The sequence below is a fragment of the Podarcis bocagei genome (assembly GCF_964188305.1).
Source record: "Podarcis bocagei genome assembly, chromosome: 1".
Taxonomy (NCBI): Eukaryota; Metazoa; Chordata; class Lepidosauria; order Squamata; family Lacertidae; genus Podarcis; species Podarcis bocagei.
This window is the reverse complement of record NC_138125.1, coordinates 20,963,053-21,035,141: the sequence shown is the minus strand read 5'-3', so window position 1 is coordinate 21,035,141 and position 72,089 is coordinate 20,963,053. Positions and strand designations below refer to the sequence as shown.

Below are 72,089 nucleotides of genomic sequence, written 5' to 3'. Positions count from 1 at the left end.
ACTTTCATGCCTATTTTGCCTTAGGCAATCTAGTATTGAACTGGACAACTAGCCCCTGTACTAGGGCTCTGCATCTGGCTAAAGCCTGCATCCTGAACCAAATCGGCCAGATTCAGGACAATTTGGCCTTGGGTTGGATTGAGCTGAGATTGCCCTGGGTTGCTTCAGGTTAGATTATCCCACCTGGAGCATTCCAAGGCTGTCAAAAAGCAGAGCTTTGGGGCAACAGAATGGAAGAAGTGGAGGCAGGCGGCTTCTGCAGTGTGGGATGTGATACATAAGTAGCAAGCAGTCAAATACAACATTCCTTGATTTCCTAGAGTGGACATGCAAGGAAATGTTTGGTCCAGCCAGTGAGAACTTCCTGGTTCTTCCTGGGCTGGGACATACTTCCTTTGCATGTGACTAGAGGTGGGTCTGTCCTTACATGTGCAGGTAACAAAAGAACAAGGCATGCAACACACTCTCTCTCTTTGACTTCCTCCGTCATAAGAAGCAACATCTTTTTAGCTAGAGATGTTCTATTGGCTTTCAGCCAATAGAGGACACGGGTTATTCCCATATAGGATAGTTCCACATGTACAGTATATACTTTGTAACTAAGTCTGCCTTCAGGGATCCAACTGTGAACTGATGATGTTGTGAGTAAACTTCTTTTATTGACTTTAAATAAGATTGCTGTGTGTTCATTCTTTTAAGAGGGATACAAAGGGGACTTACCAGGAACATACAATTCAATACTGACTTGTATGATAGTGAGAGGCTTAAACAAGCCTGCAACCAGCTACCCGCTGTGTGTTTAAAAGGGGAATGCACTCTGCTAAGTAAAGGGACTTGCTAGTGCAAGTTAGGAAGGATATTAAGAAGAAGAAGAAGAGTTTGGATTTGATATCCTGCCTTTCACTCCCTTTAAGGAGTCTCAAAGCTGCTAACCTTCTCCTTTCCCTTCCTCCCCCACAACAAACACTCTGTGAGGTGAGTGGGGCTAAGAGACTTCAGAGAAGTGTGACTGGCCCAAGGTCACCCAGCAGCTGCATGTGGAGGAGCGGAGACGCGAACCCGGTTCCCCAGATTATGAGACTACCACTCTTAACCACTACACCACACTGGCAATAAACAATACAGTGGTGCCTCACAAGACGAAAAGAATCCGTTCCGTGATTCTCTTCGTCTAGCGGTTTTTTCGTCTTGCGAAGCAAGCCCATTGACGGATTAGAGGATTAGCGCTATTAGCGCTATTAGCGGCTTTTAGCGGCTTTTAGCGGCTTTTAGCGGCTTATCAGCTTATCGGATCAGCTGATAAGCGGCTTAGCGGCTTAGAAAAAGGGGGGGAAAGGGAAGAAAACCCGCAGGAACTTGCAAGACATTTTCGTCTTGCGAAGCAAGCCCATAGGAGATTCGTTTTGCGAAGCACCTCCAAAACGGAAAACTCTTTCATCTAGCGAGTTTTCTGTCTTGCGAGGCATTCGTCTTGCGGGGCACCACTGTATATCCTCTCCTGCCTCCCTGAACATTGCACATGCAGAGTCTGCTTTCCTAGTGCTTCCCTACAGGGAACATCCTGCTGAAGCAGCACATAGCAGGATTGAAGCCTCTGCTCATCAGGTGATGAGCAGAGGCTTCAATCCTGCTCTCTTCAGGGGTCTGCTTCACCAGCACCCAGCAGGATTGGGTGCAGCACCTCCTTCTTCCCCCCTACTGACTGCATGTTTCATTAGGGTTTAAAATTATTTAAACCTACTGTGGGTGTCAACTGTATATAAATAATAATACATTAGGGCCACTCTAAATTAATTTTGCTCGTGATGGTATCAGGGCAGTTATATGAGATGCCAAGGTCAGTACTGTTAGCATCTGCAAAGGTTTTGGGGTAGATTACTGGTTTGTTTGCAGACGGTGGATATTCTGTAGCTTCCTGCTGAAACCCTGCAACTTTTCATACTACAAATGTTGCCGTGCAAGAGTGGCCCTCCAGACGACAATGGTAACACTGGGATAGCAACAGTGGCTGGATCTAGATACATCAAAAAAGTGTTTCAGGAAAACGCGTTCTAAACTACATGAGGGGAAATCACGGTGGTGAAAGACGGCACTCCACAGCACCATCGGGTTTCACAGTGTTATAACACATATAAAGCGCTTTTTCTTTACCAATGTAGCTGAGTTCAGGGTGGTAACACTAGGGAAGCATCACAGGAGAATGGATAAACTGGAATGATGTGTGGACAATCCAGGATAAATCCACCACTTCTGCAATATTGTTGCATCAGTGATATGTTAGGATATAGGAGTATAGCATCGAGATCAAGGGAAGTAATAGTGCCACTGTATTCTGCTCTGGTCAGACCTCACCTGGAGTACTGTGTCTAGTTCTGGGCACCACAATTCAAGAAGGACACTGACAAACTGGAACGTGTCCAGAGGACGGCAACCAAAATGGTCAAAGGCCTGGAAATGATGCCTTATGAGGAATGGCTAAGGGAGCCGGGCATGTTTAGCCTGGCGAAGAGGAGGTTAAGGGGTGATATGATAGCCATGTTCAAATATATAAAAGGATGTCACATAGAGGAGGGAGAAAGGTTGTTTTCTGCTGCTCCAGAGAAGCGGACATGGAGCAATGGATCCAAACTACAAGAAAGAAGATTCCACCTAAACATTAGGAAGAACTTCCTGACAGTAAGAGCTGTTCGACAGTGGAATTTGCTGCCAAGGAGTGTGGTGGAGTCTCCTTCTTTGGAGGTCTTTAAGCAGAGGCTTGACAACCATATGTCAGGAGTGCTCTGATGGTGTTTCCTGCTCGGCAGGGGGTTGGACTCGATGGTCCTTGTGGTCTCTTCCAACTCTATGATGATTCTATGATTCTATGTTGTACAATATGCACACACAAAAAACCACCAATGGTAGCAATTGTGGACAAACATCCCTAAAAAAACAGCTTGATTACAACTACTAAGCTCCCCTGCAGTGCAAAGCCACAGGGAAACATTGACTGATTGATTGATTGATTGATTGATTGATTGATGATTTGGTAGCGCACACACAATGGGGGTAAGGGCCATCTTAAGCATATCCGGCATCGTGGTGCAAAGCTCCCTCTGCCCCCCTCCCCCCATTTCCCAGAGTTGTCCACCTTCTTTAGGGAGGATGACACTGCCAGTGGGCTGGAGGAGGTGGGCAGTGGCTGGAGGGTGGCTCCTCCAGTGGGGAAGAGGCGGAGGCTGGACACGGTGCCTCCCGCCTCAGCTGGATGCTTGGTGCTGCAGCGGCCATGGCAGACAGAGGCTCCGGGTGTGGCACTGCTTCAGCGTGGCATGGCGGAGACGGGCGAGGGTGGTGAGCTTATGCCAAGAGGCACCACGTCCAGCCTCTGCCTCTTCCCTGGCGCCCACCAGAACTTGGCGCCCTGGCACCCTGCGCCGCTAGCCTCTATGGGTAAGACGCCCCTTACAGGGGTGCCCAGTGTTTTTCTTCTAGGGGAAAAAGGTGTCGTCTGAGTACCCTTGAGTACCCCCAGAAAAAAAAATCTCAGTAGGTTATGATTGCTGGAATGTGCTGGAATATGATTGCTGTCAGACTGCTGAGTGCAAGAGGTATTGGGGCTGACTAGGAAAAACTGAATGAGATTTGAGCACCCCCTGCCGAGGATGGAGAAAATATGGAATGTATTCAGGCCATTACTCAGAGATATCAAGCTTTCAGGGGAAAAGATAATCTGGCAGATCGCAACATCTGGGAAGGAATTAAAAGAATTGGAAGGAGTTTCCAGATGGCAGGATCCCCAGCAGTGTTGTTGCAACCTGGGAGGTAGTTTTTGATCACAGGCATTTGGAAGTGCCATTGCTGGGTCTGCAAGATTACCGCTGCCCTACTTTCACACACATACACACAGAAAGATGGGATGGGCATCAGTCACCAACAGAATCAGCTCATTTAGCTTCTAGCTTGTGGGTGTCTAGCATGCTGCAATCATAGAGCTCTGGTTTCCTGCAAAAGCACCATGATTTGCTTGTTTCCTGACAGATGAAGAAAGCAGACTCAGATTTCTGTTTCTGCCAAAAAACTTTCAATGCGTAAATCTGAGCAATACATAGAGAAGGCAAAGCTGGTGAATTGCATGCTTAAGTGTGAGCTGAAACATTGGTCCAGCAAAGGGACACACAGCCAGCCTCTTCCTTTTGAAAAGTGGGGTGGGTACACGTCTCAGCATGGCAAGCGCCAGACATCTCTGATCTGGGCAAGCAAACAAGCACTCCTGCAAATGGGATGGGCCTTTAAGGTCTGTTCACGCTGGCATATCTGTGCCCTTAGTCCTGGCGCTGCCAGCTTAGTATCTGGCTGACTCTCAGGAACCTTTCTAGCAAGAGGTTCCTCGCTGACAGGAGGAGCTAGCAGTAGGTGCCTGACTAGAAGTGTCCAATAACACAGAGGCAGGACAACCTACTGGCCCCTTCTACCTTAGCCATTTCTCAAAGCCCATATTTCATCTCCCTCTTGGATTCCCTGTCCCTGGTTGTAGAGCTCCATCTCTCTGATCTCCTCCACAGGATTTGTCCATCCACTCCATGGCATCTCTGTGGGATTCATGACAGCTTGACAAAAGCAATTGGGTGCAAGTGCCTGCACTAAAATAATAATAATGAAATGAAAGTAATAATGGGCGTTTCCTCGCATCAGCTTGGATTTGCCCAGCAATGCGTGCACTTAAATTCCCACTATGCTAGAGGCCAGATATCAATTAAGCTGGTTGCCATACTTAGGAAGTGCTAGCCCCATCTCTTTGAGTGGGTTGGCAGCCTAGTGGGGCAGGAACTGTCACAGAAACCCAGAAATGGTAGCTGCAAGTCCAGTGTTTCCTCTTATATCTGATGGTGCCTCTTTTGCATCCCAGGTTGCAACTATGGGCACTTCCAGGCTGCTGGAATTTTGTGGGAGTGATCTGAGCAGACATTGGGACATTTAGCTTTATACAGTATAAAGTGGATGTATGTGCACTTTCTGCCTGGTGAACCCAATCCACTTTTTTAAAAAAGAAAAGGAAGAAACAGACTTCCTCCAGTTAGGAAAGTGACAAAGCCATTAGAAGAAGATGTGTAAACAACACCCCACAAGCAAATCAGGATGAATGCCCAGTAAAGACTGGGCAGAATCTAACCTGTGTGAGTCGAGCTTTGTGCAAACAAATCAGAATGAATGCTCAATAAATAGGTCATTTGGAGGACCCCAGTATAGCTGGAAACTCTGCCATCTGAGAACTCCCTCAATTCTTTTTAAGTCCCTTGCAGAAGTTGTGGTCTGCCTGTTCGTCCTTTTCTGAAAGCTTGGTATCTGCAAGTAATGGCCTGAACGCATTCCCCCTTTTTCGGTCTCAGCATGGGGTGCTCAAATCTAATTCAATTTTCCTGGTCAGCCCAAAGACTCCTCGCAGTCAGCAACCTGAATAAAGATAGATATTCTGCTGGCATTTGGTTGTTTGTATATTGCAATCTGCTAGTTTGGCTGATCTGTAGAGCAAATAGTTGCATCTAGGAGAAGGCAGTGGTCACTGACTGCACCAGGCTTCTTCTACAAACAGCAAGGACAAATGTTCAGCAGCCGTTAAAGGTTTGAATATCCAAGCCTCATGGCACAGAGACATGGCAGGGTAGGATTGTGTGTTTTAGCACACCTTGCTCTGATATATAACCACATAACCAGTGCTTTTTTCTAAAAAAAATATGTTTAGGTGTACTCTCATTTTGACTCAAGAAAATCACCATTTTATAGTTCAAATCGGGAAAAATAAATAGAATAAATGGACAAAAGTACAAAGATTCACAAAATGTTTAGGGTTATGCGTCCCCCTGCGTCCCCCTAGAAAAAAGCACTGCACATAACCATTAGAAGCACATAACCACTAGAAGCACATTTTTTATCTTTCCATGAACGCTGAGGATTAGGAACAGAATCCAGGCACTTGTATCTACAGTGGTACCTCGTGTTGAGCACTTAATTCATTCCAGGGGTCCGTTCTTAACCTGAAACTGTTCTTAACCTGAAGCACCACTTTAGCTAATGGGACCTTCTGCTGCTGCTGCGCCGCCGCTGCACGATTTCTGTTCTCATCCTGAAGCAAAGTTCTTAACCCGAAGTAATAATTCTGAGTTAGCGGAGTCTGTAACCTGAAGTGTATGTAACCTGAAGCGTATGTAACCCAAGGTACCACTGTACTGGTATTCTGAAAGGGAGATGACAGCTGTTTCAAGGCACGTCTGCATATGCCTCCAAGTGTCCTGTTTTAACAGGACATCTGGAATCACAGAAGCCAATCATGGCTTCTGTTTGCATCTTGGAATCTCCCTTTTTTTTTTTTTTTTTTTTGGTCCAGGACCGTAGCATGAGTCAAGAGCACTGGACCCAAAGATGCTCACTTTGCTTTGAGTCAGCCGGGTCACTCCATAACTCTGGCATAACCCTGCTGACAAGCACCAGAGCATCAGACCAGAAGGGGTGCCCCTCCTGATGTCCCAGTTTTGGGGATGAAAGTATTGAAGGGTATGAATTTGCATAGTGAGTCTGAATGGGTTAGGAAGTGCATTTCCGAACCCTGTAGCACCCTGTTCCCCAATTTAGCATTTTTCACACCATAGAAGGGGATCAGCCGGGCAGCAGCACAGTGTAATGACCAGTTTAGATGTGATATTAAATGTGCCATTGCATCTAACATGCACATGTTGTTGTTTTTTTAAAAATGTAAATACCTGATTAGGAGTCTGATAATTTTGGGGATCACAGAAGGCTGGGGACTGGTTACCTTTACATGGATGAGCCTTCAGAAGCCTAAGGGAAGCATAAGTCTTGAGTAGCGACAGGGGAGAAATTTGATTCAGGTTGCCTTTAAAGATGAACCTGCCTAATGTGCACTTTTCCAGACAATATGGGAACCGAAACACTGCCATCCTTCAAAATTTGCACTTCTCTGAATTTTGCAGTGCATTTACCCAGTGAAGTGCAACAATGCACATACTGCGGATAAAACGAGCATAACAATGCATATAATAGTGAAAATAACTTTCACAAATTCAATATAGTAGGGAAAAGTGAGCATCCAAGAACATCTGGAGGGACACAGAGTTCCCACCCTGGAGTATAGGGTTTCAGGGTTGGGTCCACAATGAGTCCTACTAGCACTGAGTCCTACTGTCCCCAGGCATTCCCACATCTCTCCCAAAACTGCTCCGGAGGGTCAGGAAATCCTCAGAAGATTACGTGGGGAGAGGAGAAGAGAACAGAACAGAACAGAGGTGATTCTGTTGGGTAAACAGAAGTGCTCGGGCTGCCAGAACAATGTCCTGAAGGCTACTTTGAATTCCACCCTAAGCCTTTCATCCGTTTCAAGCACCTGCCACAGTTGTTTAGAACTGCTTCACTTGTAGCAAAGTTGCTTTTGCCACTTTTTTATAACGAGAAAGGAGATTTCTGGAAGAATGGCAGATGAAGGTGATGGACTATATGGAACTGGCAGAAATGACTGGCAGAATCTGAGACCAGGGAGAAGAGTCGGTGGAAGAAGATTGGAAAAAGTTTAAAGATTATTTACAGAAACACTGTAAAATTAATGAATGTTAGAATGATGTTGGATAGAAACTAAGTGGTCTTTTGCTGTAATGTTTTAAGGGAATATGAGAAAATGGTTATTAATAGGTAAAAAAACCCCACTAATGTTATAATATTTAAAAATTGAAGATTAAGATGAATGAAGAGGGGAGGGATTTGCTGAATTAACAATTGGAACTGGAATACAGAAAAGGAAGGCGTGAGGAGGTCCTGGAAATAAGCAAATGAAAAATATGTGATAGAAAGATTGAACTGTTTTTTTAAACTATTTTTATTTTGTATTTTTCTTTTTTCTTTTTATTCTGTAATTTTTTGAAAATCTTAATAATTATCTTATAAAAAAAGGGGAGATTTCGTTGCTTCCGGTAATATATCAATATGGAGTATCTTGGCTATCCATGTGGGGAAAAGGAATTGAGTTTTAGCTTCTTAAGTTCTAAAGATGCAAGCATTTCTTATACCTGAGGGCCACCTCTTGGTACAAGGAGAGAAATGCACTGCCTTTAGAGGCACCAGCATCTTCATGACAGCTGCTACTGCTGTTGCTGCTAGTGCAACTGTTCTCCTTTGCACGCTTCCTAATCTCATGACCTGGCAAGTCTCTGAGGTAGGATCGGAGTCATTTTATTAAGGGTTGCTTCTCATGATATTTGCAGTACTTGGTAGGGAAGCATTTCAGTTTCTCACTTTTCCAGTCCCAGGTTCGGTTCTCCATATTTCCACATCAGTTTGCAATTGCTAAAGTCCTTCTGAAAAATTGTCAGCATTTTGGTGAGAATTTCCCTTGATGTACACATGTTTATAGGGAAGCAGGTGGCGCTGTCGGTTAAACCACAGAGCCTAGGACTTGCTGATCAGAAGGTTGGCAGTTCGAATCTCCGCGACAGGGTGAGCTCCTGTTGCTCGGTCCCTGCTCCTGCCGACCTAGCAGTTTGAAAGCACACCAAAAAAGTGCAAGTAGATAAATAGGTACTGCTCCGGCGGGAAGGTAAACGGCATTTCCGTGCGCTGCTCTGGTTCGCCCAAAGCGGCTTAGTCATGCTGGCCACATGACCTGGAAGCTGTATGCCAGCTCCCTCGGCCAATAAAGCAAGATGAGCGCCGCAACCCCAGAGTCGGCCATGACTGGACCTAATGGTCAGGGGCCCCTTTACCTTTACCTAGCTACAGGCTGCTATCAGTGAGTCGCAAGGCCTATCTAGATATTTGGAAGTCTTTTATAATATTTTAACTAGGATTTATATATTGTAATGTTTGAAGTATGAATTTGGTATTATTGATTATGAAAAGTATTTTTTCCCCTTTTTTCTTTTCTTTCTTTCTTTTCTTTTATCTCTTTTCTTTTCTAGTCTGCATTTTGGAAAATACGTAGACAAATGTGTTTACAGTGTTATGTATTGATTTTTGTTTCTATTTCTTTTTTCTTTTTATTTTCTTGTAATATTTAATACAAACTAATAAAAAAAAGATGTTGTTATTGTTATATATTTATTTAGCATATCCCAATGAAAGAGAGTCTACCATCTTGTGAGACAGTCTGTTCCAGTCTCAAACAGCACTCACTGTAAGAAAGTTCTTCCTAATGTTTAGTCAGAATCTCCTTTCTTGCAACTTGAATCCATTGGTTTGGGTCCTGTCCTCAGGAGCAGTGGGGGTGGGGGGGAACTTGCTCTGTCTTCCATGTGAGATCACTTCAGATATTTAAAGACAGCTATCATATCACCTCTCTGTCTTCTCCAGGCTAAAGATGCCCAGCTCCCTCAACTGTTCGTCATAAGGCTAGGATGGATTTGGAGCCCGAAGAATTCTTCATCCCTCACTTTGAAGTGTCAGATTGAATGCTGTCCAAGAGCATTGTCCAAAATGGGTTCCACCCAGTTATTGTTCTATATAGGGCTACATTTGAAGAGTCTTTAGAAGCTTACACTTGGTCCAGAATGCAGAAGCAAGGCTGTCCATGCCCATGAGACTATGTTATACCTATCTGGCCATGTCTGCTCTAGCTCCCAGATTGCTCCTTGATACAATTCAATGTTGTTTATTACCTTTAAAGCCCTAAATGAGCTGGGATAACTGAGAGATTGGCTCCTCCCATATCATCCTGCCTCTGAGCCCGGCTCTGCCCGGGGAGGGCGGGGTACAATAATAATAATAATAATAATAATAATAATAATAATAATAATAATAATTTTCATATTGATATTTTTGCTTCATTTATTGGTGAGCTTTATGGCCACTGAAATTTGTTGTAAGTGAAACAAAGCATTAATTGTTGATTTTAAGTATAACTTTATACTTTTTATTATGTATCATTAGTGTGCAACTATATTTATATATCCATTCTATCCATTCTAAAGGAAATCAGCCCTGAGTGCTCACTGGAAGGACAGATCCTGAAGCTGAGGCTCCAATACTTTGGCCACTTCATGAGAAGAGAAGACTCCCTGGAAAAGACCCTGATGTTGAGAAAGATGGAGGGCACAAGGAGAAGGGGACGACAGAGGACAAGATGGTTGTATAGTGTTCTCAAAGCTACGAACATGAGTTTGACCAAGTTGCGGGAGGCAGTGGAAGACAGGAGTGCCTGGCATGCTCTGGTCCATGGGGTCACAAAGAGTCGGACACGACTAAACGACTAAACAACAAGAACATTTATATGGCGTTTTGTGGTGTATAAATAAATTGATTGTGATCTCTGCCACTGTGGCTTTTAAAGGGATTTTAATATGCTGTGTATTTTATTCATTTCTCCTGTTTAACCCTTTGTGCTTGTAATATAGTTGTACCTTCTCGTGATTTCAAATTGTAAGCCACCCTTGCATTGTACACGGGCACTAGAAGGATGTGGCAGGAATAAATACAGTTCGCAGCACCATCTCCCACTAAGAAATAGATCTATCTCTGGAACAGAGGAAATTTATAAACTGTGTACAGTCACATGGGGGCAGAAGAGGCTTAGCAAAAATGAACGGCTCCTAGCAACAAAGACTCTAAATATATGCAGCCTTCTCTGCTTGAGGAAAACAGACTTCCCTTTTCAAACTAGAGATACAGAATGCACTGGTGGGCAGAGAGCGAAGACTGTTCCGTTAAGCCAACCTCGATATGTTCAGTAGACCTGCGCATGTAGAGCATCCTTGTGTAGAAATACACTGGCTTGTCTCCACAATCTAGAGTTCTGCTTTTTGAAGGCTGGTTATGCAAACAGAGCCTGGCCTTACACAGTTTGTACATGTATAGACTTTATTCCCACAATTGGCTGAAAAGGAGCAGGCTGCACTGTGCATGGTCATCTCAGTCCCATTCCTCTCCCCTACACACATGGGTTGAACTCTTGGTATGACATTAATCGTGGGCATGTGCTCAGCAGGTCTTGTTTTTATGGTTTAACTAGCAGTGGAAGTGCGAGCTGGACCATAAAGAAGGCTGATCGCCGAAGAATTGATGCTTTTGAATTATGGTGCTGGAGGAGACTCTTGAGAGTCCCATGGACTGCAAGAAGATCAAACCTCTCCATTCTGAAGGAAATCAGCCCTGAGTGCTCACTGGAAGGACAGATCCTGAAGCTGAGGCTCCAATACTTTGGCCACCTCATGAGAAGAGAAGACTCCCTGGAAAAGACCCTGATGTTGGGAAAGTTTGAGGGCCCAAGGAGAAGGGGACAACAGAGGACAAGATGGTTGGATAGTGTTCTCGAAGCTACTAACATGAGTTTGACCAAACTGTGGGAGGCAGTGGAAGACAGGAGTGCCTGGCGTGCTCTGGTCCATGGGGTCATGAAGAGTTGGACACGACTAAACAACAACAAAGCAGTGATTCACAGGGATGAGGATTAACCCTTTCCCTTCCTGCCACTGCGATCCAAATGAAAATTGCCTATCCTCCAAGCTGCTATTAGGGTAGGAGGTCACCATCAACGCTGTTTGTCAGCTAAGAGGGTCTGGAAGCGTGTTTATATCAAAATGTTATTGAAAATGCCATGGATCCATTTTCCAGAAATATCTAATGAAAACTGAGGACAGAATATTCAAGAGCAGGGGCTGTATTTCAAAGGAGATAAATAAACGAGGCTATAAACTTTTTTGGGATTATGTTTTAAAATGTTGGTTAGAGGGCTGCCTCCATCCCTAGGCAATGTTTAAAAACACAATTATAAAATCAAAGAAGACAGAGGTAGTGGGCAAGTGGTCAGTAAACCTGAAAATGAATTGTTTCACTTTGGTTTTCTTTTTGCAACAAAAGTAATCTGTTGTATAGTGAGCAAAATACACTTAAGAAAATGCACACTTGCCAAATTGAATGTATCACCCCAATGAATCATTTAACATCCTGATGTTTATTAATGCATTTAATCCATTTTGTTTGGAACTCTCCTTAAATAAATATGACCAATTGTTCTGTTTTTATTTAATGCATTAGCCTTAGGTCATAAAGCAATCCAATAAATTTAAAAGCCACAACAACCGCAAACATATACAAGGTGATAGTTGAGCAATAAAAGGGAAACTCCTAGAATGAATGGATCCAAAAGTGTATGAGAAGGTCGCATCTAGAAAAGAAATAAGCCACATTTATGTGGAAGCAGCTAACAATAATAACAACAACATTGTAGCTGGCAGTGATTATTGTTTTCCAAAAACAGTCTCATACAGTGCAAGCCTATCACTGTCTGCTCAGACTTTAGCCCCATTGAGTTCAATAGGCTTTACTCCTGAGATAAATGTTTATATGACTGCACATTGGAAGGATTTGTTCATTTTGAGCACTTCCAGACATTGATTTATAAAAGCTTTTATCACAGCTGCTGAGCTACAGCAATATGTCTCATATCTATCATAATTTGCACTTAAGATCAACAGATTTGTAAACAGTCACCGTGCAAGTGGGACCTGTAACAAAAAGGTGCAGTGTGCAGGGACCCCTGTTCATAGTGTGGTGATATCTCCTGCTTTATAGAGGATAGGTCTGTCTAGTCTATAGGGACCCTGAGAAAGGAGAGTGGGTGTGGTCTTCAGCTCACTATACTTGCCCAAGAATGGTGAGCACCTGGATAGCAGACAGAGCAGGATCACAGGTGACCTGGTCACCTGGTCAAAGTCTTTACCACCATGTCAGAGCATAAGACACCACTTTACCTGTTCAGTGTCTCAGCCACTGCCTCCCATTCCCCCTCCCAGAGGTTTTCCATTCCCACCCCTGACATCAGTCAGCATCAGGTGGCCACTGAGCTATTTTAGATATGTCCCACCCTGCCTCCTTAAGAGTTTTATTCCCAAAGATTTCTGCAAACCTGGTGGGTCCCTGAAATCTGCTTCTTGTGCAGCGTGCCATTTTATGAAAAGCTGTCCATTGAATGGCCCCTTTGTGTCCATGTGTATGCATGTCCTGTCACAGAATCATGGAGGTGGAAGGGACCTCAATGGTTATTTAGTCCCGCCGTTGATTTGATTGATTTGTTTCAATTATATCAAATCAAACACAACTCTGTTTACAGTGGGACCTCGGGATGTAAACGGGATCTGTTCCGGAGCCCCGTTCGCATCCTGAAGTGAACACAACCCGTGTCTGCGTGTGCGCGGGTCGCATTTCGCTGCTTCCGCACATGCGCGTGGCGTAATTTTGACCATCTGTGCATGTGCACACAGTGAACCCAGAAGTAACGAGCTCTGTTACTTCCGGGTTGCCACGGAGCGCCACCCGAAAATACTTAATTTGAAACACATTTATCCTGAGGTATGACTGTATAATAAAAGTATAATGTCCCAATGCAATCCGTATTATAACTCAAAATGATATCAACACAAAGCATATATGTACAGTTGCAAGGAACTTGAAAAAATATATATAGTCTTGCAAATTGCTATACAATATAACCGAGATTGAGAGTTCAATAGTTCAACGGTCTAGTAAATCTTGTCGATAAGACTGTGTACACAAAGGACTCCAGCTGACAACAAGACGTTGAGGTAAGGTCTTTGTTTCGTATGCCTTTTTCAGGTTAGTCCATTTATATTGGTAAACGTCAAGTTCGTGCTCATAATTAGGTCAGCTCCCAACTTGCATGGGCTCTCAGTTCCTAGTATAACGCAATTTAAATTATAAGCTTAAGGCTGTGTACACACAACATTTTATTCTGGGAGGCCAAGTAGTTGTTTTTCGCATACCACCCGCAGGGGCATGGCGCATGTCCTGGGGGCATAGTGCGCCGCCCACAGGGGCGTGGCGCCCAGCACGGGGGGGGGGGGCAGCTGCGATGGAACCCCACCGGGATCGTAGTGCCGGGGAGCGGTGTGCTCCCCTCGCCCCCTCTTCCTCCCCCAATGCTGAAAACTGGTTTGATTCTGGAAATAAAAGCTCACCGCAGATTGATTCTGGATTACCCTGCAGTGTGTCTGTTTGAAAACAGATGTAGGCAGTTCCAGCAATTGTGGGTGATAGTGTAACCCTTTCCTTCTTTATTCACCTGGGACATGTGCAGGGAGGAAGAGACATGGACAACTTGATCAAGTAATGTCATATCAAATTACCACAGTAATAACCAGGATCTAGATGGATGGCAGGATCTAGAACTCTTTTTGTAAATACAAGAGGCTGTCCTTGTTGTGTCCAGTTTGACTTTCAGAAGGAAGAGCTGCACAGGGTGCATTTTCAACAAATACGTTTGCATTTAAAGTGTAGCTTGATTCAAAGACCATCAACAAGAAATTTTGACCGTTGACTTTCAGTTCAATGACTTTCAGTGGGATGATGAGTCAACAAGCAGATTGTGTCGTAAGTGCAAGTTAAGTGAGCTAACAGAGCCTATAGATTTTATTTACATCACCTCCCCACAGAGGTTCTTTTATTTTAAGAGTACCACAACTACAGTTGGCAAAGGGGCAATTTCACAGGATGACAACCACAAATACAGGATTTGACAGCCACAAATACAGGGTATATAGCGGTCCATGTTTTTCCACACAGCGGACAGGCGCACTTCACGGCTGAACACGTGAACCCTGAAAGCAAGATTGGAGTGTAATTTGACAGGTGTCTCATGGTGAAGTAGATTAGTAGATGAAGCTTGCTTGAAGTACGGGTGGGGGTGGGGCTCCGTTTTTGAACTTTTCTCCCCAAAGCTAGACTTGGACTACTTCTGTGAAAAGTATTACTTTAGAAAATTTGATTTGTAACAAAGGTTGTCAAACCGATTTGGGTGCCTCTTGTTTTGGAAACCAGTTTCTGAAAGAAGATTGATTTTTAAAGCAAACCTACAATGTCCCCCAACCCAACTAGAAGCTGTCTTTAATTGGGTCAGATGTTTGGTCCACGAAAAACAGCTATCCTGATGTTATGTGGCCCCCACGACCCCCAAATAAACAGGCAGGACAACATTGCTTCAGGTCACATCAGAGCACGACTTTATTGATTACAGATGTATACGTTCGGCATAGGTATTGAGTATAACTATCAAACTGCGAGCCCGCCTGCTGGAATATACATATTGGGTCAACCCAAGACAAAAGAGGTACTATGACACACAACAAGAAGGGACCCCTTGTGGGGCTGCCACCTCGAGGAGTGCTATGGTCCTAGCCCCCACCTGGGCATTTGGACAGAAGCAATTCCTTCCAGGAACACGGGTGGCGCTGTGGGTTAAAACACAGAGCCTAGGACTTGCCAATCAGCAAGTCGGCGGTTTGAATCCCTGCGACAGGGTGAGCTCCCATTGCTCGGTCCCTGCTTCTGCCAACCTAGCAGTTCGAAAGCATGTCAAAGTGCAAGTAGATAAATGCTTCTGGCAGTAAGGTAAACGGCATTTCCGTGTGCTGCTCTGGTTCGCCAGAAGCGGCTTAGTCATGCTGGCCACATGACCCCGGAAGCTGTACGCCAGCTCCCTCGGCCAATAAAGCAAGATGAGCGCCCCAACCCCAGAGTCGGTCACGACTGGACCTAATTGTCAGGGGTCCCTTTACCTTTACCTTTAGTTCCTTCCAGGTCCCTTTAATGCAGTGTTTCCCAAACCTGGTTCTCCAGCTGTTTTTGGATGACAACTGCCATTATCCCTAGCTAGCAGGACCAGTGGTCAGGGATGATGGGAAATGTAGACCAAAAACAGCTGGAGACCCAAGTTTGGGAAACACTGCTTTAATGGGATACCCCTAAAAACTGGAGGGGCAGGCAGAGGCTACAACCACCCCTCCGCCAAAGACTATGCCTTACCCAATGCCTAAACCACCAAAGTTGTGACAATTGCGATTAAGCAGGCGGAACCCAAGAACTGGGCCAATTAGTCCAATGGACAAAATCCTACCCTGCCCCGAATATGGCGACCAGCAATAGTCCTTAGCAAGGTTAAGAACAGACAAAAGCCAAGAAAAAAGGAAGGAAGGTGGGAGATCTGATGAGGAACTGAATGAGAAGGTGGAGGCTGGTGGGTTTTATTTACTCAAGGTCAACTGAAGGTCTGATCCACTGCTGGGGCTCAGCCAGTACTGCAGCTTGCCCATGATTGGCCAAATTGGGGGCAGGCTATGATCCACTTCCCAGGCTGGTGTGAGGATCAATTTGGGTCACGCCGACCTGGCAAAACTGCCCGAGACATGCTCCCCATCGGATCATCGGATGAAAAGGTGTGGGGAGCCTCTGTCCTGCAATACCACCTGACCAGGAAAGGTAAGCAGACTTGTTTGACTCCAACACCTATAAGCCCGGGCAGTATAGTTAGTGGTCGGGGATGATGGGAGCTGAAGTCCAGCAACATCTAGAGGGAAGGAGGTTAGGGAGGAAAGGCCTAATCCAATATATTGTATATTCTCACTGGCAGACGCTCTGCAGAGTCTCAAGCAGAGCTATTTCAAATAATCTGCTAACCAATTCTTGTAACTGGAGACAGTGGAAATTGAACTAGAAGCAATCAAGTGTGTTCTCCCACTGAGCTATGGCCTCTTCCAATGACCTCTTAAGTCATTAACTATCTATTAAATAAAATATCAAAAAACCTTCATGCCCAGGGTATGTATTCAGAATGTGTTTTTTATTTCAATGTGTGTGTGTGTGAAGTCATTTTAAAATTGTTGGACTACCATCAGCCTCAACCAGCATGCTCAATGGTCAGAGTAATGTAGTCCAACAATATATGGAGCCCCATATGCTGTAAAATACTGATTGCTGCTGCATGTCCAATGTGGTGCTGTTGTTGTTTAGTCGTTTAGTCGTGTCCGACTCTTTGTGACCCCATGGACCAGAGCACGCCAGGCACTCCTGTCTTCCACTGCCTCCCGCAGTTTGGTCAAACTCATGCTGGTAGCTTCGAGAACGCTGTCCAACCATCTCGTCCTCTGTCATCCTCTTTTCCTTATGCCCTCAATCTTTCCCAACATCAGGGTCTTTTTCAGGGAGTCTTCTATTCTCATGAACGCAGCTTTACGACTCGAGGCCTGTCTTCCATCTGTAGAAACTCAGACCTGGCAAAGAACACTCAACTATTGGCTTCGTCTTAATCTAAATCCACCCGGTCTACTGCCTCTAGTAATGCAAGACCCTCATAAAAGCATGTGGTTCAAAACCGTGCATCAAAAACTCCTTACATGCGGTCTGCATTCGCAATCCCTACTATCAATGGGCCTCATTAAAGCAAAGAGTCTAATAGGCCAGCGCCTGAAAGACATTGAACGGCAAAACAACCTGACTATTTTAAAGAAAATGTGCCCATGGTATACTTACTTTCCCCCTGCCCACTTTGACTTCCCAGCTTCATATCTGTTTAAACTAACCATCCCAAAATACAGACGCGCCTTTACATTGGCTAGATGGGATGTTCTTCCCTCAGCTGTACTCGAAGGTCGTTACCAAAAGACTCCATTTGAAAAACGACTCTGCCCATGTAGAGATGGTAACACGGAAACAGTGTCCCACGTCCTCCTATCCTGCCCCCTTTATAAAGACCTAAGGAATGAGATTATTACTCCACTCATTCTCCCCAACCCCGGCCGTCCACAAGATATTATGCTGTTCTTTCTCTTATCTGATACGGATAGTCAGACAACAGAGAAGGTCGCAAGGTACATCGAGAGAGCTGTGAAACTGAGGGCCACCATCTGAGTGACAGACTTGTTCATCTGACGGACCTCCTTTTGTTTGTTTCTATCCCCTTTTCATGTTTATCCTATTTTATTTTTAATTCTTGTATAGCTGTGGCCTGTTGGCTTTGCTAATAAAGTTCTGATTCTGATTCTTCTCATGAGGTGGCCAAAGTATTGGAGCCTCAGCTTCAGGATCTGTCCTTCCAGTGAGCACTCAGGGCTGATTTCCTTCAGAATGGATAGGTTTGATCTTCTTGCAGTCCATGGGACTCTCAAGAATCTCTTCCAGCACCATTATTCAAAAGCATCAATTCTTCAGCGATCAGCCTTCTTTATGGTCCAATGTAAATATTGCCAAAACAGGGCTGCTGCATGTTAGGTCCCATCAACTGTTAACTGCTACCAGCTGTCAGTGTCAAACTGCTGTCCAAATTAAATCTGTGTTAACCATGAACATATCAGTGCAGGTTGTTAAATACTGTCAGAAGCTGCTGTCAGGTGTTTTGTTTTCTTGTTCCAATATCGATGGCTACTGCATGCCAGCTGTCAAACACTGCAAAACATTGAGCTATATAGTTGTCAATTGACAGTGCTGGATACTAAATTTTCAATTGCTGCTTGCTGGCTATGCTAACAATGCGATCATATCTGCCACCAAAACTGGCAAAGTATCTTACAAACAACTTTTTTCAAGAAAATGAATTGCAATTCTGCATTAAGCGTACATTAAGAACAGCCACCCAAAAAGGTATTGCTGAGTTGGAAAACATTCAGAAAACCCTACGATGAAAGGTTACAACATTTCAGGATTTTTTCTATGGGGCTGGTGAACGAGGGTGTGTGACAGAGGTGTATAAGCTTATGCATGGTTTGCAGAAAATGGATAACGACACTTTTTCTCACTCTCTCACAATACTAGAACTCTGGGCTATCCAACAGTGGTGTAGCGTGGTGGGTCACAGTGGCTGCCCCAGGCACAAAATTGTTAGGGGGAGCAAAATTTCAACACCTGGTGCTGCCTCAATATAGCTGCACACTTCCATTGGTGGGCTCCATTGAAAACAGCTTCTCCATACAAACCATGGAGTGACCTTGTTAACCTCCAGTTAAAAACATTTTGGGATCTTTCCAGACAACAGAATGACTGTTCTTATCTCTGTAGCTGAGATCTCTTGGGCGATGTGGATGCCGTTAGGCAGTTGAATGTGCATGCATATTCTTTCTGTTTCCCTCCCACCCACCCACCCCTTCTGTGTGGTCCTGGGCACTGGCAACTCATGCTACACCACTGCTATCCAATGAAGGTGGCTGTTGGAAGATTCAGGGCAGACAAAAGAAAGTACTTCTTCACACAGTGCACAACTGAACTAGGGAAAATAAAAAAATTCCTTCCTGTAGCACCTTAAAGACCAACTAAGTTAGTTCTTGGTATAAGCTTTCGTGTGCATGCACACTTCTTCAGATACACACACGAAAGTGTGCATGCACACGAAAGCTTATACCAAGAACTAACTTAGTTGGTCTTTAAGGTGCTACAGGAAGGAATTTTTTTATTTTGACTATGGCAGACCAACACGGCTACCTATCTGTAACTGAACTAGGGAATTATCTATTGATGGCTGCTGGCCACAAATGACTATATTCTGCCTTTCCTGTCAGAGGCAGTATGCCTCTGAATGTCAATTGCTAGGAATCACAAGTTTTCAATTCAGATCCTGTTTGTAGGCTACTCATAGACGTCTAGTTGGCCACTCTGAGAACAGGACCCTGGACTCCATGGCTTTTGGCCTGGTCCAGCAAGACTCTTCTTATGTAAGACAGCCTCTATATGGTGCCCTGTACATACATTACTAGCTGAGGTGAACATGGCTTGTAGCAGTACTGATGTGGCTCATCCTGCCGAAGGCTCTTGTCATCTGTCAAAGCGAATCCATCATCCCCTATAAAATATAAAGCACCTGTCAAACCAAACATGCCATGAACTAATCAATTCGGAGACATTGTTGTCATAATGAAACAAATTGCCTATCAAGTCAAGCGCTGGGGAGAATTCAAGGCGCACGCAGCGGGGTCAGAATTCATTGATATGATAGATGTATTTATAAAAGCTTATCTGCATCGTGGCTTTTAACGAGGCTTAAACTTAGCATGTCCCGAAGCTGGAAAAGGTACCTGACATGGCACTGGCATTGGAAGAAAAGTTCTTATTTTTCCCAAGTAAGCAATGGATCTTAATACAGAACTTGGTTATACATGGGTGGATTTCTTTTATTTTTTACCCACCAAAGTTGCTTGCAGGCTAATGTGCCTCACTCACTCTCCCAGCTTTACACTCCTGATATGGCCAGAAACTGGTGTTCCTGTGATAAGAACATCAGGAAAGCCTGTTGGATCAGGCAAACAGTCCTCACACTGGTCCGGGAAGTGGATCATAGCCTGCCTTCAAATTGGCCAATGGCGGTCAGGCTGCAGTACTGGCTTCGCCCCAGGGTGGATAAGACTAGGTTGGCTCTGGGGTATATAAGCCTGGCCATCCTCCACCTCCTCTTTCAGCGGTCAATCATCATGCTTGGTTGCAATACAAATTCTCTTTGCACAGGACTGGGAGGGGGCAGTGATTGGATAGGACAGAGATGTCCCTCCTCCCAGCCCTGCCAGCCTGCTCTCCCTTCTTTCAGTTCCCTATCTTAGCCAGTTTTTAACCAGAGTTGGACAGGGCAGACCTTGAAATAGGAGGCACCATTAGGCAGAGTGATTTAAGCCACAAAATGCTACGTATTTAATTTTGCCTTTTAATTTTACCAGCAGGGAAGAAGTTGGTGTAGAAGGAAATGGGGTCTGCCCATCCCTGGTCTAGATTATTGTGTGCCACACAACTGACAAAACCACCACTCATCAATAAAGCAACCCCAAGCTGTCATTCTGGAGGAAGAAGCGAATGAGGTGGGGAGGCCGTTTGCAACACTCTTACCTCGTAAACTCACCCAGAGTCCCAATAAATCCACTCTTCCAACCCCCTCCTGCTGTTTTATGTTTGCTTGGCGGAACTCATCCAGGAGGCAGGAATGCAATCCTCTTGTTCAACTGTAAATCAGTTGTGCCCTACTCATTGGAGACTCTGTGAACAGGCATCTATCTTCTCGTTGCAAAACTAAATATTGCAGTACAACCGTGTGCTATGTAAGATTGTCGCCTGCTTCTCTGGGTTGCAAAGCATCCTCAGGAGGGAGGGATTTGCAGTAAGAAAGGGGCAGAAGGGAATCTGGTGTCCACTGCCATTCCTATTTCTCTCTGAAACATCCTCTGCCAGCTGCTTTTTCCTTCCAGAGGATTCATAGCTATGTGTATTTTGCAGTGTGGGTCTGGAATACCATGAAAGAAAAACGGCTTGGCGTTAAGGAGTTTCAGAGAGCAACTTCCTCTTCCCTCCCCACCTCTCTCTCCCTCCTCCACATCCTCCCTTCCTCATTGAAAATAATCACTCCAAGGGTGCTATTCAAGTGAAAAACATCCAGTGGGCTTACATTACATGAAGCCCTTGCTGCACATGACTTGTCAAAGAGGCAAATGATACTAGGATTTTTTTAATCAGCATCACTGCAATATGCTTCCTTATGTCATCTTTCACTTCAAGGCTAGGAATGGCATCTCACCCAATCTGCAGGGCACCATAATAACAGCTGATTCTGAGAAAAGAGGGAATCAGCTACCGTTGGGGAGAGAAATGAAACAAAATTGGTCTCGCAAGGTGCTAGATGCACATGAGAAAGTTGCTGTGATCATAATGGCTGGTGATGGGGTTGTGGAACGATTCAGATCCCTTCTGCTGCCTTACCTTTTGCCTGTTGCTTTCAGCAGTCACCATGATGGCTATCCAAGTTGTAGTTCAGTGGTAGAACATCTGCTTTGCATCCAGAAGGTCCCAGCAACTCCAGGTTGGAAAGTCTGGAAAGTCACTGCCAGTAGATGTAGACAGTACTGAGCGAGATGGGCCAATGGTCAGACTGTATATGGCATTTATTGACCTGACTAAGGCTTTTGACACTGTAAATCGTAGTGCCCTGTGGACTGTCCTTCTGAAAATTGGCTGCCCAGATAAATTTGTAAACATCATTTGGCTCCTCCATGATAATATGACAGCAACAATCGCAGATAACAATGGCTGTCAAAGTGAACCATTCACAGTGGGATCAGGTGTTAAACAGGGTTGTGTTGTCGCCCCAACTCTATTCATTATCTTCATTGCCATGATCCTACACTTTGTCGAAGGGAAACTCCCCACCAGAGTAGAAATCATATATCAAACAGATGGAAAGCTCTTCAATCTGAGCAGGCTGAAAGCAAAGAGTAAGGTTACAGTAACTTCCATTACAGAGCTTCAGTATGCTGATGACAACGTAGTGTGTGCATACTCAGAGGATGACCTCCAAACCATCCTAAATATTTTTGCAGAAGCTTATGAAAAGCTTGGCCTATCACTCAACATCCAAAAAACCAAAGTGCTGCACCAACAAGTACAAAATAACCCCTCTGCAGCACCACAAATCCAACTCAATGGTGTAATGTTGGAAAATGTTGATCACTTCTCCTACCTAGGCAGTTATCTTTCCACAAGGGCCAACATTGATGCCGAAATCCAGCATTGCCTGAGCTCTGAGAGTGCGGCTTTCCCCTGATTGAAGTGCAGAGTGTTTGAGGACCAGGACATTCGCAGGGAAACCAAAATGCTTGTTTACAAAGCTATTGTACTACCAACCTTACTATATGCTTGAGAAATGTGGACCACTTATAAATGCCATCTCCAACTCTTCGAAAGATTCCATCAACGGTGTCTCCAAAAATTTTTACACATCACTTGGGAAGACAGGCGAACTAATATCAGTGTACTGGAAGAAGCAAAGATCACCAGTGTTGAAGCAATGATTCTTCAACATCAACTTCATTGGACTGGTCATGTTGTGCAGATGCCTGATTATTGTCTTCCAAAGCAACTACTCTATTCTGAACTTAAAAATGGAAAGCGTAATGCTGGTGGTCAACAAAAGAGGTTTAAAGACTGTCTCAAGGCAAATCTAAAAAAAGTAGTATAAACACTGACAACTGGGAAACACTGGCCTGCAAGTGCTCCAGTTGGAGAATAGCTTTTATCAAAGGTGTCATGGGCTTTGAAGACATTCGAACTCGGGACACAAGGGACAAACATGCTAAAAGGAAGGCATGCTTGGCAAATCCACACCGTGATAAACTCCCGCCGGGAAGTCAATGTCCCCACTATGGAAGGACATGTGGATCCAGAATTGTCCTCCACAGTCACTTACGGACTCATTGTTAAAACCATGTTTATGGAAGACAATCTTACTTGGCTACAAGTGATCGGCAAAGAAGAAGACTTCTGTTAGGAGGCCTGTCATTTGCAGAAGGTGGTATCAGCTTCTCCAAGAAAACATCTGGAGCTATGGACTCTGATCCAGGCTCAGGAATGCAATACCTCATGGACCACCTCTTTCCATATCAACCTACCCGGACCCTGAAATCATCTTCTGAGGCCCTTCTTCGTGTGCCTCCTCCTTGAAAGGTCCAGAGGGTGGCAACACAAGAACAGGCTCCCCATCTATGGAATGCTCTCCCCAAGGAAGTTTGCCCAGCGCCTTCATTATACACCTTTAGGCATCAGGCAAAAATGTTCCTTTTTAACCAGGCCTTTGGTTGACCTGATCAGCATCCTATGCCCTTTTAAAATGTGGCTTTTTGGGGGAGGTATTATTGGGTTATTGTTTTTATTTTTATTTTATTTATTGTGATCTTTTTTGTGAACTGCCCTGAGACCTCCAGGTATAGGGCAGTATATAAATTCAATAAATAAATACTGTATTTTTTGCTCTATAAGACTCACTTTTTTCCTCCTAAAAAGTAAGGGGAAATGTGTGTGCGTCTTATGGAGCGAATGCAGGCTGCACAGCTATCCCAGAAGCCAGAACAGCAAGAGTGATTGCTGCTTTCACTGTGTAGCGATCCCTCTTGCTGTTCTGGCTTCTGAGATTCAGAATATTTTTTTTTCTTGTTTTCCTCCTTCAAAAACTAGGTGCGTCTTGTGGCCTGGTGTGTCTTATAGAGCGAAAAATACGGTAATAATCCAGAGTCCTAAAAATGCCAGTGTTCTGGATGCCGGTTTACACTGCACATCTTTAAGTCTGAATTGCCCACAGACCCAGGACAAGGATTAAATATCCTTTTGATGGTGCTGTATTGGGAAATAGTCCTTGCTGATCTACTGTAAATCACCCAGAGAGCCATCTGTAGATCCCCATTGACCTTCTACTCATCTCTGGTCCAGGTGAGGCCATAAAACTGGGCCACGCTACACAAAGAGTTTCATTAACTCCATGGTTCCAATTAAGCTAATTTATTTAGGAACAAATGAGAAAATCGATTCCGAAATGGGGAGGAAATAAAACAAAACACAAGAGTTAACTAGCTAACCTTTATATGTGAGCCAAAAATAGAACAGTGTGCATTTTGAAAGAGCTTACAAGCAGGGTTTGGGTGTCTACGGGCAAAGAGCCAGGCCTCTTGACCAATCCCAAGAAGAGCCAGGAGACGTGGGCACTGGAATTCCAAAGGTCCAATCAAATAGCTCCAAATGGCCATGGTCTTTGGTACGTCCTGCGCCTTCCTTTAGATAACAATTTGCTGAGTCATGGCAAGGCCTTCCGCTGATTCAGATTGTGGTGCCTACAGATGCCTGGGCAGGCCTATGCATAGTTTTAGCTCAGAGGCTTGCTATAGGGAAGAGGGAGGGACCACTGGTTCATTACAAAGGCCAGATGTCTAGATGAGTCGGGGCCTTTCTTGTAGGGCAAGGCTGGATGTAATGTTTCCAAGGGGTTGTTCGAGAGCAAGCAGGCAAATATCTCCCTGTTTGGCTGTGAAGCCTTGCTTTTGCTGCCAAAATAAACCTTATCTGTCCGAAGCGCCACTCTCCCGTGGCTGGCTCAATCGCTGGCAGAATCCGTGAGTGGGCGGTTCCTAAACTTTCCCCAGAAAAGCAGCTTCTTGACACCCAGTCTGTGCCTCTCCTCTCTGCGCGGATGCTTTCTGCGCAAGGAGGGTGTGGGTAACGGAGGACCCCTTTCCTCCCCGCTTTGCCCAGGCAAGGTGTCCTGGCACCGCCTCGCCTCTTCCAACTCCTGCAGCTCCTCTCCACTGGAGGCGTGTTTACTGTCCTCCGTTGAAGAGGAGCTGCTTCCCACGATCTTTGAGGGCTCTCTATAATCCATTCGGCTTTTCCTCTCTCCCTCCTGAACCGATGGCAGTTCCCTGACACTGGAGAATCTTTTCCAGCCTGAGTGAAGCATTCCTTTCAAGGGAACCTCCCAGTGGGGCTCTGTATTCCAGTATGGAGGGGTAACAGATACAAAGCTGTCAACGTTTCCCTTTTGTAAAGGGAAATTCCCTTATTCCGAATAAGATGCCTCGCAACAAAAGGGAAAAGTTGACATCTATGAACAGATATGCTTCTTACCTCTGTAAAAAAAAGTAAAGGACCCCTGACCGTTAAGTCCAGTTGCAAACAACTCTGGGGTTGCGGCGATCATCTCGCTTTAGTGGCCGAGGGAGCCGGCGTTTGTCCACAGACAGTTTTTCCAGGTCATGTGGCCAGCATGACTAAGCCACTTCTGGCGAAACCAAAGCAGCGCACGGAAACGCCGTTTACCTTCCCGCTGGAGTGGTACCTATTGGTCTACTTGCACTTTGACGTGCTTTTGAACTGCTAGGTGGGCAGGGGCAGGGACTGAGGAATGGGAGCTCACCCCGTCGTGGAGATTATTACCTCTGTACAGTAGACTAAATTCCAGCTGTGCAAAAGCCAGAGGTTTGCACAAATACAAACACCCTTCCATCCTGGCACTATTGCAGTTCAAGGACACATAACAGCCAGCCAAAAATATTTTGAAGGGGCTGCAGAGCAGGACCAGTGAGAGGTGCGGACTGGGAAAGGGAGCGTTGCCTAGTCAGAGCCCCTGGGGCAGACAGGGAGCTGGGGGGGGGCTGCATTTGGCCCCCAGGCCTGAGGTTCACAACCTTTGGCCTAGTGGACCCTACTGCACTTTCCTTACCCCACCAATATTCAGGTGGACCTTGCCTTACAGGAGCTCTGCCATTCTGAAAATACTAATTTCCTTTGTTAGGCTTTTAAGCAGGAATATATGTACAGTGGTACCTCGGGTTAAGTACTTAATTCATTCTGGAGGTCTGTTCTTAACCTGAAACTGTTCTTAACCTGAAGCACAGCACCACTTTAGCTAATGGGACCTCCTGCTGCTGCTGCCGCGCCGCCGGAGCACGATTTCTGTTCTCATCCTGAAGCAAAGTTCTTTACCTGAGGAACTATTTCTGGGTTAGCAGAGTCTGTAACCTGAAGCGTGTGTAACCTGAAGCATATGTAACCTGAGGTACTACTGTATTTCATCTTCCCGGGGTCCTTTTTTGCTGTTTGAGGCAAGATCTCTGCCATGTTCTCCTTTTTATTCTTATATGATTTCCCCCCGCTTAAATTTTGTGTTTACTGTGCTCTTATCTTGCAATCCCCCCGGAAGGCCCTTTCGATGGAAAAGGTGGCACTGAAAGCAGATGAACAAAAGAGAAGGGGCAAAGAGCACCAGCTTCTTCTCTCTGCATTTTCACTTCACAGATCATGCAACAATGTTCTGGTGCCTTTCCCCCCATTGTTCCCCTAAAATACCTGTGCAGGCACATTTCTGTCACATGACGCGGGTGGGCGGCTGGGAATTCCATCAAATTACCGATTATTTATTCAGGTCCCTAAGTGGTGCTGAAGGATGAATGAAAAATGTAAAGAGTTCCTTAAGTGCATTTTCTTCTGGCAATTCAATCCAATCAGGCTCTGGCATTAAAAATTCAGCATCTCTCGTCTGCTTTCTGTTGTAAGGAAACAACAGGGGGGTGGAGTGGGGGGGGGCGTTTGGCAGACGTTCTGCACTCTGTCTCCAGGCAGGGCTCCTCAGATCCATTTGGACGGGGCTCACCAAAGGCAGCAAACCTCCAGATGCTCCGCTTGGGTGAATCCCATGGGGCTCCCTAGTGCAAAGCACAGAACACAATAAAAATGGGGTGGTGTTCATGTGGGGACAGTGTTTAATTGACAACACCGTACATGCATTCAAAGGTTACCACTCAGGATACAGATTTATTTTGTTTTAAGTGTGATGGGTATTCATCTAGGTTTTACTCAGAGAATAGGCCTACTGAAATAAATGAACATGGCAAAGTTGGGGCCATTCATTTTGTTAAAAGAAACCTAAGGTCTCAAATATAAATTAAATGTTCATAAATGTACAAGACGAACACATGTGTAAGTATATAAACCACATGTCTGAAATAGTACAGGAGAGTAATCCTGACTCTCCCAAATTGACCTCAAATATTTCTCTGCAAGGAGAAAGGAAATGGGAAAGCCTGCACTCCCCCCATGTCTTTGCTTACAAATCCTGTTTAAAGGATGTATTTGTGTATGAATAGGGTGAACTTGTGACCTGGATTCAGGAACTAAACTATTAACCATCACAAAAGAATGGCCAGGCTGCCCAGGTAAAGCAATCAGTGACTATTATCAAGTATCCTGGCAAACAGGATTTCTGCTGTAGACCACCTCCTCTGCTGTAGACCACCACCTTCTGTGATGTATGTATAACGTTTCAGGGGGGTGGTATTGGGCTACAGGGTGGGTAACTTCAAAAGTCTATATGAGGGCTTATGTGTGGTGAGTAGGGACCCTGTTGCAACAGTTAATAAAGATCAGGCTTATTAGCCGCTATGCTTCTCGATATACTCTGGTTGGCCTCTGTAATTTTCTCCTGTTATTTTCTCCTACCTATAGAGAACCCACTTAAGGACTCTATATGGGCTCTTGGATATCCCATAAGGGGAAGGGAGCAGGGGTTTTTTTCTTATAACAATTTCAAGACGTTTCTTCTTAGTAAAACTTAGTTGACCACCAATCTGTCATGAGCCCATGGAGCTGGCTTAGAGGGAGTGGGGGGGAATCCCAAATAGGTTGGGGTAGAGAACAGGGAGATGGTGGCAGATGGCCCAGGCAAGGACCTGAGCACGATGAGGGAGGCCACTCTGAGAAATGCCAAAGCTGGGAGAGGGAGCCAGTGATCAGGAGGGTCAGAGTTTGGATCCTGGAGAAGGAGCAAGCGGGTTGTCAAAGAGGCTTTTCCTTAGGACAGCCCTATTTTCACCAGAGAAATGTTGGAGGGTATGGAGTTATCTGACCTCCAAGCCATCTCAAGGAAGCCTTGTATAGGGAAGTTGTTTAATGTTTTATTTATGTTTTTTTATATATTTTGGAAGGCACCCGGAGTGGCTGGAGCAACCCAGTTGGATGGGCAGGGTATAAATAGTAAAATTATTATTATTATGGAATAGGTTGTCCCTATTTTCATCAGAGAAACGTTGGAGGGTCCACCCACAACTGCCGCTGCCACTCCTTCCTGTCACTCCTGTCACTCGTGTCACAAAGGTGCCTCTATTGAGGCAAGTCAGACCCTGAGGAAGCCTCTCTGTGGAGAAGGACATGTAGATGCCAGCAGTGGCCTGAACAAACCTCGCTGGCCCTGCCCACTTGCAGAAGCACTCATTTACTTATCCAGAGCAGGAATGCTTACCATTTGCTATGTTAAGTCTTGTGTCTGCCCCACTTTTCAAAAGGAAGAGGCAGGGGGGAGTGGAGTTTGTTGGATCAGCGTTTCATCTTGCAATTAGCCATGTGATTCACCCTCTGCACCTGTAAACCTTGTCTTGCCTATATATATATATATATATATATATATATATATGCTTTCGTAGATTTTCACGGGTACAGGAATGCAGGTTTTGGTGTCTTCGGGTGTCTTCCCGTGTAAGAGTTGGGGTGTCTAGGCGACGTTTCGACGAGGTCTCACTCGTCATCTTCAGGCTGGTGCTTTCGGCTTCTTGTTATTGGAACAGAGCAGGATCTCAGTGTTTTAGTTCCTATAAATACTGTTGAGGGGGTGTGGTGTATAGCCTCCAACGTTCTGGGCAGAGAGGAAGTTTCCAGGTTAGTGTGCCTTTTCTTCTTTTGTTCATTAATTACTTGAGGGATATCTTGAGTGATTTCTTGAGTGATATTCTGAGTACCACTTAGGAGGGTCGTTAGGTGTGGATTAGTTGCTAAAGCTTTCGTGTCTTGACCTCTTGAGCTTGTGAAAAGTTTTTTCTGAGAAGATGGCTGTACTGCACTTAGTTGTGCTCTGGCTTGGCTTCGTGTATAGGGGCGAGCTGTGGTTTTGTGCCCTGTGCCAGCCAGATCTGTGTAGGGATTGCAGGGGGGTGCAGCATCCGGAGGTGCCACTATGGTTTGGCTACTGGATGGTGTCTGTAATTTATCTTTGGAGATGGCGTTCTGTGTGCCTCTGGTTCTGGTGTCGGTTTTTGTGGGGAGGGCTAATTTCCAGATGTCTGGCAGGCAAAAAACCGACACCAGAACCAGAGGCACACAGAACGCCATCTCCAATCAACCACACCAGACCCAAACCCAGACCCTCTCCACAGATAAATTACAGACACCATCCAGTAGCCAAACCATAGTGGCACCTCCGGATGCTGCACCCCCCTGCAATCCCTACACAGATCTGGCTGGCACAGGGCACAAAACCACAGCTCGCCCCTATACACGAAGCCAAGCCAGAGCACAACTAAGTGCAGTACAGCCATCTTCTCAGAAAAAACTTTTCACAAGCTCAAGAGGTCAAGACACGAAAGCTTTAGCAACTAATCCACACCTAACGACCCTCCTAAGTGGTACTCAGAATATCACTCAAGAAATCACTCAAGATATCCCTCAAGTAATTAATGAACAAAAGAAGAAAAGGCACACTAACCTGGAAACTTCCTCTCTGCCCAGAACGTTGGAGGCTATACACCACACCCCCTCAACAGTATTTATAGGAACTAAAACACTGAGATCCTGCTCTGTTCCAGTAACAAGAAGCCGAAAGCACCAGCCTGAAGATGACGAGTGAGACCTCGTCGAAACGTCGCCTAGACACCCCAACTCTTACACGGGAAGACACCCGAAGACACCAAAACCTGCATATATATATATATATACACACACACACACACACACACACACACACACACCCCAGATCTATGCATTTATTAAACACTGGCAGAAATAGAAACCTGAGTTCAAGTTCTTCTGGCAGCAAGGACCAGGACGCACTCTGTATAGCCTACCTTTCAACCAACATGTATTCACAGGATAACAACAACAACAACAACAACAACAATAATAATAACAATATTAATAATTTTGTTATTTGTATGCTGCCCATCTGACTGGGTTGCCCCAGCTACTCTGGGCAGCTCCCAACAGAATATTAAAAACACAATAAAACATCAAACATTAAAAACTTCCCTAAACAGAGCTGCCTTCAGATGTCTTCAAAAAGTCTAACAGTTGTTTATTTCCTTGACAACTGGTGCAAGGGCATTCCATGGGCCAGTTGTGACTACTGAGAAGGCCCTCGCCTTTGCCCTACTGAAAGATTAAAGAGGGATACAGACAAAAATGGTCCTAGCTATGGTGGGGACTAAGGCACTAGCAGAAGAGACTTGAAAAGAAGTTAGACAAATACATGGAGGATGTGAAGGTGTGAGGGAGGAAACTGAGGACTGGTGGTTCCCCTGTTTTCTGGGTCCGTCCCACTACCAGACCTTCACTTCTCTAGTCCAGAGGCATAATACAATTGTGGGTGGGTGGTTCTCTCCATTTTGTGAGATTAAAAACAGGGAACTTCGCTAACTGGGCCATGCGTCCCATCCAGCAAGCTAATCCTTGCATTCCAAATGTTTGTATTGTTTAAAAGAGGTCTAAGAAAGGAGAACTTTGAATTGCTAGTACATGACATAGTAGTTTAAAAGAGGTCTAAGAAAGGAGAACTTTGAATTGCTAGTACATGACATGACTAGCACACAACATACAGTAAATGCAAACACACATAAATACGAGCACATTTTTAAAAAATCCTCTTTGGAAGCCAGACTCAATTGTCAAATTTCGTTAGATCTGCTTTATGAAGCAAAAGCAGAGCTTATGCACACATTCAGTGCAACAAAGGATTTCCTACTATGCCGCAGGAAATCTGACAAACCCAACGATTCACTAATTGACGTATGTTCCAGTGCTCTGAGCGGGGAAGGGGAGACGACAAAACCCTATCCTCCCCCTTTTGAAGTAAACAGCTTTAAAGCAAATCTTCACGAAGCACTCTAATAATCCATAGTCTATCTTTGAGTGAGTGATGCATAGATGTCTTTGAGATGGTTCAGTTACTCCCCGGTAAGCATGTATAAGATAGTGCAGCCTGCATTTGGCTTCCCAGGTGATGTCGAGTTACGTATTGCATAATTTGTCCAAGGCACTAAATCAACCTTTGCCAACCTGGTGCCCCCTATTGTCTGGTGGTGATGGGAGTTGTAATCTAAGCTGCCCAGCTGGTTGATGAAGGCTCTTCTAAGGCATGGGGATATTTTATTTGTTTGTTTGTTTATTTAGGAGAATTAATTAGAGAATCCCTTATGAGGAAAGTGTTAAGTTGTGGGTGAACATATCAGACGACACAGTGATTCTTCAGACAGCTCTTGTTTATTCACAGGCCAGAACAGAAGTGAACTGAAGGGTTCAGCCAAAGCCATTTCCGAGCTTGGGAGGAGAGGGGGTTGCGGGTTACCCCCTCCCACACACGCGGGGGCTGGCCTTTTGCCCCCGAGAGATCCAGGGAATCCCCGGGCGTGCCTTCAACCCGGCCCGCCAATCGGCGGGCTGGGGAGGCGTGGCCTAGCCTACTTAAGGCCAGGCACGCCCGGGGACCACCCTCTTTCCCCTTTCCAGCTGAGCGGTTCAGCCAACTGCTTATATAGGGTTGACTGAAGGGTTCAGCCAAGCTGCTTATATAGAGCTCCACTACAACGCAACAGTAACAACTTTCTGTAACTATCCAATCACTGAACGTCACTTTCAATTCCTTATTTGCATATGCGGACCTGAGTGAAAACTATCTACAGTATCCCCCTGCTGGCCTAGGGTGAGAACTTCAGTACATAACAGAAAGTTTGCAGCACAAGGGGACAAGATCGAAGTTTTATAAAATTATTCATGGCCTGGAAAAAGTGGGTAGAGAAAAAGATTTCTGCACTGCTACAACACCTGAGCCTCTAGTGACAAAGCTTTATCTAGGAGCACTGCTAAATCACGTACCTGCTCCTTCCGAGGTAGGGCACCCAAATCAAGACAGGCAACTGACCTATTTCTCAGGCATGAGAGCCACTCGCCCACAGAGCCCTCCCCCTTCCGCGGCTTCAGACTGAATTTCCCCCCTCATCCAGCTCGCTGCAGCAACGAGGCAGTGCACTGGTCCAGAGCCACAAAACTACAAACAACAGGGGTCCCCACATATGGTAACACAAACAGCAACATGGCCTGGAACTTTGTGAAAACATAATAAAAATGTACATATATTGAAGTCTCATGGTTGCAATGCACTTTACAGACAATGAATAAACCTACCAATAGTGTGGTGTGCTGGTAAGGGTTGGTTTTGGCAATATTATTATTATTATTATTATTATTAGAATTTATATAACGCCCTATACCTGCAGGTCTCAGGGCGGTTTACAGAATAAAATCAAAATATAAAACCACAAAATCCATAATCAAAATAAGAACAACAACCACCTAATAAACACCTCCCCCCAACCCACATTTTGAAAAGGCATAGGATGTCAACCAAATCAACCAAAGGCCTGGTTTATTTAGAGTGTGCATGTGCTGTATGCTGGCTCCCTCGGCCAGTAAAGCGAGATGAGCGCCGCAACCCCAGAGTCGGTCATGACTGGACCTAATGGTCAGGGGTCCCTTTACCTTGTTTTCACCACCCTGAACCATTTAGTACAGGGCCACTCCTGATCCTTGAGGGGTGGGGACACTCCATTTCTACATCTCTCCCTGCAGAGAACTGTTCCTTTATCCTTACTCTCTGCTCCCTGCTACATAACCAAGTCCTGATACAGGAAGTCCTCCTGAATCATAGAAATGTAGAGTTGGAAGGGAGTTGGAGGATCACCTAATCCAGGTATGTCCAACAGGTAGATCGTGATCACTGGACATCTGTGGTAGATCACCGGTTCCCCCCAAAGAAGCCTGCACATCTTAAAAAGGAGGCTTTCCTCCTCCCAAATAAAGCTCAACAACTTTGACCTGAACCCCCCAAAAGGGGGTAGATTACTGCCAGTTTTTAACACTGTGAGTAGATCACAGGGTCTTGGGAACTGGCCACCCACCCCGGTTCCATTGCAGGAATACGGGGATCGAACCTGCAACCTTGGCATCATCAGCACCGCGCTCTAACCAACGGAGCCATTTCTTATTCCATAACTGCGCAGCTTGCAGTGAGGCGCCTTTTGTGAGGTGCCTTGTAAAAAAGAAAGAAAGCCTTTTGAAAATCTAATGAGTGCTTACGAACAACGGAGATGCTGTACGGCTGGGAAAACAGAAGTGACCTGTTGAACGTCTGCCTGCCTTTCATATCATCCAGGCATTTTTTTTTAAGGCACAGGAGACCTGCCAAGGGGGAACACACACACTCCATCTGCGTGTGCGTAATGTGTGTGTGTTTGGCATCGTAGCTGGGGACTCAGGTGGTTGGCTGGCTTAGCAATTTCCTTTGCACGAGGCAGAAGCCGGAGCAGGAGGCGGAGAGAGGAGAGCCTGTCCCCCTTTGTCTGCTGCTGCTGCTGCGACTGATCGGCCCGGGAAAGGGGGCGTGGCCAGGCAGCAGCGAAGGCGGCTCCTCGCGCGGACTAGTTGCTTGTGGAGACTCCAGCTGGCGCCGCCGCCGCCACAGCCAGCATCGGGGCGGACCATGTTCCGAGGAAGCTGGGGACAGCCAGGCAGCCGCGCGGGCTCCGCCACCCCAGGGAGCTGGAACTGGTAACGCGCCCCAAGCTGCTGCTGGGGGAGGCCCCTCCCCAGCCCCCCAGAGACGAAGCCACGCCGGGGGGCAGCAGCAACCTCAGCACCAGCTTCACCGCCAGCTCGGCGAGGAGCACCAACAACAACAGCGCCAGCAACAGCAGCAGCAGCAGCACCTCGGGGTCCAGCAGCACCATGGATCTCTCCTTTATGGCCGCGCAGGTAAATGGCGAGAGGCGGCGTCCCGACCCCACCCCGTCGAGGGTCCGCTGAGCCTTCGAACCGCCCCTCTCCGCGCCCCCCGAATATTGGGAGGGGTGGTTTGCAACAGCGGATTACCCCCCCCCCCAAGATGCGTGGGTCATCCATCTCTGACATCCGTAGCCGTCGTGATGAATGAAAGGGGATTTTGCGTAAAGCGCTTAGGATTCCAGCGGAACCGCTTTGAGGTTCTGGGCGACTAAGCGGGATACAAGTGGATACAGTGAAATGAATGGAGGAGACTTTGGATAGAGGGGCGACCTCGAAGCCGCCCCTCGCTAGGAAAGGGTGTTGCGGTTGCACAGGTTTCTGGGTGGATGCTTTGAGATGCACTGCCCCCCCTCCTTTTCTATTTTTAGGCGAGGGACAGGAGGAGGGGAGTGGGGAAGCCTCTCTGTCTCTCCCCTCTCCCTCTCCCCCTTTGTTACTTTCCAGTAACAAGAGGTTTTAGGGCTTAGTGAAATAACCCCGAGAAGAACGTGGGGATGGAGGGATAAAGAGGTTTGTGCAAGATTTTTATTTCTCCCTTTATTTTGAATGCAACAAGCCGATTTCCCCCTGAAGGAGATGAAGGGCTGCGTCTGCCTTGCAGCAGCAAATAATAGAATTCTCCAACTGCACTGATTTCTTTCATTTGCTTAAGACGTTTCTGTCCCACTTAATAATTTGCATTTCTAATAATAATAATGTATTACCCATCCGTCACCCTAAGGTCCCAGGATGTATGCAAAATTCAGTATGCTTGGAAACCTGTTCTGTGGGATAATTAGATTTGGTGGTGTGTAGCATGAGGAAGTACACTTCCCTGTGGGGATAGAGCAGATGGGTAGGAATAATTTTCAACACCCCCCCCAATACTTCCATGTATATATAATGTAACAGCACTATCCTCTGTTTACTCAGAGTAAGCCCCACTAAGTTCAATGGGATTTACTCCCCATTATATAGATATAAGACTGGAGCTTTACCTGTGCTTGTCTACTGAGAAATAAGCCCCACTGTGCTGCCCTGTTCCTGATCCATCCATCTTTCCATCCTCTGTGTCTTGACCTACCCATCCAGCACAGCCATGCTGACTATGGCTGATGGGATTTGTAGTCCAAAACATCTGGGAAGTATCAGGTTAGCAAAGTTCGATCTACTGTTAGATTTCTGGCTTGCAGTAGATAACCAAGGATTTCCAACACATGGTTGTTTAACGATAGCAGCAGCAGCAGCAACAAAAACAACAATAACACACACACACACACACACACACACACACAGAGAGAGAGAGAGAGAGTTAGCTGCTGATATGAGTGGGGGACAAGGACTTAAGGGAAAATGACGAGTGCAGTTTTATATGTGAATACTGAGAACTGAGTTCCTAGACATGCATACCACAGGTGCTCTGTTCCTTAATTCTAAGGGTGTATCCACCCCTTTCCTAAACCACTATTTTCACAGAATCATAGATGTGTATTCTGGACTGGACTGGACTGGACTAGGCTCCAGCTGGCAGACTTCAGTATTCTAGGGTAAAAAAAACAGTCAATTCTTCAAGCTTGATGTCTGCCCACCCCTGCCTTATGGCAAAAGGTTTAGTAGAGCCTCAATGAAGGATTAAAGTTTAATTTCCTATATGGAAGAGTTAAAAGGAGGAAGCTCCTGCTGATTCTTTTCTCCCCAGCTGGTTTCTTGACTGACCTCATATAGTGTCAGTGAAGTCGGTCATAGGATAATCAGTGTTAGGAACTGAGATATAAAAGCTAGGAGCTAAATGGCACCTTAAACCTAGGTTATGGGCACAACAACGGAATGTCTCGGCACACTTTTTTAATAACAAGAATACAAAGCTGAAAATGAATGAAATGCAGCTAAAATATTATGTTCATTTTTCACATGGTTTAGTCCTTCCCCTGCCCACCCCACTAATATTCTTAAGAGGGTCTCTTCTCCAGTCTTCAGAGAGTAGCTGGACGTGGGGAGGCAGAAAAAGGTCCTCTTTTCCTTCCACTCTGCAGTTTTAAATCTGAAATCTTAGGCACAGAGCTCAGAAACCGCTCGCACTAATGAAATTCCTTGTCGCAAAATGCTCCTAGAACATTGGGAGTTTTGAACACTGAGGACAATAGATCTGGTGTAATTCTACTGTTCTCTTGTAAAAAAAGAAAGAAAGAAGAAAAGCAATCTTTGGGCATGACCAACCAAGAAATCCTCCTGCACAGTCCTAGTGAAATGAACAAGAGGTGCATGAGAACATGGGTGCCTTTTTGCGTGGTTCCCATAAATTGAAATGGACTGTGTGTAGGTGTATATATTAGAGTGCTCATTGTTTGGAAAGGTGGGTTGTGGTGGTGGAACCCCACTCACCGAAGTAGATTTAATCAAAGTTCCCACCTCCTGGATAAGTAGGTACCCTGAGTATGTTTTGAAAAGTTTTCTGTCTCTGCCATAAGGGCAGCTGAAGTTAGAAATCTTAGTAATAAACAGCACCCCCAGTTGTCATTGATCATTACTGGCACGCTTTCTCTCCCTTATTCTCAAACATGGCATCTTAACAGTAGCTTAAGGAGCACAGCCAATATATTCTTGCCTGCTGGTTACTATCTAGCTGTCTGGCCCATTCATACTTATTGCAAAGCTTCGAGCTTATGTCAGGTGATTTCACGTTAAATTGAATTAGGCTGCATTAAGGAGAGATGAAATATTTGTCTGCTGGTAATTCTGACAGGCTTCCCCGCCCCCCGCCTGACATAAATGCCTGCCTCTTCTCTTAGGAAGGGATGAAGACCAGTTGCGAAATGGCTCTCCAGTTACTCAGTTACATTTTGCATGATGTATTTTGGTTTTAGGGAGAGCCAAAAGAACGTGGTTGTTTTACACCATAGCTCAGTAGCTTTGAATTCAGAAGGTCCCAAGTTCTGCCCTTGGCATTTGTAGGTAGGGCTGAGAGAGAACCTTGCCTAAAACCTGACTTAGTAAAGTGGTACCTCGGGTTACAGACGCTTCAGGTTACAGACGCTTCAGGTTACAGACTCCGCTAACCCAGAAATAGTACCTCGGGTTAAGAACTTTGCTTCAGGATGAGAACAGAAATCGTGCGGTGGCAGCAGCAGGAGGCCCCATTAGGTAAAGTGGTACCTCAGGTTAAGAACAGTTTCAGGTTAAGAACGGACCTCCAGAATGAATTAAGTTCTTAACCCGAGGTACCACTGTATATAAGACATCTTAGAATCTCAGAATTGTAGAGTTGGAAGGAACCACGAAGATCATCTAATCCAACCTCCTACAGTGCAAGAATAATAATTTTATTATTTTTATACTGCCCATCTGACTGGTTTTGCCCCAGCCACTCTGGCTACCAACAAAAGCATAATAAAACATCAACTATTAAAAACTTCCCTATACAGGGCTGCCTTCAGCTGTCTTCTAAAAGTCAGATAGTTGTTTATTTCCTTTACATCTGAAGGAAGGGCATTCCACAGCGCGGGCACCACTGCCAAGAAGGCCTGCTGCCTGGTTTCCTGTAACCTCACTTCTCACATTGAGGAAACCAGTTTCTATGTATCTTACATTGTATTTAGTTTATGTATTGGATTGCATGTTTATCATACCCTCTCTTTGTTCTTCATGTGCACTGCTCTGATACAAACATGAAATGGTTTCCTACTATAAGAACTGCTTGCAATATTTATGAAAATGTGTGGAATTTTTGCCTGACAGGTGGCCTATATTTATGATTTAAAAAATCAGTTTAAAAAAATCTATAGAGGGAAGGATGCAAACTGCAACGTTTGGGGGCAAGAATGAACTTCCCTCAGTCCTGAGTTGCTTGCATTTTGCAGAGCAAGATTCAAACCTTGCTTCCCATTCACGATTCACAAGCCTACTGAATTGATGTAACTGAAGCAGAGGTCAATATAGCTTGCTCTCATAAGGTCTACCATCTCCTTGAATTGCTTTTGCAGGAACACAGGTGGGACCTGCAACGAAAGGTTGCAGCGTGAAGTGTTCCTCCTATAGATTTCTCAATTCCATTACAACCCCTGTCCTGGTATACACATAACACTAAGCCATAGTTTGGTTAACAAACTTTGAGTTAACCATGAATTTCCACACAGTTGATCAAACAAACCATGGCATGCTTCTCTAAAGTTTAGTTTGTTTCCCAGCTATTCTTGTCTTGTGCCTTTGTTGCTTGGTGAGAGAATGGGAAGGGGAGCCACTGGAATAATTTCCTATTTCCAGGGAGCTGTTTTGCTTCCATAATCATAGAACCATAGAGTTGTCGTGTCGGAAGTGTGGGAATGTTGAGGAAGGTAGGAGAGGATATATTGATTAAATATTATCCCTCCTCACTCGCGCTAGTGAGCAAGCAGCAGAGAACATTCCCTTGCAGATTGCTGGAAGCAAGTTGATGGATTCATTACAATCATTTAAATTAAGCAATCCAGTCTGGATTGTTCCTGGTAAGTTTCCCCTTTATTTCCCTCTTAAAATGATAATAAAACGACAGTCTTCTTTAAAAGTAAGAGTAAAGTTTACTTACCTTCAGTTCACAGCAGTAATCTGAAGTCAGGCTTTATCTTGTGGTTACAGTTACATTGTAGAGAAAAGAAGTCTGAGCTAGGCCTTGTGAGTTCCATCCTCTGTAAGAATGAGCCATGTGCTGGCTAAGAACCAGGAAAGGAGTCCGAAAGGAGAAAATGGAAGAATGGAAGATGGCTGCATGGCTTGTCCTTTTACAGGGTCTGCTAGGGTCACGCCCATCTACCTGGTCACACACAGAGGGAGGAGGCTCCAGAACAGGTATGTTAGGAAGTCCTCCCTGTCTGGAACTACATTCCCTTGTGTGTCCACTCCAGGCAACAGGAAAATGTTGTCTTTGACTGCTTCAGTGAAGATACATCCCACAGGAGGGCAACCAAAATGGTCCAAGGCCTGGAAACGATGCCTTATGAGGAACGGCTAAGGGAGCTGGGCATGTTTAGCCTGGAGAAGAGGAGGTTAAGGGGTGATATGATAGCCACGTTCAAATATATAAAAGGATGTCACATAGAGGAGGGAGAAAGGTTGTTTTCTGCTGCTCCAGAGAAGCGGACACGGAGCAATGGATCCAAACTACAAGAAAGAAGATTCCACCTAAACATTAGGAAGAACTTCCTGACAGTAAGAGCTGTTCGACAGTGGAATTTGCTGCCAAGGAGTGTGGTGGAGTCTCCTACTTTGGAGGTCTTTAAGCAGAGGCTTGACAACCATATGTCAGGAGTGCTCTGATGGTGTTTCCTGCTTGGCAGGGGGTTGGACTCGATGGCCCTTGTGGTCTCTTCCAACTCTATGATTCTATGATTCTAGGAAGAGACCACAAGGGTCATCTAGTCCAAATCCCTACAATGCAGGAATCTTTTGCCCAGCGTGGGGCTCAAACACAAGATCCTGAAATTAGGAGTCTCATGCTCTGCTGACTGAGCTATCCCTTCAGCATTCCCTTACTCTAGGCCAAGAGTTTTCCCACTTCATGCCTTTGAGTGTCTCTTTCTACAGGAACTTGTGTGTTGCAGAGAGCCAGGGTGGTGTAGTGGTTAGAGTGTCAGACTAGGACCTGGGAGACCAGGGTTACAGTCCCCACTTGGCCCTGAAGCTCACTGGGTGACCTTGGGCCAGTGACTCTTGCTTTGCCTAGCCTACTTCACAGGGTTGTTGTGAGGATAAAAATGGAAGGGGGAAGAAATATGGACACCACCTGGAGTTCTTTCGAGAAAAGGTGGGATATAAATGTAATGGTAAATTTTAAAAAAAGAAAAGAACACATTGTCAGTAGGCATGGAATGGTGGCAAGGTGTATTGAGCCTTATTGTTGACTCTCGGGAGCTAGGAACGATCATTTCTGAACAAGGTTTGCAAGGGAAAGTTGGTAGCTGGAGGCAATTTAAGCTCTCTATCTTTCTCTGTCTTTTTCTGAGGCACAGCATCTGAAGATCTGTGCTCTTCAAATGTTACTGAAGGGGGAACAAGGCAGAATTACTGAGCTCCTGTTAGTGGAGCTCATGCTGATTGCATGGTCCTTTTGTGTTTCTGGATCTTAGAAACAGAGGAGGAGCAAACAATGAATCCCGTCTGTTATCTGCTTGCACATGTAGGCCTTCCAAGTTTCGCTCGTGGCCTGTGTATAAGTATCCATGACAGTAATGAATGTACCATTCCCGTTTGGCAATGTATTCTTTTCTGGAACAAATCCAAGGAAACGAGCTTTAAAAAGAGAAAGTGGTTATATTTTTTCCAGGGGTTGGGGGAAAGAGAACCTGGTGGAGACGCCACATGTTAAAAATGCATGAATACCTGCCTAGATGTGGCACACAAACATCGACTGCTCAGAGATGAAAAACACACAGCTTCTTTGATGCTTGGCAGCAAACCTTCATAGTGTGAGTATTTGGGTTTCTCTCATGGGAAGCTGTTGACCTGGTTCCTAAGATAAGTTAAGGAAGTTCATGGAAGGTACCTTAAGATGTAGATTTGAATTTGTGCAATGCAGGTTATGTCAGTATAGTGGTACCTCGGGTTAAGTACTTAATTTGTTCCGGAGGTCCGTTCTTAACCTGAAACTGTTCTTAACCTGAAGCACCATTTTAGTTAATGGGGCCTCCCGCTGCTGCTGCACCGTTGGAGCACGATTTCTGTTCTCATCCTGAAGCAAAGTTCTTAACCCAAGGTACTATTTCTGGGTTAGCAGAGTTTCTAACCTGAAGCGTCTGTAACCTGAAGCATATGTAACCCAAGGTACCACCATATATGGCTAACAGGAAACAGTAAGTAATTGGTCCCATCGCTTGGCTCTGGGGCGCCATTTTGCTTCGGTTTCATCTGCCTCCCAAAGCCCCAGTTTTGCACTTGGTTTCATTTGGGGGACCTCAGGCTTCTGGTGGGCAGGGTGGAAGCAAAGTCAATTCAGCAAACCTGAGATCTGTCCGTGCCATTCCAATGGGTTTCGTCAGATGCCTGTCCACAAAAGCTTGCTCTGTGTTGGAAACGATAGTCTTTGGAACATATTGCTTGACTATGTTGCTGTTTCGTGCAACAGAGGACCAGACAGTCAACCCCACTAAATTGTTTTAGTTATTTAATTCTTAACAGGAATGTGTCTGTGGCTTTCAGTTGCATTATTTCTCTCCTATATATACCATATTTTTCCATGTATAAGACTATATTTTTCCTAAATTTTTGAAGTTTAAAATAAGGGGTCGTCTTATAAATGGATAGTGCATGGTGCATTTTCTTAATTTTGGGTTAAAAAAATAGGGGTTGTCTTATACATGGGGGCATCTTATACACAGAAAAATACAGTAGCCTGGTGGGGAGGGGAGAAGGGTGAAGCTGCAGTCATGCATGCTGGCCCCTTGGAAGGTGGGGTGGAATCTAGAAATAACTGTAGTGCAATGTCTTTTATTAGGGCCAACTAAATATCACAAGGCAGTGAGGAATCGTTTGCCACCTGCTGCATATGCCTACCTGAACCTTAAGGCTTGGGGCTGCAAGAAGAACTGAAAATGTGATTCTTCTTAGGATCCAAGCTGGGCTAGTCTGCCCATGAGGCAGTTGCCTCAGGGCTGGATGGCGAGGGGTAGCTGGGAGGGGTAGCTGGGAGGGGTGGCAGATCTGGCCCTTGTGGAGCACAGCCAATGGGCAGATGTGGGTAGATGCAGGCACGAAGCAGAGGAGGAGGCAATAGACATCCATTCCCTTGGGGAAACACCCTAGGAGATTTTCGGGAAATGTTTTTCCCACACTGGTGGTGACGACAGATGAGTAGTTTGATCCAAATTGCATTAAATGGTGAACCTACATAATTTGTTCTTTCCGAAACAATGCACAAACCGAAACAGCCCTCCTTTGAAATTTGCACTTCTCTGAATTTTGCCACACATTTCTCCAGCCAAGTACTGTGTACAAAAATGCAGATACTAGGGTAAAGTGTGGGTGAAGGTGTATATATTAGTGAAAATAACATGCAGAAATGCATGATATTAAGGGAAAGCGTATTGCAAAAAGAAAAAGTGCATGTTAGGCAAAATTGCATGTGTATATCAGGAGAAAATTGCACTAAAATGCTGATGAATTCTCATTAAAACTTTTTTTAAAAAATGCAAAGTGAGGTGGAAATGTGGAGAATTGGATTTAAAAATTGACAGATTTGCCAGTCCTTGGTCCAGAATCTATAAAACTACCTAACTGCACCACTGTAGGACAGCACAGATTTCTATAACACAGCAGAAGACTCCATTCTGGCTGCCATACAGACATTTTGAGGTGAGGAGCCTCTACGGCCCTAACTTCCCCAGTGGGGTTTTAGAATGCTTTGGCCGAATCATGCCTGTAGGGGCTCCCATAAGACCATTGTGTCTAGAATCTAAAATTGCCTAATTTCTCCATTGGACATTGGCCTGCTTGCTTAAACATCATGATCTATGGCAGTGTAAGCAGGCAGTGTTGTGTCTTCTTAATGGACCCCTGCTTTTTTTGGGGGGGGGGGTTAGAAAGCCCTATCCACCCTGGATAGTGCTGTATAACTCTTTGGCAGGGAAGTCTGTGCCAATTTGCAGTCTGCCAAATTGAAAAAGCATGCACACATCATTCACATCCCCTGATGTAACTGAAGGGGTGATCAGCGTTTTGTAGTCTCGACCCTATTGCAAAGAGCTAAACTTTCTAAACAAGCATGCCTAAGGTTTCTTTTCTCTATATCCAGCAGGGTTCAGTTCTTGACAATTGATTAGTTTCAACGATTGGGTTATAAAAAGGGGGGGAATCTCATCTCTTGAGAGCCAGTGTGGTGTAGTGGTTAAGAGCGGTAGTCTCGTTATCTGGGGAACCGGGTTCGCGTCTCCGCTCCTCCACAAGCAGCTGCTGGGTGACCTTGGGCTAGTCACACTTCTTTGAAGTCTCTCAGCCCCACTCACCTCACAGAGTGTTTGTTGTGGGGGAGGAAGGGAAAGGAGAATGTTAGCCGCTTTGAGACTCCTGAAGGGGAGTGAAAGGCGGGATATCAAATCCAAACTCTTCTTCTTCTTCTTCTTCAATCATAATTTTGCAAGCCAAGCATTTGGTCTAAAGTGGAAATATTATTCTACCTGGCTCTTGTTAGGATGTCATGTGTAACGGTCTCATTTGACAACCCCCATTTAGATCCTTGAAGTGAAATGCGGCGATGTGGAAAATTAGAACAATGTCGCCAGGAAGTTCAGCAGTGACCAAATGTGTTAGCGCAGGCAGCGCTTCCACGTGAAATGCTTTGTGGCACGAAATCCCTTCAAGGAGTGTGGAATGTTAATCCTTCGACACTCGGTTGATCCATCAAAACCTCCAGCTGTCAAATCTGCTAGGTCCTCTGTGAATGTGATGCACCGTAGCACAAAAGTGGGGCATCGCTGGTGGCAAAGCGCTAACCAACCTGTGCTTTGGAAACAAGATTAGGATTGTCCAAGGTGGAAGTATCCTTTTAGGTAATTCACTGTCCGGCCAGAAGGCCTTGGATAAATAGCATCAGTTGTGTCTTCTCCTAAAGGTAAAGGTAAAGGTACCCCTGCCCGTACGGGCCAGTCTTGCCAGACTCTAGGGTTGTGCGCCCATCTCACTCAAGAGGCCGGGGGCCAGCGCTGTCCGAAGACACTTCCGGGTCACGTGGCCAGCGTGACATCGCTGCTCTGGCGAACCAGAGCCGCACACGGAAACGCCGTTTACCTTCCCGCTTGTAAGCAGTCCCTATTTATCTACTTGCACCCAGAGGTGCTTTCGAACTGCTAGGTTGACAGGCGCTGGGACCGAACGACGGGAGCGCACCCCGCCGCAGGGATTCGAACCGCCGACCTTTCGATCGGCAAGCCCTAGGCGCTGAGGCTTTTACCCACAGCGCCACCTGCGTCCCTGTGTCTTCTCCTACATAGGCTCAAAACGAAAATGTGGTTGCTTTGGCAGGAACTTTAATTGTATCATCATAATGTAGTGATGCAGAATGGGAAAGGGCCATAGCTTGGTGGTAGATCTCATGTTTAGTCCCTGGCATCTCCAGATAGGGCTGGGGAAGACTCTTGCCTCAAACCCTGGAGAGCCATTCACGACAAGGAAGCTTCCTGTGTTCAAGATATATGGAGTAGTGGTCAGAGTGTTGGTCACACAAATCCCTACTCAGTTGTGAAGCCCACTGGGTGACCTAGGGCCAGTCACTTTCTCTTAGCCTAACCCTCTTCATAGGATTGTTTAGAGGAGAAAATGGGGAGGAGGAAAACACTGTATGCCACCTTGAACTTCCTGGAGGAAAGGTGGGATATAAATGAAAAAATAAAATAAATATAAATTTATCTTAAATGAGATTGGTAGGATCAGCAGTAGTGTTGGTTTTTGGAGTTTTTTGGTAAATAAATTTATATTAGTTTTCACAGTTACATTTTCACAAATAAAAACAAACACCTTTTAACAAACCTTTTCTGAGATTCTTTAAATCTCTGGACTTCCCTCATTACCCTCTTCTGGTTACTTATATTAACCAATTTCTTCTGCATATCCATACTTAAACTTTTTCCATTATTATTTCCCTTGATTTTATCTAATTTTCTACTAGTTGCAAGCATTTACTTAAAATCCTGCCAATGTTTCAGCTTGTTTACAGTATTTTTGCACATAAACAATAAACAATTCCCACTCTTTGTTAAATTTCTCGTTATTGTAGTCTCTGAGCTTTGCCGTTAATTTTGCCCTTTCTGCGTAGTCCGTTAGCTTGATCTGCCATTCTTCTTTCGTCGCTGTCTTCCCTCCATCTTTGGGCTAACAGTATTCAGGCGACTATTGTAGCATACATAAATATTTTCTTCTGTTCTTTAGGTAGTTCAGTTCCTAGCCTAATAAGAAAGCTTCTGGTTTTTTAACAAAAGTCATTATAGATCATTTCCCAGAAGCTTTTAATAACCTCACATTCCCACCACATATGATAAAACGTACCCTCCTTTTCTCTACATTTCCAACACTTATTAGAAGTAATTTTTAAGTTTCTCCTGGATATTTCTCTCTCTCTCCCTCTCTCTCTCGTGTGTGCTCTCTTGCTATTCACAATGCATTTCTGAGGAGAATAATACACATAGGGTTGCAGTTGGCTATTTAGCAAAAAAGGTTAATCTGTTTCTCAAATCCCGATTAACCCCTATTTGTAGGTTTAAACAGATTTTGCATGCAAGTACAAGTGAATTTTTCAGAAGTGGATAGTGTGCATAGGTTTATATGAATGAACACACATGTATACCTGCTTCATTTGTTCATCTTTCGATAGTTGTGTTTTGTTTGTGGTGATAATGTTCCGTTTCTGCTGTTAGCCCAATTACCACTCATTCCCATTTGAGAGTGAATTTTGTACTCACAAGCCCTAAAGGTTCCAGCAGTCAGCGAGTTGGAAAAATGCTTTAAAAATTCTGTTCACATCCCTTGTTGGCTACAAGCGTGTTTGAAATCATAAGTTGATAAGAAAGGCTGTCCTGGCTGCAAGAGGCCAAATCCCTTGTGGTGTCTGAAAATTCAGCGCTGTACATTTTTAGTCATAACTGGAATTTCTCTTTCTGAGTTTCCTAATGCCCAGCAGGCTCTGAATCTAGAAAATGAAGAATACATTACAGCTGAATTGCCTGACTTGCTTGCAAAATTATGCAAGGTGCCACCCGAAATACTGATACAAGCCTTCTGCAGCCTACATTTCAGATCTGTGCTGGCTGAGGCTGATGGAAGTTTCAGTCCACAACATTGGACTGGGGGAGGTTGGGCAGTGTTATTGGGGTCCAAGTTAGATTTGCAACCACAAAGCAATGAGTGCCAAAGCAAATGAATACAGTGCAGTCTATTGAGCTTACGGAGCAATCCGATACATGTCTACTGAGAAGTAAGCCCCACTGAATTTAATAGGGCTTATTCCCAAGTACAAGGTTGCAGCCATACTTGAACTGACATTAAAATAAATGAGTTAATGTCCTAGTAAGGCTGTTGGGGTTGACAATGTTCGTTGCACAGATCAGGAAACACTCCAGCACCCCAAAAAGCAGGACCTAGATTTTGTAAGCTTTGGTTTCTGCTTGCACAGGGAGCTCCTCTTTAGGAATTTGCCAGGGTGATGTAGGCTGGAGAAAAAGAATACCCCACTCTAGGTGTGACACAACCTAGCTTGTTTGTTGGGGTCATAACCAACCAATCAGGAAGTGGCATGGGGAAACAGGGCTGGGTGTGACCTGAGTGGAGGATCTCCTTTCCTCCCCTGGGACTTAAAAGCTAGACTTCCTCAAACCTAGTTATAACATTTCCAAAACGTACAAAGCATTTTGCCCTGGGGTAATAGAATGGAAAGCGTTGTTGTTGTTGTTGTTGTTGTTGTTGTTGTTGTTGTTGTTGTCATGCCCATCTGGCTGGGCTGGGCTGCCCCAGCCACTCTGGGTGACTTCCAACACACATAATAACATTAATAATAATAATGGACACCAAACATTAATAATAACAACCAGATCCTATATAAAAGGTCACAATAACTTTAAAATAAACAACTTATATCAAATAAAGCAACATTCAGTAATCCATTAGAATCCAATAGTAAACAGAAAAATTAAACATCAGCAAATTATAATTAAACAGTTAACACTTATCAGTTGCTTACTTTCTCTCCCTTGATGCTTAAAAAAGGGGTGACACAGCAAATTTAAATTCCTAACTTTTCTAAGCTGTCCTCTCTTAAGAAACAAATTGCAATTGCATAAATAGTTTTTCTCAGGATGTTGGTGTAATAGACTTGTCTCTTGAATAATCACAGGGGTAGAGAGCTCATCTGTGTTATGCCAAACTATAGTTTGTTGTTACGTCTGAACTGAGTGACAGAGAAGTGCTCAGCTGCCTGAATAAGTCCATTCTTTCTCATTGAGTTTGTTGATTCAGTCTTCCACAACCTGGTGCCCTCTGGAGATGGTTGGGCTTCAGCTCTTATCATCCCAGATCATAGGTCATGCTGGCTGGGGCTGATGGGAAATTGGGAGTCCCACAACCTCTGGAAAGCACCAGGTGGGCAAAGGCTGATTTACCGTATTTTTCGCTCTATAACACGCACCTGACCATAACACGCACATAGTTTTGAGAGGAGGAAAACAAGAAAAAAAATATTCTAAACGAAACAGTGGATGTATGATTTTTGTGGTTCATGCTGCAGCCACAGACATGTGATCTGACGGTGAGTTTGGGGTGGCCCAATGCAAAAATCCTGAGGATCCATGTGGATCCATGCTTTGTAACCATGTTTTTGCACCATTGTGGCCCCAGGCAACAGTGGGTGCGTGATTTTTTTGGTGCAGGCTGTAACCATGGATCCTCTGCTCACGACTGCAGCAGATCCCCCTGTCATCCGTAGGCATTCGCTCCATAACACGCACAGACATTTCCCCTTACTTTCTAGGAGGAAAAAGGTGAGTGTTATGGTGCAAAAAATACGGTAGTTTTTAGACCTACTTAATATGTCTCTGCACATGGTTTTGGGCAGACTTCAATCATGGCAACACAAACCATTATCTAAGAGTTGTGATACCATGATTCATCCATGTGGCTCAGCACGCAGAGCTCTTCCGTGTAACATGGTTCTGCTTTGCATTTAGTTTGTGCAGTCTTCTACCCCATCGCTTTTAGTTAGCCCTCCTCTCCCGGTTTAAATCCCAGTTCACTATAACGGTAAGACGCAATGAAAGGGCATGTGAGGACGCAACTGAAACAGATGTCTTAGGCACTGGTAGCACCTGTGAAATGACCTATTAGTGGAATAGCCTTTGCCAAAACAACGAGGGGGGGGGCTGCCATTTTTGCAACTCTTAAATTTCACACTGCTAGCTTGAACATACCATGGAAATGACAGATGGCTAGGAGACTGAAATCAGACATTTTAATGACAGATTTCATGCTGAAGGTGAGGCAGATGGCATTCTTTCCTGGCAAGTGTGCTCAGAGATGGAAAAAACAGGAATTGGCCAATAGAAACTTTTGCTGCGAAACACCTTGCCTTCCTCTGTAGATCATCAGCCTAGCACACAGAATGCCCTGTGTGCAGCAAAGTGTGTGTGTGTATGTATGTATGTGTGCATGCGTGCATGCACACACTTTCTTGGAAGTCTCCACACAATACTGAGGCACCCTTGGATATTTTTACAGAGAGGCTCAGGATAGAGTTCATAACAAATTGGAAATACTTGCAACAAATCTTTGCAAACTTTCTAATGGAAGGGCAGCCTGCCGTATGGCTTAAGACGTTTGCTCTTAAAAACAGATTTAAGAGATGTTTCACAGGTCCATGGCACAGATTTGCATAGATTTGTATAGAGTGCCTCTGGGCAAATTAAGGTGGCAGGTGGATGCTCTGTCGCAGTGGCCCTTCGATATATTGAATTTTAAGTGCAGGACTAAGGGACATGAGGTCTGATGCCTAACATAGAAGTTCTGGTGCTCAGACCCTCTGGGAAAACCCATTAACAATGTCCCCTGTCAGGAATATCAGCGGAACATAGAAAAATGCCATAAACTTAGTCTGATGATTGGTCTATCTAGCTCAGTATTATCTGTACTGGCTAGACCCCGCTCTCCAGGGTTTCAGGCGATGGATTGTATGTGAGATGCTTTCATGCAGACGAATTTTCATGCTTTATTACTGAGCCAAGGGCCTGCTAGGCTCTCAGTGTGATGGCTCTGTATCAAGTGTGGGGGACATTTGGCCTTCTAGAAGTTGCTGAACCAAAGCTCCACGCAGCTCCGGAAAGCATGGCCAATTGCTGGGGGTTGCCGTTGTTGTTGGCATCATGGAGTGCACCTCCAGGAGTGAAGTCGAACCACTGCATTAGCAGCACCGAAGTGGTGTAGTAGTTAAGAGCGGTAGACTCGTAAACTGGTGAACCGGGTTCGCGTCTCCGCTCCTCCACATGCAGCTGCTGGGTGACCTTGGGCCAGTCACACTTCTTTGAAGTCTCTCAGCCCCACTCACCTCACAGAGTGTTTGTTGTGGGGGAGGAAGGGAAAGGAGAATGTTAGCCGCTTTGAGACTCTTTCGGGTAATGATAAAGCGGAATATCAGATCCAGACTCCTCTTCTTCTTCTTCTTCTTCTTCTTCTTCTTCTTCTTCTTCTTCTTCTTCTTCTTCTTCTTCCTCCTCCTCCTCCTCCTCTCCAGATTTGTGTGGGGTTTACTGCTTAGCCTTTTCTTCTCTCAAAGATATCCTGCAAGGCAGTAGAGGTTTAGGATCAGAGTTTTCCTTCTCCTAGATGGGCTACTTTCCCATGTTGACAAGCCCCATCTGCCCCTCACTACAGCATGTGCAAAAACTGCCTTCTTGACTGTTTGGTGTTGTCCGCTCAATCTGCCGGAGCCCATCTTGCAGGTTTTGTCTAGGCCAGGGTTATCTATACAGACTGGTAGCTTTGCAATTGTAATGTGTGCTTTAGAGTCTCATAAGTCACTTTGTGAAAGCAGGGCACCCTAAAAGTAAAAACAAACTAACCTCCATAGCATCTCTGTTAATTTTTGCTTGGTGTGATCTCTGTACAAGTGGTTGGCTGAAAGGGGGTGAGAGATACCTGGCATATGTGAGCTCCTTCCTTGGAGACATTGAACTGGGGAGAAACTTGAGAGTCAGAGTTTTCTTTCTGTTCCTCACTTCCCTCTACAGCATGTGACTGTTGGACCCACTATTGGTCTCATCCACTCAATCTGCTAGGGCCTGTCTTATACCCACTATTTAATAAGTTTTTAAAAGTGGGGTAACAATGCCTCTTGACAGGAAACGCTGAGGATTGTAGCTCTGTGAGAGAAACAACAACTCGCAGCACCATTAGCAAACTACAGCTCCCATAATTTTTGGGAGAGGAAACCATGACTGTTAAAAGTGGTAGCTTTAAATGTACAGCAAATGTGGCCTATCTCTCCGGTGAATGGAAGCTGATGTAGGAAGCAAACACAACCCATTCGTAATGATAAACACTTCTGTAATGCTTGTCTCAAAGGTTGCTATTTGAATTCTACAGACTAATATTTTTACCACTTCAGATCATTCACTCCATTGTATCTGTGCTGTGTTGGTGTTTGCTGACTGTGTCTTAATTGGAGGACGCAACTTGGGATGCAAGCCAAGTTCTTGTGTTAAAATAGCATATGTGGTGGCCGCTTGGAAATAGAACTGGCAGGGCCTTGCTTTTTGTGTGGGAAGCAGCTACCCATCTTGCAGTCGCTGTGTTAGCTATGGATCACAGCAGCCACTCCTTCAGATGAAAAGCTTTGTAGCGTGGAATGGAGCAAAAGCAGATGTGCTGGCAATAGCAGCTTGGAGAAAAACCAATCAGGTCACATAGATGCATCTTAGAGTTCTAAGCAGGTACATTTTCGTGTAATGCAACAAGTCTTTGTTTCCTTGCTGAAAGCTATACATTGGTATATTTATCCATACTTTTCGTTAGTGGGAAAGGCCATTGTATGAACAAGTAAAGAAGAAGATTTTTTTAGCTTATAAATATGGGAGCATCGCTCTTTGTTTTTCTTTCATCTGATTCTTTCATCTGCCACCATCTCTTCCTTGCTTTCGAGATGTTCTCCTTACTCTTAAATGATCTCATTCTTTCATCCATAACAGCACAGCAGTGCTTTAAGAGAAATACAGTGGTACCTCAGGTTAAGTACTTAATTCGTTCTGGAGGTCAGTTCTTAACCTGAAACTGTTCGTAACCTGAAGCACCACTTTACCTAATGGGGCCTCCCGCTGCCACCGTGCGATTTCTGTTCTCATCCTGAAGCAAAGTTCTTAACCCGAGGTACTATTTCTGGGTTAGCAGAGTCTGTAACCTGAAGCATATGTAACCTGAAGCGTGTGTAACCTGAGGTACCACTGTAATGATAGAACCATCAATAGCTTGTTGGACTGGGTAACTCTTTTGATAAGCTTCTGAATCTGAGCATTTTTCCTTTTCATCCAAGTACATCAGTAGCTTCTCCTGAGCATGCTAAGGCTTTGTTCAGAGAGCAGTGAGATCTTAGCAGTTTTGCACACGTCACTTAAACTGTGCACTGGGAGCCAAACTGGATGTTTTCCCAAGATCCACAACTGATCTCTTGAGTTTCCTTTTTAAATAAAAACTAAATGCAGCTGGGTTTTTTGGGGAGGGGGAAGGGGTGCGTGCTTCTAATTGTGATTGGTGACAGAGTGAGCAAAAAGGTGCAAGACTGCAGTCTAAGACAGTTCTTCAAGTTGCAACTGTAGAAATTAGAATCATAGAATAGTGGAATTGAGGGACTCCAAGGGTCCTCTAGTCCAACCCCCCTGCAATGCAAGAATCTCAGCTAAAGCATCCATGACAGATCGCCATCTAACCACTCCTTCAAGCAAGGAGAGTCCACAACCTCCTGAGGGAGAGACCATTCCTATTAACTCTTCAACCATAGTTTAGAGCAGTGTTTCCCAACCACTGTTCCGCGGCACACTAGTGTGCAGCGAGATGTTGCCTGGTGTGCCGCGAGATGTTGCCTGGAGGGAGGCGGGCAAGTCGGGCGGCGAGAGGCGGGGCGGCGGCGGCGAGGAGAGGCCGCCCAGCGCGGGGCTCTCGCTGTCTGCCTGCCTGGCTGCCTGCGAGCTCGGCGGGCAGCGCCTCCGTCCGCAGTGCCCGCCTTGCGGCTCTCATTCCCTGCCCCTGCCAAAGCTCACCCAGCCAAGCCGCGCTCTCCTTCCTGCCTCGCTTTGCTGCCTCCTCCGCCCCCACCCCCAAAGCTTGGAGGTTCCCCGGCAAGGGGGAGGGAAAAAAATTGAAACTTACACTTTCGTGCGTCCCTCCCGGCGTGATGCTGCGCGCTGACGTCACGGGGCTGTAATGGTGGTGTGCCTCGAGATTTTTTTCATCAAACAAGTGTGCCTTTGCCCAAAAAAGGTTGGGAAACACTGGTTTAGAGGTCCCGGGTCCTAAGGAAGTCAGACTATCCTCCACCAGGGCAGGGCCTTCTCAGTGATGGCTCCAACCTGGTGGAATGCTCTGTCCCATGAGAATCCTGTCCCTTCAGGATTTAACCTCCTTCCATCGGGCCTGTAAGACAGAGCTATTCCACCTGGCCTTTAATTTGAATTCAGCCTGATCTTTTATTTCCATTCCCTCCCCTTTTATGAAGATCACCCGCTCTGAGATCCAACAGCTAATTCTCCCCTGGCCTCCTTTCTGGCCCAAGTAGGACCAATTCAGCCAGCTAGACCTGGGGATTATCAAATGCTTATTTCCCCTAAATTGATTTTTGAATTTTATTGTTATTCGTGGTTTTATACTGTATTTTATGCTGCTTTTATAATTGAGTGTTTTAAATCTGTTGTTAGCCACCCTGAGCCCGGTTTTTAAACCGGGAAGGGTGGGGTATAAATTAAAAAATATTATGATTATATTATTTATTATTCAAGTTTAGCAAAGTCCTTCCCCTGGATTCCCATCCTCTTTTAGGCAAATAATGAAATGGGAATGCAACAACTAAAATTTCTAGGGGCTCACCTTTGTACTAAGACCATAGGAAGAGCCTTCTAGATCAAGCAACAGTCCTTCCAAGGCCCAGCAAGACCAGCATCTTGTTCTCACAATGGTCCACCAGAAGCTGATGAGAAGCCTGAAAGCAGGACGTGAGCACAACAGCGCTCTTAGCAACTGGCATTCTGAGATGTACGACCTCCCACAGCAGAGGTAGAACATAGCGATAGTGTTGGGTTGCCATGTGTCCTCTTTTTCCAGGACACACCCTCTTTTTCAGGGGTAAAATCCAGGTGGATTTTTAAAAAATTGCCCAAATGTCTCTGGCTATAATTTCTGGATGGGACATAGACATAACTGTGGCTGAAGACTTGCTTTCATCTTCTCTTCTCCTGCCCCCCTCAGCAGTATATCACAGCTTCTATAGCCTACATGTAGTAGGGGTATTTAAACGAGAGTCGTCATAGCGTCCTCTTTTTTGCTCTTCAAAATATGGCAACCCTACAGTAGTGTCTCTAAGTAGTCGTTCATAGCCCAATAGTCACACAGCACATAGTTAATCTATGAATTTGCTTCCAGTAGAGGTTGTGATGGCCACCAAGTTGGATAGCTTCAAGAGGATTATACCAGTTCATGGAGACTATCAGTGGCTACTTCTTCTGTCCTTACGGGCGGCCAGCATTCTAGCTTACCGCAATTGAATCTTTTTATGCTCTTCCTTAAATCATTCTATCATGCATTGGTGTTTTTATCTCAATGGAAATACTGTACCCAAAAACCTATCGTTTACGCTCATTAGGGTACTGGGTTTCGAGTACATTTCCCCCACCCCTTTTCATTATACACTGTAAACATTTTCCTGCTAGGAAGGTAAACCCCATAACCCTCTGAAATCAGTGACCTAATTATGTATGACAGTCATTAGCCCAGTGGAACAGCAGCCTGCCTGAGAGCATCTGTTTGAGAAAGCCCTGTGTTGCCGTTTTACTCTGATGCATTTGAAATGCAAATCGCAGCGCTAATTAGACAGCCTTTCTGCATCGAACCACATAGCTCTTTTCTCTTGAAGCTTGTATGCAACTGTCAGGCAGGCTTCAGAAGAGTTTGGGGGGTTTTCGCCTGTCGCTGTCCGCAGCATTCTCGTTTTCCCAAATGTGCAAGAGCGTTTCTTATGAGGCAAGTGATCTGAGGATCCATCTCTGTAACCTTGCATGCTCACAGAGCCACTCCCATTTCTTGGGGGCCCTAATCTCCAAATCCTTCCATGCAGCTATGGGGTGTGGTTCTCCATGAAGCCACAGTCAACTGAGCCTGTGTGCATAAATATTGTTAAAATAGCCGCTCTCTTAGACAGTGGCGTAGCGTGGGTTGTCAGCACCCGGGGCAAGGCAAGTAATTTGCACCCCCTAACCCGTGGATTTGCGCCCCCTAACCCGTGGATTTGCGCCCCCTAACCCTAACCCCCAGATGTTGCGCCCGGTGCGGCCGGCCCCTCCCTGCACCCCCCACGCTACGCCACTGTTCTTAGAACAGCCTCCTGGCTACAATAGTCACCATACGCCTCCTTGAATAAAAGACATCTTTCATTGCCTGTAGGGAAAGTGCTCTCTCTGCTGGGCTTCAGGGGACATCTGTCAACAATGGAGGTAGAGGATCTCTTCAAGGAAAGACTCCTAAACCAATCTAGTTGCATCATTTAAGCTCTACCGAATGTTTGGGGAAGGGGTCAGCAAACTTTTTCAGCTGGGGGCCAGTCCACTGTCCCTCAGACCTTGTGGGGGGGGGTGTCGGGCTATATTTGGAGGGGGGGAGAGAACGAATTCCTATGCCCCACAATCAACCCAGAGATGCATTTTAAATAAAAGCACACATTCTGCTCATATAAAAACACCAGGCAGGCCCCACAAATAACCCAGAGATTCATTTTAAATAAAAGGACACATTCTACTCATGTAAAAACATGCTGATTCCCAGACCTTCCGTGGGCTGGATTTAGAAGGTGATTGGGCCACATCTGACCCCGGGCCTTAGTTTGCATACCCATGGCAAGGGGGCAGCCTTGTGGGGAGGAAAGCTTATCAATGGCCCACATAAGGGCGGTCTTTTATGTATTGGCAAAAAGAACTGCATCAGCAAAAAGAGGTCAAAATAGGTTACAGATTCAGTGTAGTGGTGAGAGTGTTGAACTAGGACTTGGGAGACTAGGGTTCAAATCCCAACTCAGACATGATACTCTCACTGGCTGATCCTGGTCCAGTCACTGCCTCTCAGCCTAACCTACTTACAGGGTTGTTGTGGGGAACGAATGAGGGAGAGAACCACCTTGAGCTCAATGAAGAAAAAAGTGGACTATAAATGCAATACATAAGTAATAAATAATCTTGTGTATCAATCAAAAATTTCTTTTTGCCTGTACTAAAACCATTGATATATCCCATCCAATCAGGCTGTCAGAGCTGCTTGTTTGTCTGTTTTAAGCGTTTTATTTTACATGTGCTCATCCATCAATATGGCTCTCAGAGAAGCTTGCATAAGATCAATAAAAACCAGGCAGCCTTTGCCCACTGGCTTGCACCATAAAAGACACCATACAAAGGGGGAAATGGAGAGGGAAAGTAAACAAGGAAAGTCAGATACTAGTTCTCGAAAGTTTTAAAATAACCAGCCGGAATAGAAACAATTCAAGGCGAAAGGCCTAATGGAGCTCATCTCTCAGTAGAAAGTCAAGATACGGTGCTATGTGTGGCCCTGATCCAATTCAAAGATGTTATTGGCATCAAGCTTCAACTCATGAGGTGAGGGGAAGACCCCATCTGCTGAATCACCCCGATTTACCTTGTTACCCAGTCACCACAAAGAGTCAATGCATACCTTGAATCAATTACTGCTTCAAGTTATTTCAAGGAAGAATTCACAGCAGCCATTTTGAGAAGCCACGAGTAGCATTCAGCTAAGTCTTGCTCAGAGAAGGCCCTTTGAAATTAATGAACATGGCTCAAGTTAGGTTTGTTCGTTTCAGCGGATTTATTCAGGAGTAAAAGGTACTTGAATAGCACCTCATGGAATCACATTTTCTCTCTCTCTTAAAACTGAGATCATGAAGAAACGTGCATATGTCACGAGGCCCTAGAATTAATTGGCTCACCAATGCACAGCGACGGTAATTCGATTAATAGCAAATGTTCTCAGAAAAGATTACTGAAAGGCACAGATTGAGTCATAGGTTGGGCTGGTTATTTTTCAGGCGGAATTTTCAGCACTGTGAATAAAATAACCAACAATGTAAACTTAATGTGCCCCATGCATTTTTGTTTTTAAAAAGAAATATTCACATTAACCGCACAAAATGTTAATTGCACACACATAAACAGTGCAAGGGCGAGTTTACTCAGCCTCCTTTCCAGGCAAATGTTACAAAACGAAACAGATCTCTTATGATTTTTCTCTGAGGCTCTGGTTGAAGGGAAAAGCTTCCCATATGGTTCCTGTATTACGTCTCAGAGCTGGCTTTTAATTCTTCTTCTTTACAGCAGAGCTTAACACTTTATCAGTTTATTTGCAAAGATTTCAGGATGCAGTGCTCGCCAGAGGAATACTCTGCTTATGTGTGGTGATGGTAACAGGACACAGCTTGGTTTCTTGCTTCCCTGGCTTTTGTTTAATAAAAAAAATCATGCTTATGCTTCTGAAGCAGAAGGCAGGGATTAACACATGTGACCAGCTTCTGCTTTTGGTCTAAAACGGAAGGGATTAAGAACATCAGGCCAATGGCCCACATTGTCCAGCATCCTGTTCTCATAGAATCATAGAATCATAGAGTTGGAAGAGACCACAAGGGCCATCGAGTCCAACCCCCTGCCAAGCAGGAAACACCATCAGAGCACTCCTGACATATGGTTGTCAAGCTTCTGTTTAAAGACCTCCAAAGAAGGAGACTCCACCACACTCCTTGGCAGCAAATTCCACTGTCGAACAGCTCTTACTGTCAGGAAGTTCTTCCTAATGTTTAGGTGGAATCTTCTTTCTTGTAGTTTGGATCCATTGCTCCGTGTCCGCTTCTCTGGAGCAGCAGAAAACAACCTTTCTCCCTCCTCTATGTGACATCCTTTTATATATTTGAACATGGCTATCATGGCTATCGGTTTTGCCACTGTTCTCACAGTGGCAAAACCGGCAAGCAGGCTCTGTGTGCAGCAACACTCTTCCCACTTGTGCTTCCCAGAAACTGGTATTCAGAAGTGTACTGCCTTCCAAAGAAGAGGGCAAACATGGCTAGTTGCTGTTGATGGCCTAGCTATGACGACTGTGTGTCTGAGGCAGGGCCGGTTGCTGGACATCACAAGTAGGAAAAGCGCTGTTGCACTGATGTCCTGATGCTTGCAGGCCTGCCGTCTCACAGGCCTCTGCAGGATGTGAAGAAATACTAACTTTTGCCTGTCCTGAATCTTCCAAAATTCAGCTCCATTGGATGACCTCTAGTTCCTATAATATGAGAGAGGGAGGGAAAGACTTTTCCCTGTTCTAAAGTTAAAGATTCAGAACACCATAGCTTTTCCCTGTCAAGGACAAAAGGAACATTTGTGATTTCTGGCGCATCAACGGCTGGGAAAGGGAAGGGGAAGGATAAACAGTCCTTACCTGTCACACAGGTAAGTTCAGAAGTGATGCTAAATGTGGGTTGCCAGTTTGGGGGGGAAGCAGTTTTTTGGGGACTCCTGCCCAGAATTTTTCTGGCACATGTTTTCTTTCCAGTGTTTAAGGTTGTTGCACTTTCTGTTGACCCGAAGAAAATACTAATTAAATGACATGGTCCTAATTTTTCGTGGGGAGGTGGGTCTAAGATGATGGTTGACACACCTCCCAGATTTCATAATTCGGATGAGTGGGGTTGGAGAAAGGGCATAATAAAAGAAAGGGTTATAGCAGTTAGGCTTGAATTACTGTTATAACAACAAGGGTTGGTGCCGTGCTGTTTTTATTGTAATTATGTTTTAAATAGATCTCTAATATTTATACACAATATTAATTCTATTAATGTTTAATTGTTTTTAATTATTTTTTCTCACCTTGTTTTTAGCTGTTCCTATTTTATCTGTAAGCCACCTTGAGTCCCTGTCAGGGGGAAAGGCTGGGTGTAAATAAATAAATAAGAATAAGAATATAAGAATAAGAATAATTAGGAATGTATGAGGGTTATATCTCTATGCAGCACTGTGGTTCTTGGCTAATGGGTCGGATAACAGCCTGGAAGTAATCAGCCCCAAATAGGAAACAGGATGTTTGACTGAATGGATCTTTAATGTCATCTGCACATTCTTCTGCTTATTGTGTTGTGGCAGTGATATAAACCTCATAGTACTGTTAAATCTCAAATCGCAGTCCAACATCTAAAACTTGAATGAACATCCAGTTATCTCACATTAAGGCACTTCACCAAGTTTCACTGCAGAAGGCATGTTGATATTCTTAGGGGGATATACAAGCCTGGGGCTGGTTCATTCTGTCTGGGGATGCCATTCTATAGAGGCACGTTGAGATGTATTTACTAAACTGAGTAGAGTCATTGCTGCAGGTAATGGCAGAAAATGCTTCATTCTCAACACCTGACAGTCAGCCACCTTGGGGATGCCATCGTAAATATACCTATTTAGAGACAGGTCACTGCCGCATCAAACTGTAAGCCCAATGGCAATACTAGAATGTGAATTGTCCATGACAGCAGGACTCTCAAAGGAGGTGGTGGTGTTTTTTGCTTTTTGTTTAAGATAAACAAACGGGGGGAAAAGAAAATGCCCACCTCCATTTCATAGTTTTTAAGGGTTTTCAAATATATAAAGTGGGGAGGGACACAGGGATATATTTACCTTCTGCAAAGTACTTTTAAATAATGTGTGTGCGTGTGTTGACTTTTTATTTAACATTCTGTTCCCATCTCGTATTCATTTCACAATGATATGGGAGGTAATTACAAGAGCAGTGTGAGGTAATTAATTTTGTATATTTCAAAAATGGATATTCCATTGCTGTTTCCAAGGTCTGCTTTCTGTTATTTTGATTTAATTCGACAATTAACCAGCAACGCAAGGTCATGGATGGAAGCGTGCAAACTGAGTTTGCCATCAACCTGTCTGTATCACTCTTGCTATGCGTTTGGACTGCTAAATTAAGATAGACCAGAATTGCTCCAGGGATGAAGCCTTAAGGGTGTCTTGGAAGGGACCATGTGAAAATATCCTTCTGGAGTCCAGAGGCAGGGTATGGACAGACGAAACTCTGTTTTGCAGATCCTCTCCTCCAATTAGATAGCTGGGTACTCTTCACCATTACGCAGCATGTTGTCCAAACAAATGTTTTGTGTCTTAAGTAGAATCACTGCTGATTCATTTGTACAGTAAATTTAATTGATTGACAAGGTGGAACGTGTGCAGAGGAGGACGACCAAGATGATCAAGGGTCTGGAAACCAAGCCTTCTGGGGAATGATTGAGGGAACAGGGTATGCTTAGCTTGGATAAGAGGAGACTGAGAGATGATATGATAGCCATCTTCAAATATCTCAAGGGCTGTCACATGGAAGATGGAGCGAGCTTGTTTTCTCCTGTTCTGGAGGATAGGACTCAAACCAATGGCTTCAAGTTACAAGAAAGCAGATTCCAACTAAAAATCAGGAAGAACTTCCTGATAGGAAGAGCTGTTTGGCAGTGGAATGGACTCCCTTGGGAGGTTGTGGACTCTCCTTCCTTGGAGGTTTTTAAGCAGAGCTTGGATGGCACTATGTCCTGGATGCAACCACCTCAGGCAGTAGAATCCACTGGGGCAGCAGTTCCCGATGTCAATCTTTCTTCCTCTCTTGTTCCTGATGCAGATTTTTCCCCCTCACTCCTTCCCAGGCAGGGAGTGGGGTTCTGCTTTGGGGTCTGCCTCGGGTGCCGAAATGTCTTGTGTCGGCTCTGCCCCCTACATTGCAGGAATCACAGCTGATCAGGGTAAATATGTAAGGGTCTGATACCAGGGAATGTGGGCAGTACTGACTTAGATGGACTAATCGATCTGATTTATTGTAAAGCAACTTCCTAGGTTCTGAAAAGGTGGCTGGGGCAGGTGGAGAACGTACATATTTGTTGATGTATGTTGCTGTAGATTCTCCCCCCCCCCCGCCCCATTTTAGGTTTGATATTACATTAGTTATGGAACAAGACTTCTTTATTGGCTCTGATCCAGGAAGCCCCTTTAAACACATTTAAGAGACTGTACGCAAGCAAGCAATGCAGCTTACAACACATTCATGAAAAGCAGCTCCTTATATAGTAGCACAAACTGCCCTCCCCCAAAAGGAATATTAAAAATATTTGCACTACAGCATGCAGTGAGGAGGGGCACTGTTGTCTGAAAATATATATATCATGCAGCACTGGTTTTTAATCTGCTAACAGATTACACCCACATTTTCTGGAATTGTCCCCCCTTTTTTTAGGAATTCTATTTCTGAAATAATTTCAGAAATGTTAGGCTCCATTTGGATATGTGTTCCTAAGATATTTCTGCTTGGATACTTAAAAGGTGTTATCATAGACAGCGATCAAGGGGTGGTAATCAATTTGATTACTGCAGCAAAAATAATAATTGCTAAGAATTCGGGGGGGGGGACCTTTTTCTCTCTCACTACTTTTGAGTGGGTCGAGAAGATTTTGAATATGGTAAAAATGAATGATCACTGCAGATGGTGACAGCAGTCACGAAATTAAAAGATGCCTGCTCCTTGGGAAAAGGCGATGGCAAACCTAGACAGCATCTTAAAAAGCAGAGACATCACCTTACCAACAAAGTTCCGTATAGTTAAAACCATGGTTTTCAGTAATGTATGGAAGTGAGAGCTGGACCATAAAGAAGGTTGATGGCCAAAGAATTGATGCTTTTGAATTATGGTGCTGGAGGAGACTCTTGAGAGTCCCATGGACTGCAAGAAGATCAAACGCATCCATTCTTAAGGAAATTAGCCCTGAGTGCTCACTGGAAGGACAGATCCTGAAGCTGAGGCTCCAATACTTTGGCCACCTCATGAGAAGAGAAGACTCCCTGGAAAAGACCCTGATGTTGGGAAAGATTGAGGGCACAAGGAGAAGGGGACGACAGAGGACAAGGTGGTTGGACAGTGTTCTCGAAGCTACCAACATGAGTCTGACCAAACTGCAGGAGGCAGTGGAAGACAGGAGTGCCTGGCGTGCTCTGGTCCATGGGGGTCATGAAGAGTCGGACATGACTAAACAACTAAACAACAACAAAAAATGAATGAGCGAACTCATTATAGGAGAATACAAGCAGAATTAACCAAATAGATATATTTGGGGAGCTCAGGGAGGGCAGAAACCTCCCATAGAACAGAAGGGCAAAAGCTGCTTGGTATTGTTTTTCAGTATATGGGGAAATTGTATTTTTTTGATACACTGGAATAGCAAGTACAATGATAATATGCAGCCTTATGATGCTCTCCATTCATCATAATGTGGGGTTTTTCTAGTTAGAAATTTTATTACTGTATTTTAAACTTTCTGGTTCTGGCAGTTTTTTGCAAACTATAACAATAAACATTGCACCACATAATATACAAAATGTAACTAACTTATTATTAGTATTAATAAAGGACATATCCTCCACAACTCTTTCAACATTTTATTTTATTTTTCTTTTAGGTACAAGATTCTCCCCCCCCCCCAAAAAAATAAAAAATATCCAGCTCCACTATAAATGGGATTAAAAAGCAAATAATTTTATAACTTATCAAAAACCAACAAATTTATGATTAGTGGCCTAGTTCTTCAACTAATTTAGCACAGAAATACAAGCATTTTAAAGTATGAAACATTACACATCTATCTGTTTTTTGCATCATATTGTTATTTAGAACAAAGACTATGAGCAAAAGGGGAAATTGCTGCAGATAGAAATTTATTTTATGATGAATAAAAATTCAAACTTGAACCTACTTAGTGTGTTGGTAGTATTGTTTGTTTCACTTTATATAATTTCATTATTATATTTCTCTTTCAGTTTTCTCTCTCTCTCTCTTATATTTTGAATGACAAGCTGTATAATGTGTGGAGTTGTATCAGGCTGAATTTATTGACAGCATCCTGCTATTGGGGCACTTATTTTTATTTTCACTAAATAAAACATTTTTGTGCTTGACTTTTAACACTGATTTTTATCCATAGCAGAGAGATTTCCTTTGTGAGCAAGCTCACTTTCACATCAGTACTTTAACATATACATTTCAAGGCATAAATGTGAAGGTTGCTGAGGCGAAGGGGGCCAGGAGGGGCAATATAAAAATTTTATTTCTTAGCAGAACATGGAACCAGTGGGAACTGCACACTCATTCTGAATCTCGATTGTTTGAGGAAAATCTACATTATTTCATGTAAGAATTATTAATTACATAGGTGTCAAATGTGCTAGCTTTGCGGGGGGGATCACAGCATACATTTATTTCATTATTGCATACTAATGATAAGTATTTATGATGTTGAGCCTCTCTCAGTTAAACAATGGTGCGAAGAGATGCTGAGCCACAAGGTTGGAATACATGGCACATGTGCAACCATGTGCTTTCTGAATTCAATAATTGCTTCCATAGCAATAAGTGCTTCGTTAGAAAGAATTTATTCTTCCCTCGAGAAGCCTTCCTTTCCTTAGTACAGTGTGGTACCTCAGGTTACAAACACTTCAGGTTGCAGACTCCACTAACCCAGAAATAATGCTTCAGGTTAACAACTTTGCTTCAGGATGAGAACAGAAATCGTGCTCTGGCAGCGCGGCAGCAGCAGGAGGCCTCATTAGCTGAAGTGGTGCTTCAGGTTAAGAACAGTTTCAGGTTAAGAACGGACCTCCAGAATGAATTAAGTACCGTACTTAACCCGAGGTACCACTGTATGAGCAAGCTGACATACCTTAAACCTTCTTTTCCTTTACATCTCTTATGCAAAGTATTAATGTCCTGCAAGAAACCCATCCTCTCCTGGCTCCTAAAACAATAATCCTCTGCAGGGCCGGCCCTCCCACTGGGTAGAATAAAGCTTCTGCCTCAGGCAACAGTTACGGGGGGCAGGGAGTGATGCAAGGTGTTGAAGGACAGAGATGTGTGTGTCAGGCAGCTTGCCCGGTGCCCCCTCAACTGAACAACTGGCCTCCATTGTGGTTCAAGTTCGATTCAGCTGTTTGACCAAATGGAGAGGGGCCATCTGATCATCTGAGAACCTTTTCCATTTTGATCCATGTTTGTTTTGAATTTCTTAATAAAAATAAGTAGGATGGGGAGAGCTGGAAAGCCCTCCCCCCCAAAAAAATGAAGTTCTGGATTGTTTGCAATTTGAATTTTTAGAGTTTCTTCCCCTTTTCAGTCTTTCCTTTTTATTTCCCAATAATCTTTTGCTGAAAACAGATGTGGTCTGTTTGTACAACTTAGTCCTGGGCCAAGATCAGTTGGAATGGATTCTAGCATCCTTTTAAGCATACGAGGTACTTAATCTTCCCCCAGAGTTCACAAATACTTGCATGACCTTGAGATATTCTTGAAATGTACAAGATGGTGAGTAGAAAGATGGAAATCTAGGGAACTGCCTTATAAAGCAGGTCCGACTATTTTCCGTATAGCCCTGTATTGGTAACTTTGAGTTGCAGTGGCTGTCCACTACCTGAAGCAGAGGTCTTTCACATTGCCTGCCACCTGACCTAGTTTTAAACTGGAGATCTCGGGGATTGAACCTGTGACTTTCTGAATGCAAAGCCAGAGCTCTACTGCTGAGCTGTGGTACCCCCCCCCCATGCTTTGGTTCCCCTCTTACTGAAAGACATTAATGAGAGATTTTCCTGTTGAGTCTGGCTGCTTCTAGACCATCACACTGTCATTCATTCATACAAAGTGGACTTGATGGTCTTGCGCAACAAAGCCACTTCCAAAAGAAGTAGGGGTTTTGTGGCAAGGAAAGTGATAGGAAAATGCATTGGATAATGACAGTGTTGGGCGACATCCTAAAACCACCATCCAAACAAAATGAATGCTCAATAAACAAGACAATCTGGCAGAGCCCTCTGTTGGATACTGCGATCGGAAACCTAAAGATTGCTTTAAACCACATCGTTCAGTTTTCCCGCAGCTAGTATATGTTTGTGCCAAACAAAATCAATTTCCACAAGCATCATTTCATTTGTTTCCTGAGCTTTTTTGTGAATACAGAAAACATAGTCTAAAACACCCCTTTTCAAGCTCTTTTCCTAAATGTCTTGTAAAGGGCTTGACACTGATCTCTTAAGATTTCTGCCAACCCTGGGGAAAGTAAGGCACTGAGGGTACAATTTAAATGGAAAGATGATGTATTGTGGGGCTTTGCTACAAATAGCACATTGCCCAATTATAAGAATAATCTTCTCCAAAGCTTGCCTAGTAGAGACATGTTAGAAACCCAATCGGTCCCCTTAGCTATTTGGCTATCTGAGCTTAGGGCCAGCTCTGATGTGTCTTTCTTCACTGATAAAGGCTCTCAAACCACTAGACTTTGAGAGCTTTCTGTAACAATAATTCACATGGACAATTAATAAGAGTAATTCCCCCAGCTTCCCCAAAAGGAAGAGAACTCTGGGTTTTCCCAGTTGCTCATTTGAAAATATCTGCTTCTCTTTTCTCATTTTCCTTTTGTGCTCGCTTCTTCAAATCACACAGTACTACAGAAGATTTTTAAGTATACAGTGGTACCTCAAGTTACAAACACCTCAGGTTACAAACACTTCGTGTTACAGACTCCGCTAACCCGGAAGTAGTACCTCGGGCTAAGAACTTTACCTCAGGATGAGAACAGAAATCATGCGGCAGCAGGAGGCCCCATTCGTTAAAGTGATACCTCAGGTTAAGAACGTTTTCAGGTTAAGAACAGACCTCTGAAATGAATTAAGTTCCTAACCAGAGGTACCACTGTACTGGTATTAGACACCTAGGGCAGTGTTCAATTAAATAACCATGCAAGTGGAACATTTATTGCAGTGGGACTTGGTCCCCATCCCTCAGTCTCTGTGTGTCCTGAATCTGCTCCAGAGAATTGGGGTAACCCCTAGAACAGATTTAGGGGGTGCACAGGGAAGAATAAGAGGGAGGGACTTTCCATTTCAGTCATCTTCATGCTGTGATGAATCCCATCCCTATTAAAATTCTTTAGGTGTGACATTTTGGGTTTAAAAACACAATATGCAGCAGAAGTCCACAGTAAGTCATAACATCCAAGTGAACATACAGCCGCGTATTACGAAACCACACTAAGAAAACAAAATAAAATCTCGAGCTGAGAATGTACTAACATGACTAACAAAATACAGAAGTTAACACTACCATGAAAGCTGGGAGAATAGAAAAGGCTTCGCTTGATGCCTAAACGACAACAATGTAGGTACTCCCAAGCCAGTTTCCCTTGGGTGAGCATTTCATAACCAGGGCACTGCCCAGCAAGAATGAATGTAAGACGAGCCTACTGGATTAGGGCCAGTGGCTCATCTAGTCAAGCATCCTGCTATCACAGTGGTCAACCAGATGCATATGTGAAGTCTTCAAGTAGCACCTGAGCACAGCAGCCACTCCTCCTGACTCTTTGGTTTCCAGTAACTGGTATTCTCAAGCTTACAGAACACCACCAAGAAAAGTTCTCTTTCTCAAAGCCACCCCCAACTTCTGATGGAGAAGACACTCGGATGAGGGGCTCCATTGCCAAGGGTATCATCACATTCCCTTGGGTACTGAGGTGCCAAGCAATGTGGTATCCCATCCTACTTCAAACAGTTACAGATAGGTAGCCGTGTTGGTCTGCCATAGTCAAAATAAAAAAATTCCTTTCAGTAGCACCTTAAAGACCAACTAAGTTAGTTCTTGGTATGAGCTTTCGTGTGCATGCACACTTCTTCAGATACTTCAAAGAGTTCAGGGTGGCAAAGATGGAGGGTACTGTTCTCATTTTATCCATGCAGCAATCCTCTCTGAGGTAGATTCTGTTAACTCAGTGAGTTTTATGGCTTAGCAGCCCTTCAAGTTGAAGACTCGTCTCTTTAAAATAGGACATGAGGGCACCCCAGCTCAATCTCTTAAAGTTTCTTAAAATTCTCTTAAATTATGGGTCTTGTCATATCAGATGGTTAACTTTGTCTTAATGGACTGCAGAATTTGTGGGGAATGGTGATGGCAGAGGCTGCCTGTCATAGGAACTTCAAGCCCAGCTGTTAGCTTTCATGGCAGAATTTGTCCCGGGCTCCAGAAAAGCTCTGAATTAGAATTTAAATTCATCTGAAGGAAAAGACTCTTAATTCCCACCCCCCTAAAGTACTGGTTTCCTTCCTGGGATCAAGAAGGCACTTGGACATGCTGAAATGTGTGTCCACTTGAATACATTTTCCATCTGGGTGTTTTCCCCTCCCACCAATAAACTGTGTAAGATACTATGTTAGAAGCTTGAAATCCCATAACAAATATTTATCTTGGACAAGGCCTGTTTACTGAAATGGTCATTCTGGAAGAATGACTCTTGAACTGATTTCATACAGAGTAGGTCTATCCTTTACTGAGGATAGAATCACCAGCCTGGGACAGGCCTTCAGAAACCAGGACTAAATTAGCCACTTTCTAGCCCTCTCTCCTTCACTTCCTTCCACTAACTACTGTTACCTCGCCATACTGTCCAATTTTTTCTGACACAAAACTGGGAAGTGCAGTTTCCGGGATGTGCTCGTAGCAAGTTACGTGGCCCATGCTTCACTTTCACCACAAAGGAAACACTTTTTCGGGGCAAAAGCACATGAGACCGCAGCACCCAAAATGGCTGCCAAGATCTCGTGTGAAAAAATGGGATGCCCCGTTTTTTCCCAGGGCTCTTGGAAGGTATGCCTCACTTCATGCCCCTCTACTATAACACATTTGAAACCCATCATCTGCATGTTAGGAGTCATTTTGGAACACCATGTGACACAGTCCGTAAAGAGGCAGGCCCTGCTAAACTCTGCACTGTGGTCTTCAAGTTTTAAAGTATTCGCTTTAAGGCACAGAACCAGAAGCACATGCAGTTTTCTTACCCTCCTACAAGAAATGCTAGTGTAAAGTCACTGCAAAACAGAAACACCCATAGCATTTATTTTTCATGAAAACATGTCTTGCGCCTCTCTTAAAAGTATATTTTTGCAATCCTCACCATTATATCACCAGATATTGCTGGACTCCACCACAAACAGCAGATGGTGGAAGTTGTAGTGCAACAGCACCTGGAGGACAGCAAACAAGTATCTATTTATGGACCTTTTCCTCCAATTCTTGACCCTAATGTTCTAAATTCTTCTTCCACAGCTTCCAGTTATGGGAGGAGCCTTCATGGATTCGCCCAATGAGGACTTTAGTACGGAATACTCCTTGTTTAATTCCTCTGCCAACGTCCACGCAGCTGCTTCGATGCCGAACCAGCCTGAAGATGCCTCCCGTTCTTCAAACGACGCCATTTTGTTATGGATTGCAATTATAGCCACAATTGGAAACATAGTTGTTGTTGGAGTTGTGTATGCCTTCACGTTCTGAGAAGAAAGGACAACAGCTCGGGGAGGTGGACAGTTGCTGTTTCATCAGCGCAGAGTGTGTGTATGTATGTGGATATATATATGCGCACATGCCTATATACAAATGTAAATCTTTTTAAATATTTGTAGGTAGACCCTTGTTAGCTAAAAACATGCTTAACCAATAGGTGACCAAAAGATAAATGGGGGGGGGGGAGCCACCCTTGAAGTCCTTTGCAAGTGATGTGGGGAGGAAGCATCTCATTAACAGCATAATCAATTAAATGTAAAGTTTAACATGAAAAGTCAGTGAATTTATACTTTGTCAGATCATTGGTCCATCTAGCTCGCTATTGTCTTACTGACACAGCAGATCTCCAGGACTTCAGATAGAGGGACTTTCCCCCGTCTCCTACCTGGAGATGCCAGGGATTGATCCTGAGACCTGAATTCAAAGCAGAGGCTTCATGACTGAGCTACGGCCTTTCCCCATAATGCAAACTGCAACGCACACAAAAGAAAAGGCAGGTTTGCTCACCAAGGGCTCTGATCCTTGCTGGCTATTGAATTTGTTGCTTATCTCATTTCTCTATGGTTTTAAGTATCTAATTACTCCTGAATTGGAGCTTTGTACGTGAATACCTTCCTCCTCAGGTTCTGCAGCAATATCTTTCCTTGCCCTCCATAGGCACTGGACAAGTATACATGCAGAAGTGGTTTGAATTTTTATTTTAAAATGGCAGGAAGGTATGCATGTGGAGAGTACCCCTTTTTCGTTGTCCATTACAAAGGCACATTGAAATATTACAATTGGTTTTGTACATATGGTTACTTTCCTAGCAGTTCATATTGCCGGAGAAAGAAAATGACTCAGGTGTCTAGAAAGTTGTACAATCCAGTTGCATAAATCTGAAAACCCTGGGTCTGGAAGGATGACATGGTGGAAGTTCAGGATCTGATAATGAAATAGAGGCTTGCAACAATATTGATAGATATTCTTGGTTACATGGGGAAACATAATGGTGACAGCCCCAAAGCCACACTCTCATGCACAGAGAGAGATTCTGGTGTCTTCTTCTAACCCAACTGCATTGACCAAAGTCTGTGATGGTCTAGAACAGAATGAGATGTTATTGTGTGTCTGTGGCTCAGAAACCAATGCCACTCTTTCACCAGGTCCATAGAGATATTTGTATAAAAACTCATGTCAAAGGGAATTAGGAGAAGGCCTTTTTTTTGCTGTTGTTCTAAGCCAGGGATAGAGAACCTATTATTGTGGCTCCAGTTTTCAGCAGACCCAGCCAGCATGGGCAATAGACAGGGATGATGGGAGTTGAGTCCAGCATCATATGGAGGGCTCCAGTTTTCCACTCACTGCTCTACACTCCCTGCCATGGTTGCCACCTGTTACTTCTCCTCTGAGTCATCATTGCTACCACCTGCTTGCTTGTCAGACAGTCAAAGAGCAATCAGACAGTGATGGCTGGTTATCAGCATCACTACTGCAGCACATAGAGGTCCAAAGGCAGTGGTGTAGTGGCCCATGGAGATGTCACCGATCTGTTACCATTCCTCTTGTAGGGTCCCTGTCTCCAGTGTCCTAGAGTCACCCAGTCAGCGTGAAAGGGGAGCTTTTGTAGCCTCTGTATGCTCTCAAGCTAAGCATTTAGGGACACCAAGAACACAAGGTGCTTCAGTTTCAGGAGAATGTTGTGAAATGGAACTTCATGGAGAGAAAAAACACACAACTCAAGTCACTCTGAAAGAAGATACTGGAACACTCCAAATCATTTGCCTGTGGACATGCATAGAAAATGGTAGTTCTAAAAAATAATATTTTAGGTTATATAATTGTAGAAAGGGACGCGGGTGGCGCTGTGGGTAAAACCTCAGCGCCTAGGACTTGCCGATTGCATGGTCGGCGGTTCGAATCCCCGCAACGGGGTGCGCTCCTGTAGTTCGGTCCCAGCGCCTGCCAACCTAGCAGTTCGAAAGCACCCCCAAGTGCAAGTAGATAAATAGGGACTGCTTACTAGCGGGAAGATAAACAGCGTTTCCATGTGCGGCTCTGGCTCGCCAGAGTAGCTTCGTCACGCTAGCCACGTGACCCGGAAGTGTCTGCCGACAGCGCTGGCTCCTGGCCTATAGAGTGAGATGAGCGCACAACCCTACAGTCTGTCAAGACTGGCCCGTACGGGCAGGGGTACCTTTACCTTTACCTATAATTGTAGAAGGGATATAGCTGTGAGGGAGCATGGCTAGGACTAGCAGGAAGGGACGCTGCACTTCTAAATTTGTCACTACACTCCTGGCCAAAGGTTCTCTGTTATAAGCAGGTTAATGAGCGTTCTCCCTGCATTAGCAACATGGTTTTAGTTAGCATGTCATATAAAAAGATAATCATGACAAATGCTATGAAAGGGCACTTTGTGTTTTTATTTATTATCATTTTTTGCAGTCGAATATTTCAGTGTTTCCAAAAGTGGATGTAGAAATCTTGGTGAACAATTCCTGTGTTGCATTTGGAAATGCTGTGAAGAATAAGCTGTTAATAAGCAATGGCCTGATTCTCAGGATCATTGCACTGTGGTTGTTGCATGGAAGGCAGAGTCAGAGGCTGCAATCCTGTGCACATATCTTCCTGGGAGAAAGTCCCATTGTACATGGTGAGAAAAAATGCTCATAGGACTAGACTGGGAAACTTCTGTCATAAATAACTGCAGAGATAAAGATGGAGGATGCAGTTAAACCTCTAAAAATGATGGAAGTGGTATCAGTGGAAGGAAAATATCGGTATGGCTAGTGAATATTTATAGGCATCGTCTAACTCCCCCCTCCCCATTTATACATCAGGCCTACCTTTCAAACAGTTGACTAGCAATACATCTTTTCTTGCCTTACCCTTATTTTCCATCAAGTCATCAGTCATCATTTGTTCAAGCAGCACCTTTGCAAAGCTAAGCAGGGTCTGGTCTGGTTTCAAATTGGATGGGAGACCGAGTATTGAGATTCCTGCATTGCAGGGAATAGGACTAGATGACCCTCAGGATCCCTTCCAACTCTACGATTCTGTGAGTCTACTGCTCAAACCCAAAATTTCCCCAGTTCACCCCTCCCCCGTCAGTTCCCATTCCAAACCACTAATGAAAACTAAATGACTTTAGTTTCACGCTCCTGAATGCTTTTTGTTTTTGTTTTGTTGCAAGCCTATTGCTAGCTTCATGATTAGATTTGATTAGATATTCATAGGGGTTTCAGCAGCTCTGGCACATTTTTGCAGCGAAAACAAACTTTGCACCGTCAATAAGAGAGAAAACCATTTCACCATGGTTACACACAATTGTACTTATTTTATTTTATTTTTACCCAGTGGGCTCCCTGTGCTGCTTGATGAATTTGCTGATAACAATGCTTCGCTTGAGCTAATTTGTGGGTTTTAATCTAAGTGCAATTAACAGTGTTTGTGTTTGTTTGCCGACGGACTAGGCCAAATTTTAAAAGAACATTCAGCCTTGGAAAAAAAGAGCAGACTAAAACAAATTGTGGAGAAAAGAACCAGGCTGTCTTTTTAAAGAGCGGGAGATGTAATTGCATTGCATGAGTGTACTGTTTTCAGAAAACAAGGCAGAGAAGTAGTTCTCTCCACCCCATATTTTCCATATTCACGGTTTGCTAATATTATTAGTAATGGTCTCACATAACTCGATTATCGATTTAAGACCAAACTGCTACTAATATTCTGTGGTACAAGAGGCAGTGATGGCCATCAACATGAATGGCTTAACAATTAGACAAATTGAGGAAAAGGCTCTCAAAGGTTTATATCTGACTAAATTCTACTCAGAGGAGAATTGTTGAAATTAATGGACTTAGGAAGGGACAAATGAAATTGACCATCCTAGTTCAGTGATTTGTTGTGTGTTTTTCCCTCCTATGAATGCTTCCTCTGCGGTATCCGAGAGATATTCAAGATCTTAATAAGTTCTCCACATTTTCCTGCAGGGGAGTTATTAATGTGTAAAGCAGTTCTGTTTTTCACATCATGTCCCAGATAATGTAATTTTGCTCAGTGTCCTGCAGGTAATCACAGAAGTGGAGGGCCTGTGAAATGAATTCAGTTTTTTTAAAAAGGAAACAAAACCCTTTGGAAAAAAATTAATTTTGCATTTAGAGTTCTCACAGTTTGAATCTGCATCTCTTTGCTTAGATAATGAAGAGCTACCCATTTCTAGTACAGTGGTACCTTGGTTTTAGAACAGCTTAGTTTATGAACAACTTGGAAATACAGTGGCACCTCTGGATGCGAACGCAACCCCTGTCTGCGCGTGTGCGGGTCGCGATTTGTTGCTTCTGCGCATGCGCGTGACGTCATTTTAACCGTCTGCGCATGCACAAGTGGCGAAACCCGGAAGTAATGCGCTCCGTTACTTCCAGGTTGCTGCAGCGCGCAACCTGAAAATACTTATCCCGAACCTACTTCAACCCGAGGTATGACTGTAGAACACTGCAAACCTGGAAGTAGGTATTTCGATTTGTGAGCTTTGCCTTGGAAGCTGAACATGTTCTGCTTCCTGTTGAGTGTATTCCATTTGTAAATTGAGTCCCCCGCTGCTAATCAGAGGATTCCTGTTGAGTCAGTCGGCTGTTGAGTCCCAAGCACCCACACAACACAGAGGTGATATTTGGAGCCTTTGTTTTTGCTATTTTTTTGCGTTTTTGTTTGTGTGACTTTTTCATTTTTTTGACTGTGACTTGTTCTTCGTTTTATGGGACTGACTTGTGACTGTGGCTTGTGACTTTGTTTTTGGGACTTGTTTTGGGGACTGTGTGGAATTCAGTTCAGCTTCTGGTTGATTGTGTGACTGCAGAAATGGATAAAAGCCCCCCATCCAAACAATGACTATCATCAGTGCACGTAAGAAACAAAAATTAATTTTAATTTTTATCATCTGCAATACTGTCTTATTTATTTTATAGTACAGTACATTGATTATTGCTTTCACTTTATGGATCAGTGGTCTCATTAGAAAGTAAAGAAAGAAAGCAGTTGGCCCCTTATCTCTCTCG

At 44.4% G+C, this 72,089-nt stretch overlaps 1 protein-coding gene across 1 annotated transcript; it reads left to right on the top strand.

The window, feature by feature from the left end:
* Positions 1-33,441: 33,441 nt before the first annotated feature.
* Positions 33,442-71,143, top strand: LOC308575806 (uncharacterized protein C14orf132). The gene is made up of 3 exons (XM_081174814.1): positions 33,442-33,900; positions 66,820-68,891; positions 69,265-71,143. Exons 1-2 carry the CDS (start codon positions 33,874-33,876, stop codon positions 67,042-67,044), a joined length of 252 nt encoding a protein of 83 aa, XP_081030940.1. The 5' UTR covers positions 33,442-33,873; the 3' UTR covers positions 67,045-68,891; positions 69,265-71,143.
* Positions 71,144-72,089: the final 946 nt, after the last annotated feature.

Excerpts from the sequence above, each read along its gene's own strand:
- LOC308575806 (XM_081174814.1), top strand. The coding sequence starts at position 33,874 with ATGGATCTCTCCTTTATGGCCGCGCAG. Across the intron at positions 33,901-66,819 it reads TCTCCTTTATGGCCGCGCAG|CTTCCAGTTATGGGAGGAGC; the intron begins GTAAATGGCGAG and ends CTTCTTCCACAG.